Source organism: Narcine bancroftii, chromosome 8, assembly GCF_036971445.1.
Source record: "Narcine bancroftii isolate sNarBan1 chromosome 8, sNarBan1.hap1, whole genome shotgun sequence".
In the NCBI taxonomy this organism is placed as follows: domain Eukaryota; kingdom Metazoa; phylum Chordata; class Chondrichthyes; order Torpediniformes; family Narcinidae; genus Narcine; species Narcine bancroftii.
The window spans coordinates 86,711,455-86,783,543 of record NC_091476.1 but is presented as its reverse complement, the minus strand read 5'-3'; the positions used below and the strand labels follow the sequence as shown (position 1 = coordinate 86,783,543).

At 42.9% G+C, this 72,089-nt stretch overlaps 1 long non-coding RNA gene across 1 annotated transcript; it reads left to right on the top strand.

The window, feature by feature from the left end:
• The first annotated feature begins 17,999 nt into the window (after window positions 1-17,999).
• On the top strand, window positions 18,000-30,210 carry LOC138741796 (uncharacterized). Its single transcript, XR_011343764.1, has 3 exons — window positions 18,000-18,100; window positions 28,746-28,939; window positions 30,138-30,210. It is a non-coding gene; the product is annotated as an uncharacterized lncRNA (long non-coding RNA).
• The last annotated feature ends 41,879 nt before the right edge of the window (window positions 30,211-72,089 follow it).

The following is a 72,089-nucleotide window of genomic DNA, read 5'->3' as shown; positions in this document are numbered from 1 at the left end:
AAGTCTCTGGCACAGAGACTGGCACCTCCGCTCAGAAGGGAAAGGCTGAGAAGAGGAGAGCATTAGTAATAGGGGACTCGTTGGTTAGGAAGGCAGACAGGAGGTTTGTTGGAATGCATAGAGACTCCCTGATGATATGTTGCCTCCCAGGCGTCAGGGTCAGGGATGTCTCGGATCAACTCCACAGCATTCTGGAAGGGGAGGGAGAGCCCCTGGCGATGAAGTCCTCAAGAGGTAATTTAGCGAGTTAGGTAGGAAGTTGAAAGATAAGTCCTCAAAGGTGGTGATTTCCTGTTTGCTGCTTGTGCCACATGCTAGACAGGGTACAAATAGGAAGATGTGGCAGATGAATACTTGGGTCAAGAGTTGGTGCAGGGGGCAGAGGTTCAGATTCCTGGATCATTAGGATCTTTTCTGGGGAAGGTCAGACTTCGTTATAGAGCTTATTGGGCTGTACCTGAGCTGGAAGGGGACCAATATCCTGGCAGGAGGGTTTTCTAGAACTAATGGGGAGGGTTTAAACTAGTTTGGGAGTGGGAGGGAAATCAGAATGAGAGTGAAGAGAATAGGATAGTAGGGAGATAGGGAGTTAAGATGGAGAAGGTAATAAATAGTAAAGAGTTAGTCAATAATGACATAAAGGAAAGGCAGGTGAGCAGGCAGGAGAAAGTCCTGTTCAACAGGAATACAGCACACATGATATCAGTATTGGGTCTCGGGGCTCTCTCCTTAAATGCACATAGCATCAGAAGCAAAGTAGATGACCTGGTTGCTCAGGTTCAACTGCAAAGATACAACATTGTGGCCATTACTGAAGCATGGCTTAATGAGAGATGTGACTGGGAGCTCAATATCCAAGGATACACAGTCTATCAGAAAGATTGGCAGGTGGGTTGAGGTGGAGGGGTGGCTCTGATGTTAAGTAATGACATTAAATCAATAGAAAGAAGGGACATAGGGTCTAAAGTGGTAGAATCTTTATGGATTGAATTAAAAAATGTCAAGGGTAAAAAGACCATATTAGCAGTTATATTCAGGCCCCCAAACAGCAGCCAGGAAGTGGAGTGGACTGGAAATAGAAAGGGCATGTCACAAGGACAATATCAAAATAAATATGGGGGATTTTAACATGATAGGGGATTGGGAAGGACGGGAAATTACTGAATCCCAGGAGAGAGAGTTTGTAGAAAACCTCAGAGATGGATTTTTTGAACAGCTTGTTGTGAAGCCCACCAGGCGATTCTCAGTTCTGGATTGGGTCATGTGCAATGAACCTGAGGTTATTAGGGAGTTAAAGGTCGTAGAACCTCGAGGAAGCAATGATCATTACATGGTTGAATTTAATTTCAAATTTGAAAAGAAAAAAATGTTAATCAGATGTATCAGTTTTTCAGTGAGATAAAGGAAATTATGCATGAGAAAGGAACTGGCTCAAGTCGACTGGGAAAGCAAACTAGTCGGAGGAACAGAGCAGGATTGGAAGATATTTTTGCAAGTTATAAAAAGCATGCAGGATAGATATATTCCAAGGAAAAGGAAATTTGTCAAAGGAAAGATGGTACCAATGTGGCTAACAAAAGAGGTGAAGGCCAAGATAAAAGCAAAGGGGAGGGCAAACAAGGAAGCTAGAATTCATGGGAAATCAGAGGTCTGGGATAAATGGCTCATTTTCTGAGTGGCAGGCGGTGACTAGTGGGGTGCCACAGGGATCTGTACTGGGACCCCAGCTGTTCACAATTTACATTAATGATCTAGAGGAGGGGATTGGATGTAATAACTCCAAATTTGCAGATGACACTAAGCTAGGAGGGGTTGTGTGCATGGAAGAGGGGGTCAGGAAGCTCCAGTGTGATTTGGATAAATTGAGGGACTGGGCAGATACATGGCAAATGCACTACAATGTGGATAAATGTGAGGTTATCCACTTTGGTAATACAAACTGGAGGGCAGATTACTATTTGAATGGCAATAGATTAAGAGATGGGGAAGTGCAGAGAGACCTAGGGGTACTTGTACACCAGTCTCTGAAGGCGAGCATGCAGGTACAGCAGGTGGTTAAAAAGGCAAATGGTATGTTGGCCTTCATATCAAGAGGGTTTGAGTATAGGAATAAGGATACCTTAATGCAGCTGTACAGAGCCTTGGTGAGACCACACTTGGAGCATTGTGTGCAGTTTTGGTTGCCTTATCTAAGGAAGGATGTTCTTGCAATGGAGGGAGTGCAGAGGCGATTCACCAGGCTGATACCTGGAATGGCAGGAATAACTTATGAGGAAAGATTGCACAATTTGGGATTGTATTCGCTGGAGTTTAGAAGATTGAGAGCGGATCTCATAGAGACATATAACATTCTGGCAGGACTGGACAGAATGGATGTGGAAGGGATGTTTCCAATGGTGGGGGAGTCCAGAACCCAGGCCCATGGTTCGAGGATAATAGGCAAACCATTTAGAACTGAGATGAGGAGGAATTAGATATATTTCTTCAGTATAAGAGAATTAGGGGTTATGGAGAGAAGGTGGGGGGGGGGGGTACTGAACTTTAAGATCAGCCATGATCTCATTGAATGGCGGAGCAGGCTCGAAGGGCCGAATCACCTACTCCTGCTCCTACCTTCTATGTTTCTATGTTTCTATGTTTATAAACTTACAGAGACAAAGAAAGTCATTAGGAAAGAAAAGATGAATTATGGAAGGAGATTGGCAAAGAATATAAAAAAAATAGAGATTTTATAAATATATAAAGAATAAAAGAGAGACATGTGTTGACAAAGGACCAATAGAAAACGATGCTGGCAAAATTATAATGGGTTATAAAGAGATGGCAGAAGAACTATATTAATATTTTACATCATTTCTCACTGTGGAAGACATGAATAATGTTCTTGACAGACAGAGGCTTCAGGGAGTAGAGTTAAATACAGTTAAGATTACTAGAGAAATTGCGCTAGGCAAACTGAATGGATTAAAGATTAATAAATCTCCCAGACCTGATGAGGTGCACCCATGGGTTCTGAAAGAGGTGGCTTTGGAGATAGTGGACCCTTTGGCGATGATCTTCCAGAAATCAATAGACTCTGGCATGATTCCAGGGGATTGCAAGGTTGCAAATGTGGTTCCGCTGTTTAAGAAAGGTAGGAGACAGAAACAAGGAAGCCATAGGCCTATTAATCTGACCGGTGGTTGGGGAGATATTAGAGTTGAACCTCAAGGATGAGGTTATGAAATGCCCATAGATGCATAACAGGATAGGTCCAGGTCAACATGGTTTTTTGAAGTGGTAGATCCTGCCTGACCTACCTCTTAGAGTTTTTTGAAGAAATCTCATGTAGGATTTTCGAAAAGGTTTCAATAAGGTCCCGCATATTAGGCTGCTTAATAACATGAGGGCCCATGGAATTACAAGGACGATATTAGACAGGATAGAAAATTGGCTGATAGGCAAGAAGCAAAGGGTTGAAATTAAGGGATCTCATTCAGGATGGCTGCCTGTAACATGCGGTGTTCCTCAAGGGTCAGTTGTGGGGCCGCTGCTATTTACAATTTATTATAGAATGAATATTTTTTGGCCAAATTTACAGATGACACCAAGATAGGTGTGGAGCAGGAAGTGTTGAAGAAACTGTAAAGCTGCAGAAGGATATAGACAGATTAGGAGACTGGACAAAATTATGGCAGATGAGATACAATATTGAGAAATGTTCAGTTCTAAATTTTGGCAGTGGAAATAAAACAGGCAGAAAACTATATGGATGGGGAGAAAATTCAAACCTCGGAAGTGCAAAGGGATCTGGGTATCCTCGTGCAGGGAAACCTAAAAGTTAATGACCAGGTGAGATTGGTAGTGAAGAAAGCGAATGCTATGTTGGCATTCATTTAAAGAAGAATAATGTATAAGAGTGAGGCTCTGTGGGGCACTGGTGAGACTTCATTTGGAGAACTGTGTGCAGTTTTAGACCCCCTATCTTAGAAAGGATGTGATGTTGTTGGAGAAGGTGCAGAGGAGATTTACTAGGATGATACACGGAATGCAAGGGCTAAAGTATGAGGAGCATTTGGCAGCTCTTGGGTTGTATTCATTGGACTATAGGAGAATGAGAGGATATCTCATAGAGGCATTTTGAAAGGTTTTGACAGAGTGGATGTAGATAAGATGCTTCTCTTGGTGGATGAATCAAGGACAAGGGGTCACAGTTAGAAAAAATTAAATTTGGGGTATTTTTTACTGGTTGGGTTAAGGCATTATATAAAAATCCATTTGCTAGGGTGGTGATGAATGGCCAAACTTCATCGTTCAAGTTAACACGATCAACACGTCAAGGCTGTCCATTGTCGCCAGCCTTATTTGCATTGGTCATAGAACCATAGCTTAAGCAATCAGACAAAATGATAATATTAAAGGAATAAAAAATGCAGATGATGAATATAAGATTAATCTGTTTGCTGACGATGTATTGATATATTTAACATACCCAGAACAATCTTTAAAATATTTGCAAGAATGTTTGGAGCAATATGGTGCTCTATCTGGGTATAAAGTAAATTGGAATAAAAGTGAAATATTGCCAATTTCAGATGGAGATTATAGTGAGTGTAAACAGATTACAAAATTACAATGGTCCAATAAAATTAAATATTTAGGATTAACTTATAATTTGCATGATAACTATTTTTTTTTGTTCAAATGTAGTCACCTTATTTGGAATGTACGGGCTTAGAAATATCTTAAGATATTATATAGTTTATGTTTGTAGCTGGTTGATATTTTTTTGCTCCCCTTGCGGGGAATACTGAGGGTGGGAAGGAGGGAGAGTGGGGTGGGTTTATATTGTTTTAATTTAGTTTATTTTGTTATTATTTTTATGTATTGTTTTTATGTAATTTGAAAATCTTAACTAAAGTTTTTTAAAATAAAAATGGATGGGGGGGGGTCACAGTCTTAAAATTAGAGGTTCTCTTTTTAAAATAGAGATGAGGAACAACTTCTTTAGTCAGAGGGTCGTGGATGTGTGGAACTCACTGCCGCATACAGCGGTGGTGGCCAGATCATTGGGAGAATTTAAACATAAGTATCTAATTAGTAAAATTAGTAGATATGAGGAAAAGGCTGGAAATTGGAACTAGGTGTGAGCATAGTTCAGCTCAGTGTAGAGTCACGGAACAGACTCGATGGGCCAAGTGGCCTGGTTCTGTTCCTTTATCTTGTGATTATTATGGGGAATGACTGCCCATCAGAGTACTGGTATACCTTAGGTTAATCACCCTCTTTTACCTCATTTCAGCCTCTTTCCTGTTTCAAGATGCAGAAGAAAAATGCACAAGGGGCTCTGATCTACTCCCCAACTCTTCTTCACCAACATTCTTCACTGTGTTTGTCTTTCTTTTAGAGGTCCAAAAAAACACACACTAACACGTGAGTTATTCAGGACTCCCTCAGCTGAGACTCACAGTGTGAATTAAGGACAGGACGCAGGGAATCCGAGCTCCCAAAGGATGAACGTGCAAGCCATTTCTGGTGCATGCCTGGAAGTGTTCTTTAATGTGGGGTTAACCTTTACTGAGGCAACAATGAAGACGCTGTTTACATCCGGTACCGCACGGATGGCAGTCTCTTCAATCTGAGGTGCCTGCAAGCTCACACCAAGACACAAGAGAAACTTGTCCGTGAACTACTCTTTGCAGACGATGCCGCTTTAGTTGCCCATTCAGAGCCAGCTCTTCAGCGCTTGACGTCCTGCTTTGCGGAAACTGCCAAAATGTTTGGCCTGGAAGTCAGCCTGAAGAAAACTGAGGTCCTCCATCAGCCAGCTCCCCACCATGATTACCAGCCCCCCCACATCTCCATCGGGCACACAAAACTCAAAACGGTCAACCAGTTTACCTGTCTCGGCTGCACCATTTCATCAGATGCAAGGATCGACAATGAGATAGACAACAGACTCGCCAAGGCAAATAGCGCCTTTGGAAGACTACACAAAAGAGTCTGGAAAAACAACCAACTGAAAAACCTCACAAAGATAAGCGTATACAGAGCCGTTGTCATACCCACACTCCTGTTCGGCTCCGAATCATGGGTCCTCTACCGGCACCACCTACGGCTCCTAGAACGCTTCCACCAGCGTTGTCTCCGCTCCATCCTCAACATCCATTGGAGCGCTTACATCCCTAACGTCGAAGTACTCGAGATGGCAGAGGTCGACAGCATCGAGTCCACGCTGCTGAAGATCCAGCTGCGCTGGATGGGTCACGTCTCCAGAATGGAGGACCATCGCCTTCCCAAGATCGTGTTATATGGCGAGCTCTCCACTGTCCACTGTGACAGAGGTGCACCAAAGAAAAGGTACAAGGACTGCCTAAAGAAATCTCTTGGTGCCTGCCACATTGACCACCCCCAGTGGGCTGATATCGCCTCAAACCGTGCATCTTGGCGCCTCACAGTTTGGTGGGCAACAACCTCCTTTGAAGAAGAGCGCAGAGCCTACCTCACTGACAAAAGGCAAAGGAGGAAAAACCCAACACCCAACCCCAACCAACCAATTTTCCCCTGCAACCGCTGCAATCGTGTCTGCCTGTCCCGCATCGGACTTGTCAGCCACAAACGAGCCTGCAGCTGACGTGGACTTTTTACCCCCTCCATAAATCTTCGTCCACGAAGCCAAGCCAAAGAAGAACCTTTACTGAGGCATCACATGGCAATTGAAAGCTCGGCTCTGATATTTTAGTCTGTGGCTCGTCCACTCCACCAGGGAGGTAGTGGCCAACACCATGCTGATAATTGTAGCATGCTAAGAAAGTCTGAAGATGCTGAAAACCCTTCACACTCCTATCAGATAGCACCCGACTCCCCACCCCCATCACCTGCTTTTCTTTCTCTTCTACCTTTCCACCTGTATCCACCTGTGACCTCTTGGCTGTTAACCTGTACACCTCCCCAGTCTCTTCCTCCCTAGTCTCCTACATTCCCCCCCCCCCTCCAACCTGCCTGTTTCTCCTTATGCCTAAACAGAGAGTTCAGGCCCAAAACGTTGGTCACCCTTTACTTCCTACAGATGCTGCGTGACCTGCTGAGCATCTCCATCACATTTGTATGTTCCATTCGACCCCAGCATCTGCAGACTTTTTTGGTGAACTGCACTGTCGGTAAAGAGTTTTTACACTCTCCCTGTGCCTGATGCGGGGGAGGGGGTTCCTGTTTCCTCCCACCATTTGAAGCGTACCAGATGTTCCAGGATGATTGGGTAGCACAAGCTCGTGGGCTGAAATCGCCTGTTACTGTGCTGTATGTCTAATTTTTTTTTAAATTATGCTCTTTTTCAACAAAGAGACAAGCCAAATAGAACCCTTTTGTGCTGTAAACCTTCTCCAACTCTTGCCAAGAACCAAGCAACAGAAAGAGGAGAAAAAGATAAATTAAAACAGATGATTGTTGGGGCTGGAGATGTTTGTAGGAAGGACTACAGATTTGATGGCCTTTATGAAAACTGCTGGTACAGCAGTTCCCACTTACATTTTCAATTTCAATTCATTTTCCAAGAGGTGGGTTGCTTCTCAGTGGGACAGGCACTGGGGGAGGAGGACTTGAACTAATTTATCGGAGGGGGTCACCAGCAGGATTAGGGGTTGAAGAGAGGAGAGGTGCAAAACAAAAGTGCCATATAGCAATAGAACTGGAGGTCAGACTGTTTGAGGGTGGTATGGTTAGCACAATGCTGTTACAATGCCAGCAATCAGGACCAGGGTTCAAATCCCTGGGTGCCCAAGGATATCCGATTTTTGCCCACCGATGAGGACTTCAGCGACCTTAGGAAAGTCACAGCCTGGGCAGATGTGCTCTGGAGACCGAAGGAAGAAAACAGCACCTCGGTGTAGCAGGTTGCTAGACCCCGACCCCAGCTGGCAACAAGGCCACAGCAAGCGGAGAGGCAAGTAGACCCCCCCCACCCCGACACAATACTGTTACTATCACCAACGATGGGGTGCGGGGGCCCTCAATGCCACCCACCCTGCGCATTTTGGGGAAATGCCATTGCCAATCATGGTTAATGGCTGCAGCAGTTGGATTTTATATCTGGAAGGTGCTTCCTCATCAATACTGGTGCTGAATCCTTCCCCCTTGGCCTATGACACCTGGAATGGCAAACCAGGCCTGGCACTGAGGGCAGCACCACCATATGAACATTCGGCACCCGCAACGTCCCCCTCCACTTCAGCAGTAACCAGTTCACGTGGACATTCACGATGCCGGTTGTGGTGCAACTGCTCCTGGGAGCAGATGTCCTGCGAGCCCACTACCTGCTAGTGGACCTTAAAGCGCGGTGTTTGGTGCACACCAGGACTTTTCAAACCACACCCCTGAGGGAAACCAAGTTACCTTCCCCCCAGCCCACATGACTCCATTACTGTGTTTGACAATGCATTTATGCATATCCTAGCGGAGTTCCCTTTGACCGTGTTGCCACAGTTTTCCTCCGCCGAACTGAAGCACGGGGTAAAGAGCAATATCCTCACCGAGGCCCCCTGCTCAACGACAGGGTGCACTGCATTCCTTCCCCCCCCCCCACTGAGAATTTCTCCCTTGGCAAATGGGAGCGTAAAAAAATGGAAGAGCTGGGCCTCCCCCTGCACATGATACTGAAGACAGCAGGAGGTTGGAGGCCATGTGGTGACTATTGCTGCCTCAACGAGGCCACCACACCCGACAGGTTCCCCGTGCCCACATCCAAGACTTTACCACTAACTTACAAGGGGCATATTTTAAAAGTTTACCTCATCAGGGGCTATCACCAGATCCCGGTCCGTCCTGATGACATCCCTAAAACCGCCTTCATTACCCTGTTAGGACTCCTTGATTTCCTGAAAATGCACTTTGGATTTAAGAACACAGCCCAGGGGTGGGTCGGGATCTCCCATTTGCATTCATCTATTCAGACAGTATTCTCATCACTAGCCGCAATGTCACAGAACACGTGGCCCATCTAAGGCAGCAAGTCTTTGGTGCAGTGCACAACCTGGCGCACTCAACCATCAGGACTTCCGTTAAAATGGTGGCCAGTAGGTTCATCTGGCACGGCCTCTGGAAACAGGTCAGTCAGTGGGTCAAGACCTGCAGACTCTGCCAGACCAACCCCCCAGACTTTCGAGCCAGTGTGACATCAGTTCAGCCACATCCATATTGATATTGTAGCATTGTTGCTGGTCTCCCGCGGGGCGAGATATCTCCTCACCATGACTGACCACTCCACAAGGTGGCCGGAGGAGGTCCCGCTGGCCAACACTACCACTGAGACCTGTTCCTTGAGACAAGGAAGAAATACCTGCGGCACTGTTAACATGACTTCACAAGAAGGTGGGCATGCTGGGTCCCATCCCAACCTCACTCCACAGTCCAGCTCCGTTCTGTGTCCCGAATGATCTCGAAGACTGCGAATACATCTTCACAAGGCGCACACCAGTTGCCCCTTCAGCTCCCATAATGAGGGTTCATACAAAGTGTTACAACAAAATAGGACTAAGTGCCTTTTGGACATTGGGGCTAGGCAGGAAACATTCATGCTCAGACGCCTCAAACCAACACACCTTGTACTTGACCAACCAGTAGCTTCTTCAGCCCCACGGCGGCAAGTTCGGCCTCCCAAACTGTTTGCCAACTGTGCACTTAGCACCTCCGAACACTGGTTCGGTGGGGGGGGTGTTGGAGAGGGGAGGTCATGTAGTGAGCTGCACTGATCCACAAGCGAACTGGGTCATGGAGGTTCAGGGTGACATCACAATGGTCTAGGGGGGGGGGCCACAAATGATCATTGGGGTGGTGCTGATGAGCTCTCAAAGAGTTCCAGTAAAGTCATGTGGTTGGTACAGTTCACTCACAGCTTCTTTGTGGTTTTTTTCCTCCATTCGCTGAACATCGACCACAGATGTTACATTCTAAATGTAGAATTACCTGACAATAATGGAACTTTTACCTTTACGGCACCAGCGACCTGGGTTCAAATCTGGTGCTGTCTGTAAGGAGTTAGTACCTTCCTGCCACGTGGGCTTTCTCTGGGTGCTCTGGTTTCCACCTATCCTCCAAAAGCGTGCATGATTTGTAGGTTAACTCGTGTATTTGGGAGGCACGGATTTGTCGGCCAGAAGGGCATGTCTTTAATTTAAAATTAAAATTATTGACATGTGTATAAGATGGATTTCTTCACTTGCCCTATAAAAATACATAAAGAGGCATGAGCAAAACAAGAAGGGAAGCAATGGAGTCCCTTCAAGGATATCGAGTATCCTTGGAGATGGCTACCTCCTTCAATGCTGACCCCTCCTGAGCTCATGTAACCTCCGCAGCAGCACAGCCTCCTGTCCAGCTCAGTGGTGAATCTGAGCTCCAGGTGTCCAAATCATCCAAATCCTGAAGTCCTGCTCGCCATCGATACCCTGGCGGATCCTTGTACTGATCTCTTGTCCTCACAAGCTGGTCTCCAGCAGCCCGCAGACTGACATGTGCCTTTCAGCCACTGAGTCCATTGCCTTGGTCTCCCACCCTGCAGAGCCCTCTCCCTGGCTTCTCCTTCACGTGGAGGGGCTGAGGGAGGGAAGGGTGTTCTTACCCTCCAGCATCTGGGGAGCCTGCAGACATTGAAGGCTCAGCTGCCGAAGGTACCTTGAATCTGCAGCATTTCTACAGGTAATTCAAATCTGCACATGGTTGTCGAGAGGGATGAGCAGGCAGGAGAGGCACTGAAAGTCTTCATCCCTGCTCCAATGGTATCTGAATCAGAATTTATTGCCATGAATAAGTCAGAAATGTGTTGTTTTGTGGCAGCTTCATAGTGCAAACATTCATATAAACCACCTTACAACAATAAATAAAAAATAGTGCATGAAATGTCATTGTAAACCTATGTCTTTGGTACATTGATTATTCAGGAATCTGATGGCAGCAGGGAAGAAGCTGTCCTTGTGCCGTTGAGTGCTCATCTTTAGGCTCCTGCACCTTTTTCCCGATGGTAGCAGAGTGAAGAGGGCATGGCCTGGGTGGTGGGGGTTCTTTGAGGATCGAGGCTGCTTTTTTAAGACACAGCCTCATGTAGATGTCCTCGATGGAGTGAAGCCTTGTGCCTGTGGTGTCGCAAGTTGAGTTAACAATCTTCTAGATCCCTGCCATCCCTGCAGCAGAGGTCGGTTAGAAGGAAGGAACAGAGTAGCTGTCGCCGAGTTGTACAGAATGGAAACAGGCCCTTCAGCCCAATTCATCCATGCTGACCAAGGTGACAGCTTCCATCAACTTCTGCCTGAAAGCCAAGAGAAAGAAACAGCAGCTTTGTATCTCATCTTCATACCTGCAAATCAGACAGCATTAACATCGCCTTCTCCAACCCCTTGTCCAGAGTCTCCCTCTCTCTTATGTTCACTCTGCCTCCTTTTCTCCAGCTCTCCACCCCATTCCTTCCTTCTTCACTCACAGAGTGACCCCCTTCCCCTGGTTGTGCCTCAGCTTCTTTTCCTTCTACCATCCTCTCTGAATCCACCTATGACCTCTTACCTGTTAGCCTGTGCTCTTCCCCTCCACCCCTCTCCTCTCTTCCAAACCCTCCCCCACAGATGCCTGCCTGTATTTTTGAAGATCATCTCTGATGTTCTGGAATAGAAGATCTCACACAGGGAGCCGATATGATGAAGATTAGCAGGTTAAACATTAACACACCAACGCAACATATTACAAGAAATAATTGAAAAACAATTGGTGTATTCACACAAGGGGAATAAAAGGAGAAGTAAGGCCTGGAGGATTGAAAAAAACCTGAAGCATATGACGGGGAAACTTTAGAAAAAAAGCAATCAGTGAAACTGTAAATTGGTGCTTGGAGAGTCAATAAAAGTTGGAACTGTGCGAGACAAATTATCTCCGTTAATCTGAGAACATTTATTTTATGAGGGTAATAGCAGAAGCTGATGAAGAGAATGCAGTGGATGGTCTTTGTGGATTATAAAACTGTTTGACAAAGTTCCACCTCAAAGGTTATTTGGGAAAATGAAGGTGGATGCCAAGCATAGGTTCTAAACTAAACTAAAATTTCAGCTGATAGATATTCTTGCATCTTCCTCACATTTACATGTCTATCTAGAAGTCTCTTAAATGCTTCTATTGCATCTGTTTCCATCACTAGTCCTTGCAGCCGCCACTCTCTGTGCAAAATATCTGCCCTGCACAGCTCCCTTAAAGAACCATAGAACATTGCAGCACAGATACAAGCCCCTTCAGCCCATCTAGTCTGTGCCGAACCATTTTTCTGTCTAGTCCCATATCTCTCCATACCTCTCACATCAAGGTTAATTCTTCTTAAATGTTAAAACTGAGCCCACATTCAGCACCTCAGCTGCCAGCTTGTTCTACATCCCCCACCACTCTGTGTGAAGAAGTTCCCCCTCGTTTTCCCTTTCCCCTTTCACCCTTAACCCAGGTTCTCTGGTTTGTATCTCACCGACACTCAGTGGGAAAAAGCCAACCTACATTTACTCTGTATCCCCCTTGTAATTTTAAATACCTCTATCAAATTTCCCCTCATTCTTTATGCTCCTGGAATAAACCCTAACCTGTTTAGCCTTTCCCTGTAACTCAGTTCCTGAAGTCCAGGCAACGTCCGAGTAAATCTCGGCACTCTCTCGATCTTATTGATATATTTCCTGTAGTTAGATGATTAAAGCTGCACACAATACTCCAAATTTGGTCTCATCTATTTCTTATGCAACTTTACCATAACATCCCAACTCCTGTATTCAATACTTTGATTAATTTCCTCCCCCTTAACTTAAACATATGTCCTCCATATTTCATCTTGTATTTGTGTGTGTGAATTGTTAGACAACACATGGATGAAGGAAAAGGTTCTTTACTTTAAAGTTGTTGTAAAACAGTACATGAGGCATGCCATTAGGCTGTAAGCCTCCATTACAGACCTACATACTGTGTATCAGCCCCCTGCTGGCAGCCAAGTCTAATCAAACAGTAAGGCATTGCTAGTTGCATTGCAACCATGATCACTATCATTACAACTCCCTTTCTTAAAACAATAGTAGCTTACTTTTAACTAACACGTTTTATTTGTATAACTGCAATTTTAATGTTAACATCAGGAACTTACATTTTCATTATTATCAACTTTGTTAACATTTTTAAAACTTATTTTGTGTGTTCAAATTTACATCCACTAAAACTTGAAGAGTGAATAAGATAGCACGAATTCATTCTATAACAAGAGTCTTTAAAATTGCTCATTGTGTCACTTAGGAGGATCCACGTGTCTTGACGATCTATCTCCTGATTGATTGTCCTTGAATCTGAGTTGTTGCCTCAGATGATGTCTTCGCAGCTGTGCATTCACGTTGTTCAACAGGATCCATCTTTCCATCTACTGTGGCTGGTCCCATTTGAAAATCTTGATGATTTCTTCGCAGAATAGCACCTTCATCTGTTTGAATGGTGTATGATCTTGGTTGGACCTCACTAAGGACAGTTCCTTTCTGAGTCCATAAGTTTGTATTTTCTTTTAGCCTTACTTGGTCAGCAGTGTAGAGTTCTGGTAGGATTTTGTTCCTTTGTCAAAGTAATATTTTTACTTTTCTTTCTATTGTTCTTTGAACTTCCTCACTTTCTCCCCTCTTTTGTTTTTAGGAGGTTCTCCCGAATAGGTAGGTTTGATCTTAGCCTACGTCCCATAAGGAGTTGTACTGTTGATATTCCACACTCGAGTGGCATTGTGCGGTACACTAGCATGGTCTGGTAGAAGTCTGTTCCACTGTCTTTTGCCTTGTACATTGTTCTTTTCACTGTCTATGCCGATTTTTTCCACTAGACCATTGGACTGTGAAAAATGAGGACTTGACATGGTGTCTACAAAGTCCCACTCTTTGGCAAACTGTCGGAACTTTAAATTGCAAAACTGGGGTCTATTATCTGTGAAGACCTCGCTTGTCACACCATATCTGGAGAATATGGCTTTCATACCTGTTATTCCAGCATCTGCAGTGGTGGTGATCAGTCTACATATCTCTGGATACAGGGAATAACAGTCTGTGTCTACACGATAGGCCTTCCCTTGACATTCGAATAGGTCAGCGTCTACCTCTGGTAAGGTCTGTATGGTGCTGGGTGTGGCTTTAGTGGTTCTTTAGGATTGCTTGCTTGATATTTCTGATATATTGCACAATTTTCCCCTTCATTTGTTATATCATTGTTGATTTTTGGCCAGTACATCACCTCTCATGTTCTTTTCTTACACTTTTCGATTCTGAGAGGAGGTCCATTGATCCATTATAGCATCTCTTTTCTCAGACTCTTTGGGATAAGGATTTTACTTCCTTTGTAGATGATGTCTTCAACCTCTGATAGTTCTGCCCTGCAGTTCCAGTACTCTGAAATGTCAGGAGAGCAGTCCTGCTTCATGTTGGGCCATCCATCTAAGATGTTTTTTTCTCAGTTGTCTCAGTGTTTCATCTTTGTTTGTCTCCAACTTTATGAGCTCCATTTTTGCATCTGATATGGGCAGTGCACTTGTGATCATGTCCATGAAGGCGTTCACGTCTTCATCCATTTTGGTGTTTGCCAGCTCTCTCGTGTCAACAGTTCTAGACAACATGTCTGCTCTGTACATTAGCTTACCTTGAGTGTACGGCCACATTCAGTGTATAGCATTGTAGTCTAATCATCATTCTTTGTATTCTAAGTGGACATGCATTTAATGGCTTTTGGAACAATGCAATTAAGGGCTTATGGTCGGTCTCTACACTGATTACTTGTCCTGACACACACTGATGAGATATTTCACAGGCATATGTGATGTTGAGCAGCTCCTTTCCAATTTGAGCGTATCGCGTCTCCACGTCTGTCATTGAGCGTGATGCATTATCAATGGGTTGACAGTCATCATATTTTTGTAGAAGAACTGCACCAAGTCCACTATGTGATGTGTTTGATGATATTTTGATGGGTCTCACTGGGTCATAAAACCTCAGAACTGGTTCCTCTGTGAGCACTTTCTTTAGTTCGCTCCTTGACTTTTCATGCTATGATTCCACTCCCATTCAATGTTCTTTTCTTCTCAATCATCTTTTCTGGGAGGTTGGATATAAATTTACCCATATAGTTGATGATTCCATTAAAACTCTTGTGTCCTTTTTGCATTGTGGCCTTGGCATGTTCCCAATAGTGGACACCTTTCTGGGATCTGGTCTGATGCCCTTACTGCCAATAATATCTCCTACAAATGTTAGTTCTGTCACCCCGAGCTGCCATTTCTCTCTATTCAGCTTCGGGTTTGCTTTCCTTATTGCTTCCAGCACTTTCCTTAGTCTCTCAGCATGCTGCATTCTCATGGTTCCCCATACGATGATGTCATCCATTGAGGTATCAACTCCGTCCAGGTGCTCATAGACCATATGGAGCTGAGGAAATTCTGAATGGTAACCTTAGGAATCTGTATCTGCCAAATGGACTATTGAACGTGCACAGTCTTGAACTTGCTTCATCCAATTTTAATTGTCAAAATCCTGATGATGCATCTAACTTGCTGAAAAACTTTGCATTTGAAAACTGTGACATGATTTCTTCACACGTCAGAAACTTAAAGTGTTCTCTCTTTATTGCTCTGTTTAGATCTCTTGGATCTAGGCAAATTTTAAGCTTTCCATTCCTTTTGTCCACAACGACAAGGGAACTCACCCACTCTGTTGGCTCATCTATCTTTTAAATCACATTCAGGCTTTCCATCCTGTCCAACTCTGCCTTTAGTTGCTTTTGAAATGTATCTGCAACTTTTCTGCATGGATGTATTATCAGTGGCACATGTTTATCCAGTCTGATCGTGTGTTCTACTGGAAGGCAGCCTATTCCTTGAAATAGGTTATTGTACTCTTTCATGAGTTCATCATAGACTGTCTCTCCTTGGTTTTCCACCATGAGGACTCTTTTTACCAGGTTCAGTTTCTCACAGACTGTTAAACCTAGTACGGCCTGTACATCCTTTGGTACCATGATGAATTTTAGCATGTCCTCTTTGTCCTTTTGTTTCACTTTGACCATGCATTCTCCTTGCACTGGTATATCAGTACATGAATATCCTGTCACCTTCAGTTTTGTTGCATACATCTTTGGCCTGGGTCTAATGGTCTTAAAATCAATCTCTGATATTACATTAGTTTATGCTCCAGTATCCAATTTAACTGAAATATATATGTCTTTCACTTTTAATCTCAACAACCAGTCTGTTTTCTTTCTTGTTTTCAGTCACAACATCTACATAGAATTCCTCTACCTCCCTTTCATCTACTGTATGAATCTTGCTTTGCTGCACTTGGTTCCTACAGGAATGGGCATAATGGTTGCTTTTGTTGCACATATAACAAGTTTTACCATATACTGGACACATTTTTGGTAGGTGTGTACCGCATCGACAGCGTGGCTTTCGATTGTCCCTTTCATTTTTGTTCACTGGCCACGCCTCTTTCCTCTTTGGTGGGATTTTTGTTAAACAATTTATGTCTGTTCTTGCTCACTGCATCCACGTTGCAGCTAGTTTCACTGAACAGCTCTTTTGCCTGGACATTTACAATATTTGAAGCCCTACAGATAGCTATGGCTTTTTCGAGGTCTAGATTTTTCGCTCTTAGCAGTCTTTCCTTAAGACTATTATTTGGAATATCACAGACAAGTCTGTCTTTTATCAGCCAGCTAATCAGTCTCCCAAATTCACATGTTTTGCTTCCATTTCTCAATTCACGCACGTACTGATCTTCTGTTTTCTGTATTGATGAAAAATCTGTGCCTCTCAAACATCATGTTATGTTGAGGTATGCAGTTTGCCTCAAACTGTTCCATTATTTTTTCCAGTTTTATTTTGTCTCCTTCAGCAGCAAATGTGAAGTTATTATACACCTCCAGGGCTTCATCATCCACGACATGTAAGAAAACTAACACTTTCACTTTATCACTTTTCTCATTAGTTCAAACTGCCACTAAATACAATCCAAAATGCTGTTTAAATCTGTTACAATTTTCAGCCACATTACCTGTCAGCTGAAGTTTCACTGGTGATGTAATCCTTCCATTTTTCCACTTTGTTAGCTTCTCTTCACTGATCAGTTTGGACTTTAGATATTACCTTCAAAGTATTTCCTTTTAATTTCCTTCATCCCACTTCTGACACCATGTTTCATCTGGTATTTGTATTTGTGAGTTCTTAGACAACACATGGATTAAGGAAAATGTTCTTTACTTTAAAGTTGATGTAAACAACACCATGAGGCCATGAGGCTCCAAGTCTCCATTACAGATCTGCATATTGTGTGTCAGCCCCCTTACTGCTAATCAAACATTAAGGCATTACTAGTTGCCATGCAAACATGATCACTATCATTACACTCCAGTGTGTGATAATGTTGCCTTGGGGAAAAGATCCTTTCTGTCCACCCTATCAATCCTCTCATCATCTATTGTATCCTTGATTGTAAAACTACCTTGGTTGGATGAGGAAAGATTATCGAAGGCATTTACTCCTAAGAACATGCTCTCCACCACCTCTGCCCTCTTGCTATAAACAGGATGGCTGCTCCCCTCCATTTCCTGGTCAATAACTGCTTTCTTTGTTTTGTGGACACTGAGAAAGAGGTTGTGATCCTGCCACCCTGCCACCACTTTCTCTATCTCCTTCCTATATTCCATCTTGTTGCTGATTGAGATCTGACCTTTGCTTGGCCTTTGACAAGACTTTTTGCTTAATGTTTGGATATCATGATCTGCAAATGAGTCTGAAACAGAAACGGTCTGCACCTTCCAAAGAGAAAATGAATTGCCATTTAAGGGTATATAATTTGTAGGGAATGGGGCTGCTGATGAAGAGACAGGAATGAGACCAAATAGCCTCGTACTGAGTTGTAATAATTCTGTCAAATTGTATTTGCTTGCATTTGTCATGGGAGTATAGGTAAATGAAGCACCTTTCTGTTTCTGCAGGATGGATGTGACCTGAAAATGTGTGAGAGTGGATAAATTAATGATTAAAGGTGTGTGTATCTGGGCCTTCTCAACATCGGTTTGGATCAGAGGGATTGCTGCAAAAGTAAGGCATCCTACATCTGTCACTGTTATACTTGGAGCAGAATCTCACATTTTGGGGTGGCGTGGTTAGCAAAATGCTGTTACAGTGCCAGCGATCATATAACCATATAACCACTTACAGCACAGAACAGGCCAGTTTGGCCTTATTAGTCCATGCCGTAGCAAATCCCCACCCTCCTAGTCCCACTGACCAGCACCCGGTCCATACCCCTCTAGTCCCCTCCTATCCATGTAACGATCCAGTCTTTCCCTAAATGTAACCAATGATCCCGCCTCGACCACGTCTGCCGGAAGCTCATTCCACATCCCCACCACCCTCTGAGTAAAGAAATTTCTCCTCACGTTCCCCTTATAATTTTCCCCCTTCAATCTTAAACCATGTCCTCTAGTTTGAATCTCCCCCTTTCTTAATTGAAAAAGCCTATCCACATTTACTCTGTCTGTCCCTTTTAAAATCTTAAACACCTCTATCAAGTCCCCTCTCAATCTTCTACGCTCCAGAGAAAAAAGCCCCAGTCTGCACAACTTTTCCCTGTAACTCAGACCCTGAAATCCTGTCAACATTCTCGTGAACCTTCTCTGCACTCTCTCTATCTTTCCTATAATTTGGTGACCAAAACTGTACACAGTACTCCAAATTTGTCCTCACCAATCGGGTCCAGGGTTTGAATCCCATGCTGTCTGCAAGTAGTTAATATGTTGTTCCCCCAACCCTTCTGTCTGCATGGGTTTTCCCCAGGGACTCCAGTTTCCTCCCACCATTCGTAATGTACTGGGGGGGGGGGGGGGTTTGTTTAATTGGGTGTGTTACGAGCCCAAAAGACACCAAAACCCAGCAGCAATAGACATTCACCAAGACAAGTAGTTATTTAAACAAAAGTTGTTTTTAATTAACTTTAAACATGAAAACAGAATCAAATTTTAACTTATCTCTATACTTAACTAACCCAAATTAATCTCCTTCTAATTCTAAGTGCATGTGTATTGTGTGTGTGTAAATTTAAGAAAGGTTCATTGGTTCACAGTTCAATCTCACTTCTCCTTCTTCCAAGTTTTCTGGATGCAGGCAATTCTTATTCTGTGCACAGAATTTAACATGTGTAAAGTTCACCAGGCTTTGTTGCTCAAAAGGTAAATGTTTACCACTCCGGAAGTTTCTTGTAGGGTTTGCAGAGAGAGATTTGTTGTTCCAGGATGTCCACAACTGAGGTACCACCATTAGTTACCTCAATGTTTCGCTGATGAAACTTGCCCCATCAGGGATCTCCAGATGGTAACCTCTTTCTTTCTGGCTACTACAGAGTTCCTTTCTGTTTCAATTATTCCAAGAGAAACATCAGACAGATAGCACTTCCAGCCATCCGCCGCTCTGGAGCTTTCTGTTTCAACCAGCATTTCTGGTTTGCACTGTTCAGCTGCTTTCAGTGCCACACACACTAGCTGAAAGGGCTTGTCTCCTCTCCCTCTCTCTCATCAACTGTCAACTGCTAGAAAGCCCATGTGACTCTCTCACTTGCAAAAACCCCCACCTTCTTCAGCAAACAACAGGAGTTCTCCTCTCTTAGTCAAGCTGTTGTCTTAGATAAACAAAAACCAGAAGTGACCTTTCTGTGAGCACTCTGTAGGTTCTTTTAAACAGCCAGTTTGTTTCCTCCAAGATAATGGTCTATTCATTTCATGACATCATTTCAATTAGCACTTACTTGTGAAATGTGCATAAAATTCTCTATAGTTTTTGCAATGTTCCTGAATATGAATTCTTCAGTCTTTCAAATGAGATCTGTTTTAAAATGTTTGTATATATGTTACCCATTAATCTTACCAATTTCCTCCCAATATTTATCCATTACAGGTGTAAATTGTGCGGCACGGGCTTGTGGAGCGAAAAGGCCTGTTACCATACCATATGTCTAGATTTAAATTTAAATTCTTTCCTTCATCGCATTATCATTATAAAAGGTGCATCAGAACAAAAGTAGAATTCTGAAGTGTCAAAGATAGTTATTTACATGTAAAGAACACTCGTCCGCGAAGCCAAGCCAAAGAAAGAAAGAAGAAACACTTTAATATACTTAAATAATTTTAACAAGAAACTTCCTTCCGTGATCATATACTAATTGAGCAAGTACAAGCAATAAGTGATATTTCATTAATATTTTTTCATTGCAGATTATCCTATCATTACACAGGGTTTTTAATTCCTTGCAATCATATACTGCAAATGTATATTACTTTAATTTAGAGATACAGCATGGCAACATGCCTGGCCCCATGAGCCCATTCTGCCCAAATACACCCAAGTGGCCAATTAACTGTAAAAGGATTATTAATCTCCAAATGTCTTTAAATTGCATCAAAATAACAGGCAGTAATTTTGGAATTGTTATTAAATAATACAATTTCAGTCCTCACTTCGTGAAGTATTTAATGAGAGAAAATATGTGACTGCATATAACTACCAGTTTTATCGGAAGGCAACAAGAGACTGCAGACGCTGGGATCTCGAGGAACACGCAATCTGCTGGAGGAACTCAACAAGACCAGCAATGTCAGGCAGAGAAAAAAAAATTCCTTCTGCTCAAACCAATGAGTTCCTCTTGCAGACTGTGTGTTGCACCAGTTATACCAAACCGGAGAGCTTATAGAGTCTGTCTGCCTGGAGTGCTGCCACTGGGCCACTGACCAGCAATAATGTAGGCTGTCACTAGCTGCAGAAGAGTCATTATGTCCACTCCATCTGAAGTCCAACGCCAACACAAATGGCAAAAACTTGGCAACCACTTACAGTAAAACCACTGGTATCCGGAATTCAAGCAACTGGCAAAAACAAATTGAGGAACATAAATAGATAAATAGATAGGATCATTCTAATGCTGATCAATTAGATTATTTAGGCCCTTTCAAAGTGCCATGTGAAATGGGTTAACCGGGGAAATTTGCCCGGTTAGTGCCCCAGTTACACGGCAGTTAGAAGGGGCCTGACCCGGTCAACCCCGTCCCTGACCTACCTCAGAAGCGATATGAACAGGAAAATGGGCAACACGCTCATTTTGATAATGTCAGCGCTTGCGTGCGTGTGTCACCGGGCCACCAGCATCTGAACATCCAGCGGTACTTCCGGTGAGTGCGTGACATCTCATTGCGGGGGCAGGATCCCCCTGTAATTTAAAAGGTGCTTCCAGCACCTTTGCCCCAGTAATTACACTTGGGACCCAGGAGGGCAACCCAGGTGCTACAGTTTAAGAAGGGCTATTATAAGAGTAGGACTCAAGCAACTATAAAATACACTTATCAGGCATCCACCAGTCCCCATAGGTGCAGGATATCAGGGGTTTAACTGTACTTACAATAAGTTTGTGGAGCACTGTAAGGGGCTGTGTGGCTCTGATAACACAGAAAATGAGAAATTTGTGAAGCGTGTTGATGTACTGCCTAAACCAAGGCAAAGATAAAGATTCCATTATTGTAAATATACATTTACAATGTAACATATATGAAATTATTCAACTTTTGTCTACTGTAAGGCAGGCAAAGACCCCCACAAATTGGAGGAACAACACCTTACATTCCATCTTGGCAGTCTCCAACCAGGCAGAATTAACATAATCTTCTCCAATTTCCCTTAACCAACTCCCTCAGGGTGTGTCTCTTTCCCTATCCTTCTGTTTCGTTGCCTCCAGCTCCCCACCCATTTCCCTTCCTTCCCCTCTCAGAGAGTTAGTTACCCTTGAACAACTCCCTCTATCACTTCTCAGCTTCTCTTCTCTTCTGTCTCCTTGCAGTATTGACCTGTTAGCCTGTGCTCTTCCTCCTGCCCCTTCCTCTCTCTTCTCCTCCTCCGCCTCCCCCCTTCCCCCACCTTTTTATTCAGGTGCCTGCCCGTGTATTCTTCCACCCGATGAAGGGACCAGGCCCGACTCATTGGTTGGCGTTTACTACAGATGCTGCGCCACCTGCTGAGTTTCTTCGGCATGTCTGTGTATTGCACTCAACCCCAGCTTCTGCAGACTTCCTTGTTCAACAAGCTTGACTATCATTTCTTTTCTAATTTGATGACTGTCAACAGACAAGATTTGGGCATGCATGTCGTATTTCTCACAGTAGTATTGAGATTCCAAGCTTTCAATTTGAAGGGATAAGCATTTACAAAGAGATTCAAGGCAAGTCATAATATTAGAGACCTTTGCAACATGAAAATAGCCCAACTTGTATCCCTGAGCTAATCCCCCTTGCATGTATTTAGCCCATATACATCTGAAAGCTTGAAAGCACCAGTTTGTAGGTCAGTATGAAGGGTGATTTCAACTGCTGAGAAGATCACTGGGGTCCCCCTTCCCTCTATTGACAATATCTACAGGGAGAGGTGGTTAAAGAGGGCTCAGAAAATCATTGTGAACCTTTACCATTCAGCCTGCAGTTTCTTTGAGAGACTATCTTCAAGGAAGAGGTACAGGAGCAGAAAACCCAGGACTGCCAGGCTAGGGAACAGCTTCATCCTGAGATGGTGAAATATTTGAATGCATAAATGATATTTAGATGCATTTACTTTGGATCGCTATAGGTATATATTGTTTGTGTGTTAGATGTACTGTTTGCATACACTGGGTTCCAGAGATATATTGTTTCATCAGGTTGTATGTATATGTACAGTCGGATGACTCAAAACCTGAACTCGAACTTGAACTTGAACCTTGGCTATCCATGGATCCACCCAGATGACTTCGAAAGAATGTAATTGTATTTGCCTCTACTGCTTCCTCTGGCAGTTCGTTCCACACAACCAGTAGCAGCAGAGAATCCTGACGATGGCATCTCTACATCGGACTGGTCAGGCAGACTGGTCAGCAGTCGTGAGGGTTTCCTTCCTTCTCAACTGGAGTATAGAAGGAAAATACATGGTAGAAGAGGCAAGCAAAAAGCCCTTTACACATGATTTCTAACTGATTACATATTTCAATTCAATCCATAGTATCTACATAAAATATATAGCATAATATAAACCCTAATTATCAGGCAACATTTCTTACTCAAAACCTCAGATTCTGATGTTAAACAGAAAATAATAAGATAGAATTAAGAATCCCACATAAAGACTCTAAGTCTTCATCCTGTTCTATAATGTGATCATTGTTAATTGTCTACTAGAGCCTGGCTTCCTCTAGATATATATATATATATATATATATATATATATATAAATATAAAAATGAAAAAATAAACCCTCTCCCCTTACTAAGCCTCCACTTCCCACTAAACAAGGTTAACCTGCATCTATTGAGTAGACATGAATCAAATTGTGACTCACAGATGTCAGACAGGGAATCCTCAGAACAATTACACAACTAAATCTTCAAGGTGTGACAGTAATCCATGGGCCCAATGTCTTGTCGAATTCAACTTTGACATCTTTAATGCTATATCTAATTTTGTCCAAAATTAGGTAAGTCATAAAATCTTGCATATGAGTAGGTGAAGAGTTATCTTTCGATTCCATCAGAATTGCTCATCTGGCTATCAATGAGGTAAAAGCACAGATTCTTTTTTTTGGGTTGAAGTCAAGGGTGTAATCTCTTCTTGAAAGAATGTGTTGAAAACCCCTCATGTTTGAGGTACTGCCACAATAAGTAGCAGTGCAGTCTTCTGTGCATCCGGTTTGCTATTAACATCAATGGCTTGCAAGAATAGCATGAATCTTTGAACAGCCTCCACTCGTGGTCGACATTTTCAGTCCAATCCACAGCGAGGTTGTTAGGTGATGTGATGAGAGATCAGATGTTGAACCTCAATTCAACTTGGGATTCTTTAAAAAAATAGAATTTTTTACTATTTATTTCTACAAGAATAATCAATTACTTTAAATTTAAACCTACCTGAAGATAGGTTCTCAAAGAAATAGAACTCGACTGCCAGCTTCTGGATCAAACCAGAAGAAAGAAACTAAACAGAGATAAGGCCTACTACACGTTAAGAAACCTGGAGAAGAAGTTCAACTTACCTCCAGCCCAAATTGCCTCCTCCTGGGCCTAGTATTGCGATGTCGCTGCCTCCTCCAGTGGATCAGGAATCAGTGGCTTGATTGGTAAGTTCTGGACAGTGGGGAAGAAGGGTCTTCACAGGAAAGAGACACAGACTTCAGATCAACGGATTCGACTTCAATGGAGGAAGAAATTAGAGGCTGCCAGTGTGAAAATACAGAAGAAGTCAAGGGAAACTAATCCTAAACATAATAGAGATGATGTATTGAAAGCTTTGAATAGGAAGGAAAAAAATACAAATAAAAAGCTGAATAACATTTTAAAAGTAATGGCAAAAATTGAAGGTGTAACAGAATCTCTGAGTGAAAGACAATCTTGTAGAAGAGAAATATGACAAAGTTACAGACTTTGATAAAAGCTTGGGATGAGGAAAAAGCCCAACTTTGGGATAAGATTGATGCTGTAGATAACCACAGTAGAAGAAACAATGTCAAAATTGTAGGACTCAAAGAAGAAATAGAAGGTCCTGATGCAATAACCGTCTTTCAAGAGTGGATTCCAAGAATATTGGGACAAGACAGAATGGGGAATAATATAGAAATAGAAAGAGCACATAGAAAATCTATACTTCCATTTTCTCAAGATCAAAAGCCCCACTCAAAATTAATTAAATGTTTACGATATCAAGAGGGTGAAAAAATTCTTAGAGCAGCAGCCAAAGGTGCAAAGGAAAGAGGAACACCACTTTCATATGAAGGGGAAAAGATTTTCATTTACCCAGATATCAGCGCCTCACTTTCAAGGAGCAGACAGGAACTTAACCCCATAAAGAATCTATTGTGGAAAAAAAGCTACGACTTTGCTATTTTGAAAATTATAGTTCTTAATGCAGAAAACAAACCTTTCATGGATATAAAATATGCCACTGACTTTGTAAATCAGTTACCGGACCTAAAAATAGATAAGATGTAATGGATTTGTATTATTAGATAATTGGTATGAAGTAATTATTTATTTCTCTTGTAAATATGGAATACTAAATATGGGCACTTACAGTTAATTCTGGGGGGTGGGGGATCGAAGTTTGTGTGCATCAAATTAGATGTGTTTCTGTGCGTTAGTCATAACCTGTTATAATATTTTGGGTGATGTTTTGTTTCTTTTTCTCAACACCTATTGGGGGATGTATATGTTTGTTTAATCTTGTGTTGTAGAATCAATGGTGTCTATTTTCTTTTTCTTTGTCTTTATACATTGCAATCTTATCTCACCCTTTTCCATTGGAGCTATCGGCAGGTCTGGGCCCATTACTGGAGGAATATAATGTCGGAATTTCAGGAAGAAGAATATTGGAAGGAAATAAATGAGAGATTTGAATTGGATATTATCAGAATTCTGTGGAAATAGCAAACATAGTTAAGTTAATTAGTATTAATGCAAATTGTTTCAATTACCCTATTAAAAGGAAGTAGGTACTTTCTTACTTTAAAAATGGGAATTGACCTGGCCTTCCTTCAGGAAACACAGTTAATGGAGAACGAATATCAGAAATTAAAAAAAGACTGGGTGGGCCAAGTCATAGTGTCTTTTTATTAATTCTAAAGCAAGGGGTATGGTAATATTGAAAACAAAGAATCTTCCAGTGATAATTCAAAGTGTTACAACTGCTCGGGCAGGCAGATATGTTAAGGTACACTGTCATGTATATTCTGAATATTGGACTCTGTTAAATTTATATGCCCCAAATGAAGATGATGAAAGATTTATTGAAGAAACCTTTTTTTATCAATTGGTTGATGCTCAACATAAAATAATAGTAGCGGAAGATTTTAATTCATATTTGGCCCCGGTTTTGGACAAGTTAACTGAAATGGTGGCCAGGATCAGGATGGCCAAAGCTAGCCTAGTTTTAATGAAGGATGTGAATTTAGTGGATACTTGGAAGAAACTGCATCCGAGACAAAAGAGACTATTCCTGTTATTCTAACGGACATGATTCAAATTCCAGGATAGATTTAACTTTGGTAACTGAACAATTACAATAAATTTATTATATGGGACTCCTTAAAAGCTTATTTAAGGGGTCAAATAATTAGTTATACTTCAAAAATCAAAAGAGATGATACAAAAGAGATAGATAAATTCGAGAAAGAGATGCACTATTTGGAGAAGGACACAGTGAAGGAGCTCAGAACAAAAATGAAGGGCACTCATTAGTAAAAAGCTCAAAATATAATACCTTAGAAACATATAAGATAGAAAAAATAAATGAAGTATTATGAGTTGGGAGAAAGAGCTCATAAAGACCTATTTTGGCAATTGAAAACAGAACAGTTTCTCGTACAATCAATGCGATTGAAACAGAGACCAACAAGATCTCCTATAAACCATTAGAAATTAATGAGGCTTTTCAATAATTTTATACAAAGTCATATAAATCAGAATCCCAAGGAGGTGCTAATAAATTAGATGATTATTTGCCACAAATGGTCTTTCCAAATTTAGATTTAACTGAGCAGAATGAATTAAATGGACCCTTTACACAATTGGAAATTTAAGAAGGATTGAAGTTATTACATGTTAATAGATTTCCTGGCGAAGGTGGTTTTCGACCAGAATTCTACAAAGAATGTAAAGATCTGCCCAATGCCTCTCCTTTTGGAGGTACTGAACCAAGTGATGGAATTACATATTTTTCTGGAATCCTTCTCAACAGCAATAATAATGGTGATCCCTAAGAAATATAGCGATCTATTGCAACCATCATCATACAATATCTTTGTTAAATGCTGATTATAAAATATTAACTAAGGATCTGGCAAACAAATTGAAAAAAAATTCTGCCTAAATTGATAAACAAGGACCAAACAGGATTTGTGAAGAAAAGGCAATCAGCAGATAATGTAACAAGATTTTTTAGACTAATCCATTTGATCCAGAAAAGGTGAACATAGTGTGGCAGTTGCCTTTAATGCAGAAAAGGCCTTTGATAGATTGGAATGGTATTTTTTTTATTTAAAGTACTGGAGAAGTTTGGACTAGGTCAAAAATTCATAAATTGGATTAGAGCCTTTTATAATGAGTCACAGTCTAAAGTTGTGACTAATGGCCAAATATCATCAATATTCCCACTATCTAGGTCTAGTAGACAAGGATGTCCAGTGTTACCAGCCTCTGTACTGGCCATAGAAACCTTGGCTGAAGTTATTCAACAGGATCCAAATGTTAAAAAGTTTAGAGGGGACCAAGATGAACACAAAAATAGTATTTTTGCAGACAATCCAATAATATATCTGACAGACCCTGTAACTTCTCTACGAAGACTTTCCATTTGCAAATGGAAGATTATAGGAAAGTTTTAAGATACAAGATAAATTGAATTAAAAGTAACATAATAGCTTTAATGAATGGAGACAACACAGATTGCAAAAGAAATACACAATTTAGGTGGCCAGTTAATGGGATAAAATATTTGAGGATTAGAGTAGATAAGTTGAATTATCTCCCATTGCTTATGAAAATTGAAGAGGATTTAAATAAATGGGTCACTCTCCCAATAACATTGATTGATAGAGTGAATTGATTTAAAGTAAATATATTGCCATGCCTACAGTACCTCTTCCAGACCCTCCCAACACCACTACAACAGAAATTCTTTCAAAATTTGAATAAATTAATTAGGATTTTTTATGGAAAGGTAAATTAGCTCAAATCTCCATGGAAAGATTAACTTGGAAATACGATAAGGGAGGATTACAACCTCCTTACCTTAAATATAATTATTGGTGATCAGATGAAATTTGTCACTTCCTTCTTTGATGTAAGAGACAAGCCCTCATGGGTAGAAATTGAACTGCACAAGGTCGGGGAAAGTGTGGCAGAAGACGTGATATATAAATGGGCTGTTAATTTTATTATAGCTGGAAAAGAAACACTAATAATAAAAACATATTGAGTATATGGTATAAAATGATTTAATTGGTAGAAGAAAGAAAAATACTCCAAAATTACCAAAAAGACCAAGGTTAACTTGTATTAGAGTGAAGTAGCAGTTAGCGCGGAGCCTTTACTGTGCCAGCAATCGAGACCAGGGTTTCAATCCTGTGCTGTCTGTAAGAAGTTTGTACATTCTCCACGTGTCTGCTTGGGTTTTTTCCTGGGCAATCTGGGGGGCATGAACACTTGGGCCGAAATGACCTGTTACTTTGCTGTATTCCTAAATTTAAGAAGAATTAAAATTACAAGAGCAAAGAGTGAAGGTGTAAAGGATCTGCCCAAGATCCAAAGCATAGCATCTTTGCCACGGTTTGTATCTTGCAATATGGCCTCTGTATATCTGTTCCTGAAGACATATCCACACCTGTCTCCTGAAGAGTGCTCCTAATCTGTTGGATCTACATTTGGGGAGATCTCCTCATTAGCACAAAATCAGTGAACCGGTGCGGACTCGAAAGGCCAACATGGCCTGTTTCCGCTCCATTAATGGTTATATGGTTATATGGTTATATGATCTTCTAGATCAGCAGTGGAGGTCTTCCTAGGAATACCAGTCCCTTTGTGATTACTGAGGTTGCCAGTGCATACATTCTTCTTAATTTTGTTCCAAGTAGTTGGTTTTGGTCATCCTAAGGTTTGGGTTGTGTCTCCTATTGTTTTATTCTTGTTTTTCAGCCTCTTTGACTTTCATTGGCACAAACTCTGGTCTTCATGTTGGCAACTACAGACTCCAAAGGTGATCAAAAGCTTTGAAGCAAGCCTAGATCTCTTATACCTTCATCAATGAAGCAATTAAACATACCTGTGCAGCCACTAAAAATCCAGTGGTGGCTGATGAACGTGCAATAATGACAGACACACAGTTGCAGGTAAATCAGAACATGTTTACTCGAGTCACGCTCATATTCTTTAAAAACACTGAATCACGCGCACCACGTTATGAGATCCCATGCCAGTTCACTAGACTGCTGGGAGTTGTAGCACTGCTACAGGCCTTCCCCCTCTCCAGAACTAACACCATCACAGGGTAATTTTTTGGGAGGTCAACCCCTGCATTGGACTGCTGGCTGTTGAATAGGGGCAGTTTTGTTAACATGGGAAGGTTTGAGCCTGTCAATTGTGAATTACAGAGGCTGCCTGGCAATCTCCAAGATGAAGGTTGACCTCATTTGTCTTATCACTCTTTATGGTCCTTCGTATGGTACCTGCAATGACAGATCTCCCCAAATGTAGATCCAACAGATTAGGAGCACTCTTCAGGAGACAGGTGTGGATATGTCTTCAGGAACAGATATACAGAGGCCAAACCGTGGTACCATTTGTTCCTCTATGTACAAACATGTATTAACAGTCCTTCAGTTCAAATGGTAAAAAAGAAACATGTTTGCTATGTGATGATGGTAGTACAGGGGATAATTTGCTTATGATATCCCTTAGTCTGCCCATCCAAATGGGCCATTAAGGCTGATTTAAGGTGACAATGGAATCGTTCAACCATCCTGTTGGACTGTGGGTGATAGGCGCTTGTATGATGAAGCTTAGATCCAAGCAGCCGAGATGAGGGCATCCATAATTAAGATGTAAATTGAGGTCCTCTGTGAGAAGTGACGTGCGCTGGTAGGCTGAAGCGAATTAAGGAATGCTCGAGCACAAGAGTCCGTAGAAAAATCCGCCATGGGGGACTGTCTCAGGCCATCTCGTAAATCTATCGATCACCATGAAGAGATAGTGGTAGGCTCATGAAACTGGAATTGGTCCCATAATGTCCACGTGGACATGGTAGAAACAGTGAGTTATTTGTGGGAAGGGTGCTTTGGTATGCTGATGGATTTGGACTTTTTGACAAGCTACACAAGATCTGGCCATTTGAGTGATGGCTTTCTTCAGACTATGCCAAACAAATCTGTCTGAAATCAGATGAACAGTCGATCTGATAGGTGGATGATAAAGACCACGGACGGAATCAAAAATGTGACATCTCCACAAAATCTGGAATCACTGTCCTGTTGACACGTCACAAAATAACAGCTTGCTGTCAGAATCAATTTGCACATCCTTCCATTGCAGGTTGGTTATCGAGGTGCAATACAACTCCATCTCACTGTCTTGTGCTTGGGCGGCGGCGAGAGTCAATACCGTGGTCCACAGCTGATACCCTGAGCACAACTGAGTGGGAAAGTGCATCAGACACTACATTGTCTTTCCCAGAAATGTGCATTATTCTGATAGAGAATTCTGAAATGAAAGAACTGCCGCTGTGGTCAAGCTGATCAGGACTCCGACAACTTAGAAAATGTGAAGGTCAACAGTTTATGGTCTGTGAACATTCGTTTGCCTTCTAAAAAGTAATGGAAGTGATGGATAGACTAGTATACAGCTAGGAGCTCTTTATCAAAGTTATGTAATTTTTTATCAGCCTCACAGAGGTGATGGCTAAAGAATGCCAATGGCTTCCATTGTCCATCGACAAAATGTTGCAGAGCGCCACCTATGGCCGCATCAAGTGGGTTTGTTGTAAGGGTGGTGGCTGCGTTTAGGACTGGATAACTGAGCATGGTTGCTGAGCTAATTATCTTTATGAATGCATTTTGACTTTCATCTATCCACTGAATTGATTTGGCCTGACCAGACACAAGATTGAACAGAGGCTTCATAACGAAAGCTGCTGCTGGAAGGAATCAACGATAAAAATTAACCATGGGCTGTGAGACCTGCAAATTATCCCCCGCTCTTCCATTTTGTGGAGTTCTTGTTTAGTTAATTGCTGTTTCTTCTGAGGCAAGCGACGTGCCTTAGCATGAATGAGAGGACCCTTGGTAAAAATATGGTGAGTTACTCCATGTTTTGCGGTGGGGGCCTTAAACTGCAGGGTTCTAATTTTGGGAAACTCTTCTACAGGTCTGGAGAACTTATCAACAGTCTTACCCAGGGCTTGAAGGCATAGCGCAGGAGCATGCGATTCTGCCAGGTGAATCGATTGAAAGGTGGTACTGTCCACCAGTCGATTTTAAATCCACCATGAACAAATAAGCTCAAAAGAAATCGGCCCCGAGTAGTGGTCGTGACATTGCTGCTATAATAAAAGGCATGTGTAAATGTTCCTTTTGAACTTAATATTCATTTTGTTCGTGCTTTACGTGGGTACGTTGGAACTATTGACCTGCTGTGAGTTGGAGGTTAGGGGTAGGATAATGTGTATCAAAACCAGCTGGTGGAAAAACACTAACGTCTGATCCTGTGTCCAGCAAAAATTTACTTGAGATTGCTGATCGTAAACATATAGAAGGCCCGTAGATTTTCAACCAACCGTTGCAGTCATTAACGACGGTTGGCCACGGAGTTTCCCGAGAACGCACAGGGTGGCAGGCACCTACATGCATTGACTCCCCAACACCAGTGGTAAAAACACCAGGTGAAGGTATCAACAGGCGGTCTCCCTGACCTGAGATGTTGCCTCATTATAACAGCTGGTGTGTTGAGAGCATTGGCTTGGGAAGTAGTGTCAACAATGGAGGTGCTGGGTGCAGACAGGTGTGATGCAGTGACATTGTCTGAAGACCTTTTAGTGTGTTTTTCTGCCTCTGCAGCTACTGTGCTGGGGTCTTCGAAATAATTCTACGATAATAAGAGACTAATGTCTTCTGGCATCCTCTCCAGGAAAAGCTGTTCGAATAACATATCTGGCTGTTGGTGGATGCCAGGCACAGCATGTCCGTCCATTAGTTCGGACGGGGCGCGGTCATCCAACTCCTCCATGTGTAACCATCTGGCATCCCTCTCTCTGTGCGACCTGCCGTAAATTTGCTTTTAGAGGCTCATACTTACACTCTCCAGGCTCCGGTGGATCGCACAGCATGTCACCGACTTGCTTGACAGTGGCTTGGTCCAAAGCACTGATGAGGTAATAAAAGCAAGTTGCTTCCACCTGGCTCTTCCTGAGGTGAAATTGTGCCTTAGCCTGTCGAAACCACAGTTCTGGTTCCGCCACCCTTAAGGGCAGTAGCTTAGCAGCAACAGCTGCAGTGTCTATATGGTCCAAAAGCTCGAATTTGACCCGTCGGGGTCACCAATTGTAGCACTGAAAATGCAGCGGTAGCTGACGAACGTGAAATAACGACACACACAGTTGCAGGTAAATCAGAATTTGTTTACTCCAGTGTGATAGTACAGATCTATCACCAATGTACATAGTGTATATAGTTACTGTATCTAGACTGTGCTTACAGCGATTGGCTGAGAGCTAAGCCACACCTATTGTCTGGGCCTTAAAGGGTTGTGTCCCTAGCCAGGTCGGATCATTCCGGACTGGTCGGCCACCTGTGAAGAGCTCCGGTCTTTTGCTAATAAAACCCTTGGTTTGGATCAACAAGTCTTTGGTTCTTTCGACGAGCTCTACAATTTTATCAGCAAAAAGATTTTTTTTTTGAAAGGGATGGAGCGTTTAACTCGGCCAGAAAAACTTGATATCGACCCACAGTCAGCTACAGCCTTCAAAGCCTTTAAGTTCTGGCTGCTGAACTTTGAAAACTTCCTGAGATTCATTCAGGTAGAGGAGGATAACCAGCGTCTAACAGCATTGCTGTCTATGGTGTCCTTGAGAGTCTACGAGAACATCCAGGATGAGACCACTTACACCGCAGCCATAAAGGTACTGAAAGGACTGTATGATCAACCGGTGAACAGAGTTCATGCCCGGCTCGTGCTTGCGTCGAGGAAGCAACAGCCCGGTGAGTCCAGCAGGGCATATTTATAAGTATTAAAGGCATTGGGCAAGGACTGTAACTGTGTGGACAAAACTGCTACCGAGATCATAAATGATCTCGTCCGGGATGCCTATGTGGCTGGGCTCAGATCGAATGAAGTGAGGCTGCGCTTGCTCGAACAAGGGGTAGAAAAACAAGAGGACGTGGCCCGGATTGCAATCACAATGGAGGATGCAGCCTTAAAGTCCACCGAGCTCTCTAGGGACTGGACCCCTCGTTCTGATGTGAGTAGAGTGCCCTTCTACCCTACCCCTGACGGCCTGTCGGCTGCTGCTACACTGCCCCCTGCGAACCCAAAATGTTATTTCTGCGGGAGGGACAAGCACAGCAGGTCCCAGTGCCCAGCAAGAAAAGCCAGGTGCCAGAAGTGCCTTAAAAACGGCCACTTTGCTGCAGTCTGTAGGTCTAAAATGGTCGCCAGCAAACACAGTGCCTCGTGTGAAGCCCAATCGCCGCTATCCCATTCAAACTCTTCTTCCCCAGAGCTCTCGTCCAATGAGAGCGAGGGCTCCCCTGCACGGCAACGCCTGACGTCACGGAGACGCCGAACCCGGAAGGGGCAACCCACCCTCGCAACCATGGTGATGGCCCGCCTCTCGCCCCCGTGCGGAACACTTGACGCTACCGCCGCTGCTACCGCCGCCACAGCCACCCCCGGGGCCGACGCTACGCCGCCGCTGCTGCCGCCGACACGGACAACCCCGGGGCCGACGCTACCGCCGCCGCCACAGCCACCCCCGGGGCCGACGCTACCGCCACTGCTGCCGCCACCACAGCCACCCTCGGGGCCGATGCTACCGCCGCTGCTGCTGCCGCCACAGACACCCCCAGGGCCGACGCTACCGCCGCCGCAGCCACCCCCGCGGCCAACCAGGTGCTCACCCTAGCGTCCATCGCTGACGACCGCCAGGGCCCGACCGCCGCAACCAATGACCTACCCACCGCCAATCGCGAGCAACTACAAACCCCACTACTTACCATTCACCCGCCAACGCCGCCACAACAGCACTTCCGGGAGGTCCTCCAACCTGCTCCTCGAGCGTTGACTACGTCATCCCGTTGCGTGGCGTCATCCCGTTGCGTGACGTCATCGCGCAAAACTCCCCTGTCAACTGCTTCAATAACATTAAACCAGCAATGCTCTCATCCCCTCACCAGAGCAATGGAACTGATTAAAGTGCATGGACACTACACCAATTTCTTATTTGACTCTGGGTCAACTGACAGTTTTATCCAGCCAGATCTGGCCCTCCGTTGGGGACTTGACATTATCCCCACTACCCAGAGGATCTCATTAGCGACGAGGTCGCACTCGACTGGGATAAAGGGGTATTGCATCGCCACGCTGGAAGTACAGGGCGTGACGGTCACCCACTTCAAATTATTCGTCCTTCCCCAATTGTGCGCCCCAGTGTTGCTGGGATTAGACTTCCAGTGTCAGTTCCAAACGGTGTCCCTACACTTTGGGGGACCCCACGCCCCCCTCTCGGTCTGCCATCGCCCCAATCCCGAAGCACCCGAGCAACTCGCCCCCATGCCCCGGGGCAAATCCTGCGGCCTTTCCACACTCCGGATTGCCCCGCCAGCACTCTTCGCAAACCTCACCCCTGGCTGGAAGCCTGTGGCCACCAAAAGTCGGCAATATAGTTACGAAAACAGGCAACTCATTTGGAGTGAGGTGCGTACATTGCTGGATGAGGGCATCATCGAACCCAGTTCAAGCCTCTGGAGAGCCCAGGTGGTGGTTGTCAAGAATGGGGAAAAACTACGGATGGTGGTCGACTATAGCCAGACCATTAACCGCTTCACGCTCCTGGATGCGTACCCCCTGCCACGCATCACGGATGTGGTGAACCAGATCGCCAAGTACCGCATTTTCTCCACTATTGACCTACGTTCGGCCTACCACCAGCTCCCGATCCGCTGCGAGGACCGACCATTCACGGTCTTTGAAGCGAATGGGCGGCTATATCAATTTCTCAGGGTACCATTCGGGGTCACGAATGGAGTCGTGGTCTTCCAGCGGGAAATGGACAGAATGGTGGACCAGAACGGACTAACCGCTACCTTCCCGTATCTGGACAATATCACCATCTGCGGCCACGACGTGCAGGACCACGACGCTAACCTAGACAAATTTCTTCAAACTGCCCGTCAGCTAAACCTGACTTACAATTTGGACAAGTGTGTCTTCCGGACCACACGACTCGCTATTCTAGGTTGTGTGGTGGAGAACGGGATAGTCATGCCAGATCCTGACCGCATGCGTCCCTTAATGGACTTACCCCCCCCCCCCACATACGACGAGCTCTACATCCAGTCACGCACGTATTCTTTTAAAACAATGAACCACGTGCAGCATGTCATGACGTGATGACATCCCATGCCGGTTCACTAGACTTCTGGGAGTTGTAGTCTATCTAGAGCGCCACCATAGATACTCAAAACACCTGTGAAGCCAAATGTCCCAAACATTATGGTGGTCTGAAATGAGGAGACTTTGTATAAAAAGTGCTGTAATTTCTACATGGTCAAATCAAAATGTATATGAATAACCTTGAATAAAATCTGAAATGTGCACTTTAATTACATGTGAAATGTCTGATTACAAACTTAAAAGTGTGGAGTACTGAAAAAAAAAGGAAAAAAGTGTCTTCCCCAAACATTATGCAGGGCACTGTAAATGTAGTTATTATTTGCTGCGCATTATGTGTGTAAAAGCCTACCTCCCCTGCACTGCTGATGTTTTTCCAGACCTCAATGAAGGGCTCAAGCCTGAAATGATGGTTCTGTATTTTTACCTTTGCTCTATAAAGGACACTGTTTGACCTGCTGAGTTTCTCCAGCACTGTGTTTGTACTTCAACCACGATGTTTGTAGATTTTCGTTTTTTAACTTTGTGTATTAAATGTGTATGTGTGTGCACCATGGTCTGGAGAAATGCTGTTTGTCTGGTGGTAGATGTACAGCCAGCTGATAATGAACTTGAAATGGAAGAAGGAGTACAACCTGACTTTTTTGCGTCCTCATACAGTCCATTTCTCCCGCACAAATTAATCTTTTATTACGGGCCGAGTGTCCACGTGACATAGTGGGCCGAAACCCCACTGAGCAGCTGGCTGAACAGCCGTGGGCCTAATCGCCACTTGCGCAGCTGGCCGAACGCCCACGCAACGCCGGGGGCCTGATTACAGCTGGTGCAGCTGGTTGAACAGTGGCGGGACGCTGCGGGCAGAATGGCAGTTCACAGGGCAGTTAAATACTCACCCTTAAGATGGCACAGGGCTCCCATCATCTCCACTTTAAGCCCTGCGCTCTTCGTGTGCATCATAGGGTCATGATGACGTCACTTCCGGGTGTCAGGGCTGGAATGAGGCAAGTTTGAATGAAGAGTATTGCTGACTAACTACTGTGTCTGGTGCATTGATTCAGTGATGCTGCTGCAGCAGATGCCACACTTTTTAATTTTATTTTAGTACAGCAAGAAGGGTTCTTTTGCAAGTTTAATAGGTTACTCTAACATGATTACAGAGCAGGGGTAAAGAACACAATTTACGAAGGATAGTGTTTCAATGAAGAGGAAGACCAATCAGCATCAAGGATGAGAGCGCTGTTGTGGAGTTCATTCAGGAGCTTGATGGCTGCAGGGAAGACATTGCTTCTTCTCTTGTTGGTGGGGGTCTTCATACACGTAAGCCTTCATTCCAATGTGAGGAGGGAGAGGTCACTGTGCCCAGGGGATGATGGGTCATTCAATATGTTGGTTGCCTTTCCTAGGAAATTGTAGATGTGGATGGAGTCCATGGAGGGCAAGAACATTTGTGTTATGATCTGAGCTGTCTATATTACCTGTAGCTCTTTGAATATTGAGCAGAGTGGCTCCTATCTCATGCTATGATGCATCCAGCAAGTAGCCTATCAATTGTGCAGAAGTTGGTGAGAAACTAGGGGGAAGAGGCTAAACTTCTTTAGGCTTCGAAGAAAAAAGCATTGGTGCACTTTCCTGTCTGTTGCATGAATGTGCTTGGAGATATTTATTCCTGAAAATGAAGCTTTCTACTGTCTTGGCTTCACTGCCATTGATGTGGATTGTGCCCTATCTCCTAAGGTCAATGCCTTGATGTCTTATTGACATCAAGAGAGAAGTTGTTATCTTGACACCGCTCCACCTGATTTTCAATCTCTTTCTTGCATTCTATCTTATTGTTATTTGAATCCCATGGTGTCATCGGTGAATTTGAAGATTGAGTTAAAATTACACAGTCTTGGGTGTACAGGGTGTTCAGTCGAGCACTGAGTACCCACCTTTGAGGAGTGCCGGTGTTGACTGTGATGGTGGGGGAGATGTTTATTTGCTGATTGTGGTCTGTGAGACAAAATGACGAGGGCACAGATGCAGGGATTGGCACTGAGGCCAAGGTCATGAAGCTTGCGAATGAGTTAGCTCAGGTCCATGGTATTGAAGTCTAACATTGGCATCCTGATTGTCCAGGTGTTCCACGGCTAAGTGGAAAGCCAGGAGGGTAACGTCTGCTGTGAAGGGCTAGTAGGCAAATTGAAGTGGGTTGAAACTGGCTGAGAAGGTGGAATTGACTGAGGCATGACCAGCCTGTCAAACCATTTCCTTATGGTGTATGTCAAAGGCCTGTTATTGTGCCCATTACAGTAGCAGTAAATCAACAATTCACCTTCCACCCTACACACATTTCATTGGTCAATTTGGCAGAAGTGTTCGCCACCCACTACATGTGCCCTCTACACTTGGCTGCACAGAGTAGACTGGCAGGAACTTGTGCTGCTGGTGTCTGTGAACTTCCACTCCCATGTTCTCTGGTCTGGTAGTACATGGCCACAGTGCTGCTCCATTCATCCAGTGCTAAGAGTTAAGAGACAATGAAAGTTGTCCTGACAATTCTTAGGGACATCATGAAGCATCACTCCGCAAGTAGTAAAAGGCCCATCAGCTGGAAATATTCAGTGAGGTCAGAAAGAACACAAACTTTGCAAAGACTATTGACACCACTAGGTGAAGGCTTGCGATGTACCTGACAATTATCAGTGGTAGTTGTGGTATCTTTTTTCTCTCTCCAAACCATGTCTTCTTAAAGGCAGAAGGGACCTAGATCATCATTCCTTGAATGTAGAACTCACCAGATGTCCACAAGGACCTAATAATTCCAAGGCAGAGAAGGAAACTTAATTGGATGAAACCTCAGTGCTCTGAGGAATGATCTTCATTTCTTTCAATAGTCTGTTTAAGGTGAGTGGAGGAAAGTTTAGAGGAGATGCCAGAGGAAAGTTTCTTGCCGAGAGTGTTGTGGCTGCCTGGAGTGCATTGCCTGGGATGGTGGTGGAGGCCGGAACAACAGGGTAATTTAAAACCCTTAATACACACATGGATGTCAGAGCAATTTATGGCTGTGAGGAAGGGAAAATTCGATTGAGTGGAGTCAACTTATATTGTGGACTGAAGGGCCCCTCCAGTGATGTTGGCTCGTTCACCCCAAATATTGTTTGATCCACTGTGTACTCCGAGCACTTTCTGATTTTTAAAAAAAATTTCCATTTGCTTCAATGTGAATAGACTTAATGCGAAGTGTGCAGAAAGCTGTGTGTGATTCTGTGAAAGTCAGTGGCAATTATCATAATACATTTTTGTAACATTTCCTCACATGTTTGCATGTACATTTAATATCAGATGTATACAAAGGGAAATCAATAGTCCATACTATCAGGCAATGGGTGATAACCTGCACTAAAATCATAGGAAGGGAAAAGTAGGATCATGGAGCTTTGCAAGCCCTTCAGCCCATCTGTTCCATGCCAGCTATGTTGTCAACCCAATCAATCATATTTGCCTGCATTTCCCTTTCTCTCTCTGGACCTTTCCCACCCAAATACCCGTCAAAATATCTTTTAACTGTTACAATTGCACCTGAATCTACCACTTCCTCTAGCAGCAGGTTTCATCTCCTCACTCCCTCTGTATGAATGAAAAGCTCCTTATGGGGATAAAATGTTACATGGTCCAGAGGACCCCTAAAGCCAGCAGCGATAGATATGCACCACAACACAGGGTTACTTAAACAAAAGTAGTTTTAATTACAATTGAACGAGAAAACAGAATTAAACATTAACTTATTACTTAACCTACCTAACCTACTTAGTTCCCCCCCCCCTCTAATACTAAGCACATGTGTGTATAATGTATATTTAATATTAGAAAAGTTCTTGGGATCACAGTCCAATCTCACTGGTTGCAGGCAATTCTTGTACTGTGCACAGAAGTTAGCATTAACAAAGTTCGCCAGGCTTTGGTGCTTAACAGGCAAATGGTTACCACTCAGGAGGGTTCTGGCTAGTTTTCTGAGAGAGAATCCTTTTGTTGCAGGACATCTGCACCTGATACCTTTCCAATCAGTCTTCCTGACGAATCTTGCCCCCTTCAGGGTTCTCCAGGCCGCCAATCCTCTCCTTTGACCAGTCAGCCTTCCAAACATTGGCCAGCTTTGTCCTTCTGGACCTGATTTCTGTGCCTCTCCTCTCTGCTTCACATCCTCCTTCTCTGAGAGAAAAACTCCTGCCCTGCCTGCAAAGATCACATGCTCTCCCAGGCAAGCTGCTGTATGTTGATACTTTGTTGCTCCTCTACAAAAATCACTCTGCAGAAGTCCTGCAAATATTCTGTTTTAAAATGTTTGTGTGCAACCAGGTCTAGCAATTCCTCCCAAACCACCTCTAAATACTCTGTCACAAAATGTAATGACAATTGATTCATGATTTTATAAAGCTCTATAAGATCCCCCCCTTTAGCCTCCAAAATTCCACGGAGAAAGTCTCACCCGAACCTGCCTCTCTTTATATTTCGAGTCCCTGGCCTGTAATGCTCTTGTGAGTCTATTCTGCACCCTTTCCAGCTTAATGATTACTTTCCAGAAGTGTGCACGATACACCTCATGTGGTCTGATCCACATCTTGTATGCCCCCGCACATGTACCAATAAAGGCAAACATGCCAAATGTCTTCCTCACCACCACTTCCATGGAACTATGTACTCATATTCAAATATTCAAATATTCAAATTTCAAATTTATTGTCAAGAGTACAAATGTACAGCTTTAGAACCATAGAACCATAGAACAATCACAGCACAGAAAGAGGCCACCTCGGCCCCTCTAGTCTGTGCCTTACCATTTATTTTCCCTAGTCCCACTGATCTGCACCCAGACCATATCCCTCCATACCTTTCCCATCCATGTACCTGTCCAAATTCCACTGAAATGTTACAATTGAACCCGCATTTACCACTTCATCTGGCATCTCGTTCCACACCCCTATCAATCCCGTAACCCATGTCCTTTGATTTGCATTTCATCTATCCTCAGTGGAAAAACATATCTACATTTACTCTGTCCATTTCCCTCATAATTTTAAATACCTATATCAAATCTCCCCTCATCCTTCTATACTCCAGGGAATAAAGTCCAAACCTGTTTAACATTTCCCTGCAACTCAGTTCCTGAAGTCCAGACAGCATTCAAGTAAATCTTCTCTGTCAGAATTAAAACTTCTCACACATGAGTCTCTTTAAAACTGATGACACGACAAGCTTTATTTACAAGTCTGCAGAGTTGGACTCAACTGGCTTCTCACCAGTTAAGCCCCGATACATACAGTGCATTGATTTTTATACCCTTATTGTTTGCCCTTCCCCTTCTTATTAATACTGTTTTAATTGGTTAGTATTGCAAAAGCATTCTAAGTATAACTGCATTTTTAATTATCACGTTCGTTACGTACGCTGCGAACTCTACATACACTAAATTCTGTTTCTCACCCTTCTTATCAATCTTTTGTCTCCTGCATGTCTCTCACTATGACCATGAAAAGATAGGTTTAAAAAAACATATCCAGCTGAACCTTTTGTCCTTGGCTGCTAGTAAGCTCCCTGTCCGTTCTGGCTTCCCTTTTTATGATTAATCATCACATTTTAACTTAAGTCATTTTAACCTAAATTCTCTATATAACAATCCACCCCTTTCTCTCTTTAAAATGTGTGTAATATATATAGATATGAATGGGGATTTTAACCTGGGGAAGAGAAACGTTTCATGATACATTAATCTCGTGCTGAAGTAAAATTCTAACGGGGTCTCCCAGTCCCCCTGGTTGCATAGCCTGTTGGACCATGGAAATCACCAGGCTGCGTAGACAGGGAATAATACAGGGCAAAATAAGTAGGAGGAATAAAATACCTCCGATGACCCTCAATAAGGTACGCCACCAGGTTCCTCCAAACCATTTGTCCATCCAATTTAATTTTGCAAAAGGATGCCAGGTTTGAACAGGTACATGGGACAAAGTACGAATATTATCAGCGATTTTTCGAATGGCTTGGCCATTATCATCAATCTGTAAGCAGCAATTAGTCAAATTAAGCTTTCCACATACACCTCCTTCCGTGGCTAGGAGATAGTCTAGGGCCAGACGGTTCTGATATATAGCAGAGCGCATTTGACCTTGCTGGGATGCAAGTAATTGCAGGGCTAGAGCTGTTTGATTTGTAACAATTTCAAGGACTGCTTGCAAGCGAATAATACGATTTAACATATAAATAGGAGTACGATAACCCCAGGATCCATCTTGAGCCCATGTAGCGGGACCATAATATTGAATTATGCGTTCTGGAGGCCAATCATCTCCCCATTGTCCCAAATGTACCGTGCTAGAGCGGGGCTGACGGTGTAATGTATCAAAAACCTTCACTCCTAATTTATGACCGTGATCGTGGGGTAGGAGGAAAAATTCTGGGCGGATTATTCCTAGGAAACAAGTTCCACTCCACTGTGAGGGAAGACGAGTATAAGCTTTATTACCACATACCCAGAATAATCCATTTGGGGATACTGCATACCCCCTTTCCCAAACTCTTTTAAGAACAGGGTTTGATTGGTATGGTCCTGTGATGGTGGAACTGGTACAATTCCAAAACTGAATACTGCTATAAGACAGGGGTAGGCAATTAGTTTTAAAAACAGTGGATAAGAACCAAGTCAGGGGTTTAGGAAACCAAGTGAAAATACCAGGCGAAATGCGAATCCATACAGCCTTGCAGGGACTTTTTCCTACTGGGTATTTGCCGGTTCGTGAGAGACAATAAAAACCAGAGGGGACGTTAGAGAGAGACCAAGTTTCTCTTGATCTCGTTCGGTTAGTTGTCCAAATTCGGGAAATCATGGTCAATGAATTGAGGGACTCCCCCCACCAAGGCCATTGCTCTGACATCCGTGGACCCCCGCAGACCCAACAATTGGTTACATTAAAAGTTCCTGCAATTTTAGTTGCAAGATCTACAAAAAGGTTATCTCCCCCAACTGTATTACCGAAACTTTCATGGTTATTTGGATGGACTCGAACTAAGTCCGGCTGTCTTAAAGGGGCAGGCACTTTCGAGTGTGGAGTGGAACTTTTCATTGGAACAGTACGCTGGTGTATGCAAAACCAGAGTCCATCAGGGCATGGTGGGCCTGAATCACCCTTCCAACCGTTAAGAGGGAAAGGAGTGGTATTAGGAATCTGTATATAATGATCCATATTATTTCCTTCTTTTTCCACACAAGGGGTATATGGATGTTGGGTGGTATTTTCTGCCCAGCATTTCTCAGGAACTGAGGTATGGGAAATAAAATTACCCTCCTTTCTTCCCCAAATGTGGTCCTGAAACAGGACCACTGTGTCTCTGCATTTCTTACATTTCACACCTGATAAAGACATAGGCAAACTAAGAAAAATCAAAGAACATAACAATAACATTGTGAATCAAGTCTTTCTGCGAAATCGCAAGGTAAGAGGTTTTTCTCCAGGAACACAAGTCCAATCTGAGTTCGTATCAGGGTCCTGAGGTGCCTCTACAGGTCCCTTAAATCTGGATGCGTGCGTCCACCCCTTCTCTCTTGTCCGTGCTGCAGCCTCTGTAGTTAAGAGAACTTGGTATGGACCTTCCCACTGGGGCTGGAGTTTTCCAGTTTTCCAGGTCTTGATGAGAATCCAATCTCCTGGTTCCACTTTGTGTAAAGAAAAGTCTAGAGGCGGTGTTTGTGCCAATAGTCCTCTCTTTCGTAAATCTGCAAGAGAGCGTGACAGTGCCTGTAAATAGTTCCTAACAAATATATCCCCTTCCCCCAAGGTGGGACACCCCTCAACTGTACTCCAGAAGGGAAGCCCAAACATCATTTCATAAGGGGACAACCCTACATCTTTTCGTGGGGCAGTACGAATTCTCAATAAAGCCAGGGGCAGACACTTTATCCAAGGCATTTTAGTTTCCACCATTAATTTTGTCATTTGCATTTTTAGGGTTCCATTCATACGTTCAACCCTCCCTGAGCTTTGTGGATGCCAAGGGGTATGTAATTTCCAAGAGACCTGTAATGCATTACAAATCAATTGCTGGATTTTTGAAGAAAAATGTGGACCCCTGTCTGAGTCTATAGAATCCATTATACCATATCTGGGGATTATCTGCTCTAGGAGGAGGCGAGCTACTGTAGAGGCTGTAGCATTTACTGTTGGGAAGGCTTCCACCCATCGGATAAAGTGATCTATTATCACCAACAGATATTTCCATCTTTGGACTTGAGGTAACTCTGTGAAGTCGATCTGGATATGTTGAAAAGGGTGTATGGCTAATGGTTGACCTCCCATGGTCCCTGTCCTCATTACCTTCTTATTAATTTTTGTGCATAGGTGACAATTCTGCACCTCCTGTTGGGCCAAGGTGTAGATTCCCTTACACACATATTCTCGAAGCACTGTGTCACATAAGGCTTGGGTGCCCCAGTGGCTCTGATGATGCAGGTGTTTTAAAATATTGCGAGTTATTTCTTTATTTAGAACCATTCTTCCATCTGGTGTCTTCCATGTTCCATCAGGCAGCTGGCTTGCGCCCAGCTGAGCCATGTCCTTTTCTTCCTTAGCAGTGAAAATGGGAGCCTTCTTTATGCCTTGCCTTATTGGGATTAAGGTCAGCAAACGGACTTCTTGTGGCTTCTTCATCAGCCAGTCTGTTTCCAATTGCTGTCGGGGTATCTCCCCTCTGATGGCTTGGTATGTAGACCACTGCTATTTCCTGGGGTAATGTCAAGGCTTCTAAAGTCAGAGTAATCATCTGTTCGTGTGCCAATTCCTTTCCTCTTGATGTAATTAGACCACGCTCTTTCTAGATCTTACCAAAGGTATGCACTACCCCGTATGCGTATTTGGAATCAGTGTAAATCCTTCCAATTTTCTTTGCCAGTATTCTGAGGGCTCTCTGTAAGGCATATAATTCACAGGATTGTGCTGACCAGCTTCCGGGTAGTCTCGTGGATTCTACTACTTTCCAAGTATTTCCTTCTATTATAGCATATCCACTTCTTCTCATTCCGTCAACACATCTGGCGGAGCCGTCAATGTAGAATTCATATCCTTCTCCCAGCGGAGTATCGCAAAGGTCTTCTCGGGTCTTGGTCTGAAGATCTGTCAACTCGACACAGTCGTGCTCCACCTCTCTCTCTGTTTCACTGCCGTATAAAAACTGAGCTGGGTTGCAGCTATTAATCTTTGCAAACTGTAGATCTTCTCCGACCATTAAAATGGTTTCATACTTTAATATGCGAGAATCAGTCAGCCATCGATGGGCAGTTTGTGTTAATAAAACACTCACAGAATGGGAGGTGTACACAGTCATCTTTCCTCCAAAAGTAAGTTTACGTGCTTCCTCTACCAACAGAGCAGCAGCCGCTACTCCCTGGATACACGTCGGCCATCCGCGAGACACTGGGTCCATCATTTTGGAAAGGAAAGCCACTGGGTGTCGCTGACCGCCTTTTTCCTGTGTTAAAACTCCCACAGCTGTTCCTTGGTTATGATTGACAAATAGCTGGAAGGGCTGTTTTAAAGAGGGCAGAGTGAGTACTGGGGCTCGTGTCAGGCGATGCTTCAAGTCCTCAAACCATCCCTCCTCCTCCTGGGTCCATTTCAATGGATATTCATTTTCATTTGTCAGCTTTTCATACATAAACTTCACCAAAGCTGAGTAGTCCTCTATCCATAACCTACAGTAACCTAAGAGTCCCAGGAATTGTCTTATTTCCTTCTTATTACGGGGTAACGGCATTCTAGTGATTCCCGCAATCCGTTCAGGGGTAATCCGTTTCTGTCCTTTACTTATCTGGTGTCCCAGATATACCACAGTTCTCTCAACGAACTGTAACTTGTTCCTGGACACCCGTAGACCCTTTTTCCCCAGATAATTCAAGAGTCTAATTGTATCTCCCCTCATTTCTTGTTCCTTGGGTCCTGATAATAGTAAATCGTCCACATACTGCATTAGTTGGGAATCATCAGATTGTGGATAGTCCACCAGGATTTGTTCTAGCATTTGTCCAAACAGGTTCGGAGATTCAGTGAACCCTTGGGGCAATACAGTCCACCGAAGCTGTCTCCGTCTACCTGTCCATGGATTTTCCCATTCAAATGTGAACATATCTCTACTTTCCTCTTCTAATGGACACGTCCAGAAGGCATCCTTCAAGTCGATAACACTAAACCACTCATGGTCTGGGGGAATCCGACTCATAATAGTATAGGTATTAGGCACCACTGGGTGGCGGGTCTGAACAATAGCATTCAAACTTCTTAGATCCTGAACTAGGCGATAGGATCCATCTGACTTTTTCACTGGGAGTATAGGGGTGTTATAAGGTGACATGCATTCTTCTAATAGTCCGTCTCGTATTAGAGTCTCAATTACCGGCTGTAGCCCTTTTCTCCCTTCCAAAGAAATAGGATACTGACGTTTCCTTACCGGCTGATGACCTGGTATTAATGTGACATGTAAAGGTGGGATGTCCAGACCTCCTCGATTTCCCTCCTTATACCAGACTCTCTCGTCAATCTGCCGTTCATCCTCTTCCTTTAGAGCACAGAGGTGGACTCGCACTTCTCCGTCCACAGGGAGAGCACCCAAACCTAGGAGAGCCTGTAAGTCCCTTCCTAGGAGGTTAAATCCAGCCGACGGGAACAACAAGAGGTCTTGTACCCCTTCTCTTTCTTCCAGTTTCACTGTTACTTGGGGAATTATTGATACCATTCTGGGAGCCCCTTCTATCCCAGAAATTGTCAAATTACTTTTTACAGGCTCAGTTCCGATTGGCACATTTATTACACTACTTCGTTCCGCTCCTGTGTCCACCATAAACACCACCTCTTCTCCCTTGGGACCAATTTTTAGTTTTACCAGGGGTTCCCTCTTATACTTGGTCCCTAACATTTGGAACCCCTGACCCCCCTAATCTTCTTCCATAAGTTCGAGGGCACACAATTCCCTCTTGTATCGGGGGCATTCCCTCTTAAAGTGTCCTTCCTCATTGCAGTAATAGCACTTAACGAACCTCCGGGGTCTTCCCTCTCTTGGATATCTTGGATTGTTTAGAGGAAGGTTTTGTTTTCTTTCCCCTCTGGATTCGGCATTCATCTGTCGGATAGTCTGTACCATAACCTTTGTCGCCCTCTTTTGATCTTCTTCTTCTCTCTGCACATATACTTTTTGCGCCTTTTTTAACAGGTCACTTAGGGGTTTTTCGCTCCAGTCCTCCTCCTTTTCTAGTTTCTTTCTAATGTCCTGCCATGATTTGGAAACAAATTCAATTCGAATAAGCTGTTCACCCATTGGTGTACTAGGGTCCAAGCCCGCATACTGTTGGACATTCTTTCTCACCCTCTCCAAAAAATCAGTAGGGGACTCATCTTTCCCCTGGTGGTTCCCAAATGCCTTGGTGAAATTGTGACCCTTTGGCACAGCCTCCCGTATCCCTTTAATTGTCCACTCTCTATATTGTCTCATACTTGCCAATCCCTCGGGTGTTCGTTTGTCCCACCTGGGTTCATTTAAGGGATATTTTTGTTCATGGGGTCTGGGGTCCCCAGGTTGTTCATATTCCCACATGAGGAGGGCAGCCCGTCGAATCATCTGCCTCTCCTGGGGTGAGAATAATGTTCCCATTATTGCCTGCATCTCTTCCCACGTATATGTGTTTGGTCCCAGGAATTGGTCGAGCTGTTCAGCCAGTCCTATAGGATCTTCCAATAACTTTTTCATTTCTTTCTTAAATCCCCGCACCTCTGTACTAGTTAGGGGAACATTCACATATTCCGTTCCCCCTCCCGGTCCTCCCATAGGAACTTCCCTCAGGGGATTTAGGCTTATTGAAAACTTTGATGGTCCTGGACCAGTCTGGGATCTTGTCCAGGGTCGGTTTACCGGTGGAAGTTTAGGGTCCGACTCCCTTAATTCATCCTTTTTTTCCCGGCCCCTTTCGGGGCAATCAGATTCATCACCTTTCCCCTCCGGTAATGAACTTTCCTCGGGCGCAGTAGGCACCGGGGGAATATAAGGAGGGGGAAGGTTGTCCAGAGGTTCCCATTTCTTTTCTCCCGCTACCCTCAATTTAAAACATTTTGTTAAGGATCCTGGCCAGGGAACCCAACAAAATGCATATGCTGACTCTTCTTGATTCACCTTTGGTCTCGAATTTACATATATGTTTAATGCTTGTCTAACCCAATCCTCATCAGATCCAAATTTCGGCCACCAGACCGAGGAACCTTTAATAGGTTGTTTCGACCAAAGGAGACAATATTGGACCATCTTTTTCTTGTTTTTGTCTCGATATCTTTTACTATCCCAATTTTCAAACATTCTCCCCAAAGGGCTGTCAAGGGGAACTACCAGGAATTGTCCTGAATTTTCAGACGAGCCCTTGGATTTTGATCCTCCCATTTTCCCACCTAGATCTGTTTATCGTTGCTGAGGACCCTCTCATTCTGGACCCTACTCCCTTCTTCTCAGACGCCTCGTCGGAGGTACTGTCCCTCCTTCGGTTACCGCTGAGGTTTCCCTGGGGTTGACCCCTCTCTTCTCGGCACTTCGTCGGAGGTGCTGTCCCTCCTTCGGTTACCGCCGAGGTTTCCCTGGGGTCTATCCTAGAGTCCCACGACAGGGTCCTCACGCCACGACAAAAGCTCTATACCTGATCTATTACGTTAGGTTTTTTTATCCAAACAGGTGTATCCCGTTACACCTGTTACCCAATCCCCACACCACAATCGTAAGTCGTCACTTACCGGTGTCTTCCCGGGGATTGAACCGTCACCCTTCTCCTCTCCGTCTTGTCGTGTCACCTTGTCCGGATACCACTCGCTCAAGCCGCCCGAAGCGACGAGCAAGGGACTAGGAGCCGCTGAACTCAGCGGGGTGCACCACCTCCGATGTCCCTCTTCTCGCCTCCCCTCACGGCCGGAGTGTAGATCCCGGACGAGCCCCCATTTGTCAGAAATAAAACTTCTCACACATGAGTCTCTTTAAAACTGATGACACGACAAGCTTTATTTACAAGTCTGCAGAGTTGGACTCAACTGGCTTCTCACCAGTTAAGCCCCGATACATACAGTGCATTAATTTTTATACCCTTATTGTTTGCCCTTCCCCTTCTTATTAATACTGTTTTAATTGGTTAGTATTGCAAAAGCATTCTAAGTATAACTGCATTTTTAATTATCACGTTCGTTACGTACGCTGCGAACTCTACATACACTAAATTCTGTTTCTCACCCTTCTTATCAATCTTTTGTCTCCTGCATGTCTCTCACTATGACCATGAAAAGATAGGTTTAAAAAAACATATCCAGCTGAACCTTTTGTCCTTGGCTGCTAGTAAGCTCCCTGTCCGTTCTGGCTTCCCTTTTTATGATTAATCATCACATTTTAACTTAAGTCATTTTAACCTAAATTCTCTATATAACATTCTCTGCACTCTATCTTATTAACATATTAGGTAACCTAAACTGAACACAATACTCCAAATTAAGCCTCACAAATGCCTTATACAACTTTACCATAACATCCCAACTCCTGTACTCAATACTTTGATTTATGAAGGCCAATATGCCAAAAGTTCTCTTTACATCCCTATCAACCTGTGACACCACTTTTAGGGAATTGTGTAACTGTATTTCCAGATCCCTCTGTTCTTCCCCACTCCTCAGTGCCCAACCATTTACCATGAATGTCTTTTTTTGGTTTGTCCTTCCAAAATGCAACACCTCACACTTGTCTGCATTAAATTCCATCTGCCCTTTTTCAGTCCATTTTATCAGCTGGTCCAGATCCCTCTGCTACCTTGAGATTCTTTGTTTCACAGTACAATCTCACTTCTCACTTCTCCAAGTTCACCGGTATCTGGCAATTCTTATACTGTGCACAGAATTTAACATTTATGAATTTTCACCAGGCTCTGGTGCTTAACGTTAACTGGTTATCACTCAGGAAGGTTCTTGCTGGTTTCAGAGAGATATCTGTTGCTTGTTAGACGCACACAAACTGATTTCCTCAAATTAGTCACTTCAGAATCTTACCAAATAAAATTGACCTATCATGGATTTTCCAAATGATAACCTCTTTTTCCAGGTCACCACAGAGTTCCTCTCATTTCCCTTATTTCAGGAAAAACTCTCTACACAGCCATTTCCTCTTGTAAGGACTATAAGGGTTCTGAACAGGCCGAACTCAGAACTCATGACCTGTCTTCAAAATGGGGTTTTCAATAGCTTTCCATGTTGCAGCCTGCAAAAGCTACTGCAGAACTCTTGAACTGTCTTCTCTCTCTCCAAAGAATCACTTTTTTTTTATCTCTCTCTCTGCTTGCAAAACCACATGACACTTCTTAGAACAGCAAACTGCAACCAGACAGATTGCTGGCACTAGGATCATTTTCTGAGCCTGAACATCTGTTCCTTTAAAGACAATAGTCCATTTATTCCACAGCATCAGTCCAATTAACACCTACTTGTGAAATATCCATAGGTCTTCTTCAAAGTTTCTGCAGAGCCACTGTGGAAATGAAATTTCTGCTGATGCATAGCTCTCGTATTTCAAATGAGATGTCCTTTGTGAAGTGTTACTGTCTGTTTGTGAAGGTACGAAACCCCCACAATACATCTCTTTTAAAAACCTATTTATATATAATATAATATATAATTTACCCCATAACACTGGAAAAGGTTGCCTGCGTTTTCTCACAGCAGAATCACCAATTTGCCAGTTTTCTATGGTGCCACCAGAGCTGAAGCATTTAACTTGGTCTTTGTAACCAGTATAAAAGAATCCTTCTCTGATCAAAGTTCTTACACATACTGAAACATCAGATGGCAAGTCAACAAATATCTCAAGTTGATATACATGTCTAATTTGAGACATTTTGTTTTCAATCCATTACAATGCCCATACATTTGAAAAAATAGCAATCCTATGTGTTTATCAAGCTGCAGCTTCCTAGATGATGTTACTCAGAAGTCTCTCCAGATGGTATTTAAAAATAACAGTCAGCTTCTCTGACTGGAATTCCACTTTGTGTATCAGAATGTTTTCATAATTCACAATAATCTTGCAAAATACTTGGAAAAAAGCTACTTCAGAAACTCTTCCTGCAAGAGTTATTATGCAGCCCTGTTAATCTCACAGTATAATGGTACTTTAAACAGTCAATGAAAATGTTTAAATTGCCTTAATAATGAAATCAACAACTTTATAAGAGTTAAAAACTTAACTACACTCCTTTATTGTTCCAGAAATTGAGAAGGAACAGCTTTTAAACATGTATGATTTCACACCTAAGCCTTCTTCCCAATGGGAGGAGGGAGGAGAGAATGTGTGGGCCATTCAGTAAGTTGGCTTTCTTTCCCTAATGACCAAGAGATGTAGATGGAGTTGATGGAGAGGAGTAAGCTTGCGTGATTTTCTGAATTGCATTCATTGTCTCTTGCAGCTTCTTCTGATTTTGGTAGAGCAGATCGCATACAATGTTGGCATACCTCAAGCTGGTCTGTTTTCAATGGTGTACCTATATAAGTAGTTCAGAGATGTGCCCAATTTCCTAAAGTCTTCTTTAGAAATGCTTTCTTGACCAAGGTGTCAATAGATAAGGTCGTTGGAAATGTTTTCTCCCAAGAACATTTCTCCATGTCAATGCTATGAATGTGAACAGAGGAGTGGGCATTACCTACTCTATGATAAGCTTACAAATCTTTTAGATATTGAAGGAGAGGTTCCAAGCCTTAAGACTCTCAATCTCCTTCCTGTATTCCATCTTATCATTATTTGACACTGAGCCAACGACTGTGATGCCATCAGTGAAAGATAGGATTGGCTACACAGTTATAAGTGTAGAGGGAGTAGAATACGGGACACATAAAGTACATGTCCTTGAGGAGCTCCAGCATTGAACATTATTTCTTCTATCTTCACTGATTGGGGCCTGTTACACAGGTCTTCGAGGATTCATATGCAGGGAAGGGTGCTGATGCCAAGATCTTGAAGGTGGGAATGAGCGTGCTGAGAAAAGTGTTGAAATTAGAGCAACAGCCAATGAGCTTTATTCTAACATTGCTGTCATTGTCCAGGTATTCCAGAACTGAAGGGAGATGGCATCTACCATGGCACATTGAAGTGGGTCGACAGGCTGGGAGACATTTATAATTGTTTGAGACCCATTTAAGCAACATGTTGCATACTAAACCAGCAACAATGTGAATACACCATAGTCAATAGTATTTCAAAAACAATAATTTTATTATTAATTATTAATAACATAACACTTCTTACTTAACTCTAAACTTAACTTTAATTTAACACCACTATGCGCAAATGTGTGTGTGTGTGTGTGTGTGTGTGTGTGTGTGTGTGTGTGTGTGTGTGTGTGTGAAAACCAAAACCATAGCTGGTTAAGCTTGATTCTGAAAAAATGTGTTGAAATTCAGAGTCTTTACTGCTGGTCAAAAGCAATTATGGAGGAAGTGTGAGCCATCTGATTTCTTTAAAGTGTTGCTCAAAAACAATTGTGAAATATTTTGAAACATCAAGTAATCATACCTCTTTAAAATGCACAAATTTCCTGTAGAGTTGTGTTTAGGGCAATGTTTCTTCATACGAGTGAATTTTTTCCTCTTTTGGATGAAGATTTTGGAATCTGCACACAATGAATCTGTCCTGTCTTCAAAGAGACACTGAAATGGCTATTTTCTTTCACAATGATTTCATAGACAAGGGTTGAACAAAGTGGACATTGAAAATGGACAGTAGAATCTGTCCTCTTTTAAAAGAGACAGCTGAAGTGACTAAATTTGTCAAACCCACTTTTCCAGTATTTCTCCTTTTCATAAATGTTACTGCATTTCAATCGTGTATGACTTAAACCATGTTCTAGCCCCTTCTTCAAACCTGTGTTACCTACAGGATGGCCAGGTCTCTTCTGGTTTCAAAATGTTCCTGTTTTCAGTAATACCTTCCCTCAAAACATCTTTAATGATATGACATGACCTCACCACTGATTCTGTTTCATTTCCCCAAAAGCATGAATCATGACAGATGGCCTTTTGAAGTTACTTCACATCTATATGCTAAAAGCATCTCTGTCCAATTAGACCCACTTTAAATATGAATCTAAAGCACAGCGCTCTGGCCTGGATGCCGGCACGTGATTTTGTTTTGTATGCACAGCTTCCATCTGAGTTTAATGAACAATCACTTCAGTTTTTCTGGTGTTTATACAGCTTCCACTGGTCTTTGAGATCTGCCAACTTCCATTTCTGAGGATTATCTGAGCGGAATTGCATGTCTGTAAAATGTAAATGTGCCTTGTCCACCCAAAAACTATCTTTACTAAGAAATATATAACAACATTTTAAGTTTAAAGATTAACATTAACATAAATCCATCCCAAACACTCCTGATAAATATCATCAATAATGGAAAATGATCTTCTCAGCCATTTTGATGATCCTTTGCATCTACCACCCAACACAAGGATGTAGCCAGACAGCCCATGCTCAATTGTGCTCTTGTTAAATGTTGTCCACAGCAGATGCCTACCTGGCCTTATTGGCGGCACTGAAGTGATCCAGGGGTCCTGGCTAGTCTTTGGATGTGAGGATCCCTTGAAACATAACCAGTTCTATGGTGATTGTCTCAGCAAAGCCACACAGCTAGTTGACAGAGACTGCCACACTGTGCTCAGGTTGGTGGGCTAGGAGATGATCTGATCAGCAAGAGATCACACTGGTGCACACCACAGACATCGCTCAGCCATAGCACAAAGATGTCAGCCCTCCAACAGGTGGATGGCAGCCTCAAGGGGAAACATTAACCTTGTGACAATCCTTTCTCCAAGATTAGCCCAGTGAACAGGTTCAAACTCTGATGAGAGAGATAAATAACAATGTGAGTTTCCTTTTAAAGTGAAATTTTCTGACTCATTTGAATGGTCTTTTATGTTCATTGTTTGATTTTGTGTAATGTTGAGAAATGTATTGCCTTATTTTGATTTTCATAGTGAAAAGTTAATGTTAATGATAATGATGGCAAGTTTATTGTCAAACATGATGTTCAATGTGTACAAAATGCATACGCATCAAAATTCTTCACATGTTGCAGCTGAATGGGTATTTGTAATAATAAATGAGGGACAATAATAAGCATTGAATTAAATTAAAAGGGGATAATAAATACAAATTATAAAAATAAAAGAAAAAAATCATTGTTACTGTAGTGTAAGGAAAATGGTTTTGTGATGTCAGAATAGTTTATGATTATTGTAGCAAGGTTCAAGAAATGATTACCATTGGAAAATAAAACTGTTCTTGAGGTTCCTATTTGTTATCAACTTATTGTACATATAGGACCAGACAAACCACACACATACACGCACACCAACACACCCACACACCCAAACACACAACCACACGACACACACACCCACACACCCACATGACACACACACCCAAACACACACACACACGACACACACACCCACACACCAACACCCAAGCATATACACACACACCAACAGACACACCCACACACCCAAACACACACACCCACACGACACACACAACCAAACACACACCCACACGACACACACACCCACATGACACACACACCCAAACACACACCCACATGACACACACCCACACACCAACGCCCACGCACATACACACACACACCAACAGCCACCCACATACACCCACAGACCCACACTCCCACACACCCAAACACACACCCACACAATGACATGCACATCCACCCATGCACATACACACTCACACCAACAGACACATCCACACACACCCACACACACCCACACAAACACACACCCACATATGCACCCACACATACACACACACCAATACCCAACAACACACACACCAACAACCACCCACACACACACCCACAGACCCACACTCCCAGACACCCATAACTACACACACCCACACTCCCACACACCTATACACACACAAACACACATGCACCCACATACACACACACAAACACCCACATACACAAACACCCACATACACAAACACCCACACACCCACTCACACACACACCCATGCACCCATATATCCACACACCCACACAACCACATATATAAAAACACATACAACCACACACCAACACTCACACACCTACACACACACCAACACCTACCCACCCACACACACACCCACAGAGCAACACTCCCTCACACCTTCACAAACAACCACACACACCCACACTCCCATCCACCCACCCACACACCCACACACACACCCATGCACCCACATACCCACACAACCACACACACAAACCCATATATATATGCTCACATACAACCACACACCAATACTCACCCACATACACCCACACACACAAACAGCCACACACACATGCCCACACACCCACACACACACTAACACCCACACACTCACACACCCACACACCCTCACACCCACACACCCACAACCACACACACCCACACTCCCATCCACCCACCCACACACACACACAGACACACCTATGCACCCACATACCCACACACCCACATACACCAACACACACACACATGCACCAGCATACAGACACACACACCTACACACCCACTCACACACTCATCCATGCACACATATACCTACACACCCACACAACCACACACACCAACACCCACACACACAGCCACACACCCACACACCCACTCATACACACACACACACACCCATGCACCCATATACACACCCACTCAACCACACACACCCACACAACCACACACACCAACACTCACACACACCAACACCCACACACACCAACACCCACACACACAGCCACATACCCACACATCCACTCACACACACACACCCCTGCACTCATATACACTCCCACACAACCACACACACCAATACCCACATACCCACTCAACCACACACACCCATACACCCACACACATGCCCTACACACACACACACACACACACACACACACACACACACACACACACACACACACACACACACACACACACACACACACCCTACACGGCTAGAGAGGCTAGACTTCAGACATCTGCACCTTCATGCCATAAGACTCAGTAAATGTATTGCAGGGGAAGGGTTCTGCATTGAGGTGTGCATTCATACTAAGCTAAAACATCAATGTGGTGCAACCAGAAGATGATAAATCACAGGAAGAGACAGGTGCTGAGATATTTGCTTCCATGACACTATAGGGAATGGCATCGCTCAGTGCTCTGGCTGGTGTCAGGTCAGGAACCGCTGCTGAAAGAAGACACTTTCTCACTCACTACATAGAGCCCACACAAGGTTACCCTTCTTCATATTCTACTTTAACGTTCAATCTAATTTTTTAAAATCCACATATACAGCACAATAACAGGCCCTTCCGATTCACAAGCCCATGTTGCCCAAATATTCCAATTAACCTTCACTACGGGTATGCTTTGAAGGTTGGGAGGAAAAACCCACAAAGACACAGGGAGAATGTATAAACTTCTTACAAACAGCACAGGATTCGAACCCAGGTCATTGGCCTATAATGGTATGGCACTAACCTTGACGCTATCTGTGTTGCCATAGTCAACATCTTTTCCAGATATGTCCAGTCTCTTGGTGCCCATCTCCTTTGATTGTTGAGATATCCAGTATCCCTGCTTTCTCATAGTTTGACATTACATTATTCATAAACTGAAAGATCAACAGCACAGAAGCAGGACCTTTAGCCTTCGAGGACTTTGCGAATCACCAAGGCACCCAATTTTACATTAATCCTATCCAAACCAGTGATGAAAGGCTTACGCCTGAAAGATAGATTGCCTGTCATTGAACAGATACTGCGTGACCTGCTGAATTTTGTGTAATTTATTCTTCTTGTGCATTCCGATCACGGCAACAGATCCTCCTCCTGTTCACACCCAGGGTAATTTAGGGTGGCCAATTAACCCACCCAACCCACACAACGTTTGGGATGTGGGAGGAAACAGAGGCAACTGAAGGAAGCCCACACAGTTACAGGAAGACCTAAGCAAACTCCACACAATTGGAGGTCAGCGGAGCCGACGGGCAACTGCCAGCTGCAACACTGGACCACCTCGTGAATGTATTGCTTCCTCTGCTTGCTGAAACCCTGAATTATTGAAAGGCAATTCTATTGCTAAAGGATGTCTGTGCATATTTGCATTTGAATGGTGTGGTGGTTGCTTCACTCACAGAGAGTCGGAGGTATGAGAATGCAGAACATGGAACATTATAGCACAGTACAGGCCCTTTGGCCCATGATGTTGTGCTGACCTTTATACTCCTACACGACAATCTAAACTTCCCTACCTCACATCCATAACGCTCTGCCATTTCTTGTACCTGGATGACTATCTGAAGGTCTTTTGAATGTCCCTCTTGTACCAGCCTCCTCCACCATTTCTAGCAATGCATTCCAGGCACCCACCACTCTCAAGGGCTAAGACTTACCCCTTTAGTCTTATTGAACAGCAAAGCAGGCTCGATGGTCAGATGGCCAACTCCTGCTCTTCCTTCTTATGTTTTCTATCTTAAAAATGACCCAGGCAATTGCTAAAGGATGCTGGGTTTATTTAAAAATAAATTTTATTTGCAACACTGTAGAAGCCAATTCTGGCCAATGAAACCCAGGCCACCCAATTATTTGACAACCCCATTCTGGGGAGAACATACAAGCACCTTACAGGCAGTGCCAGATCTGAACCAGCGTGGCTGGCACTGCAATGTCGTCATGCTAACTGCTACACTAACCGTCTGCTCACCATAACATCTCATTGTAATGACTAACCCTTCACTTCACTTGTAGATCTATTCATCAAATTGACTGCAAGTGGTCTTAAGTGAGCCATTTGATCACTGCCTGGCAGGTTGGTTGACGGAAAGAGTGGCTTGCCATGAATGTACTTACACTGTCAAGGGATTAATTACAGAATCTGAAAGTTTGTTTCAACCAAACTGATGTGAGTACAACATTTCAAGAAGCCATCAAGGAGGGGCCCATAGCAGTTCTTCTACTTCCCACATATTCATCCACATGATGGACACTTTGATTCCAAATGAATTGCAGGAGGCACACACAGTGGAATACAGCGTATTTAGTTATTTAGTGAGATTCCCTGTACTTCTTTGAGACCAGTGGATCTCAACCTTTTTCTTTCCAGTCGCATAATTTTAAGTCTTCCCTAAGCGATCGGTGCTCTGTGATTATTAGTCAGGGATTGATTAAGGTGGGATGTGGGTGGGAAGAAAAAGTTTGAAAATCGCTGTTTTAATTGTCCCTAATTGACTCGTTATGTGCACGGTTTCAGAACTCCAAAGGAAATGGGCAGTGACAATTTTTCTCCAGCAGAATATTTCAGCAACAATTGGGTCTGCAAGAGTGTTTCTCAACCTTCCCTTCCCACTCGCATCCCACCTTAAACAATCCCTTACTAATTGCAGAGCACCGAAGGCAGAGGGATTACTTAAGGTGGGATGTGAGTGGAAAGAGTTAGATTGCAAAACATTGTTTTAGACAGTATTACTCAGAGGACATGGTGCTGGATTTTGGGGAATGTCTTCGTTTATCAGATATCCTATCAGATCCATGTGTCTAGTCACTATAGTGGTCAATCTGTGCTTCAGCCAAATGGTACTTTTCAAGCATACCTGTGAGATATTTGTTGTTTCCTTTCTGAATAATCATAGAGTTATGAAGATAAAGGCTCTTCTGCCCACTGTGTCCATGCTAACCATGCAGTACCCATCTCTACTAATTCCATTTACCGTCACTTGGTCCACCTAGATAATCTCCAGATTTTGGTAATTCAAGTGCTCGTCCAGTGTTTAGGTGGGGTTACTTGCTTCCACTACCACCTCAGGCAATACATTCTAGAATGCAACCAACCTCTGGGTGAAGAATCTCTTCCTCAGATCCCTTCCAAACATCTTGTTTCTTCCCTTTTCCCCCACACTCTCCAATCTTCAATGCCTCTGCCATGGGAAGGAAGTTTTCACTCATTACACTAAAAAATGCTTCTCATCTCTCTCCATCAGACCCTCACTCAGCTTCCTCAATTCCATTTTGGTGTCAGGTGAAATCACCCTCAGCTTCTCTCATTCAAAAAATGCACCATCTGCGGAAATCCCAATGGAAAATCCCAGGGTGAATTTCTGTAGGGATGCAATGTAGACAGAAAATGTTCACAATCATATGCCATACCAGATCAAAGTTACCGCAGTTTCAAGCACTCAGAAACAAAAATACTTGCATCAAAAAATCCATCTTCAGAGACATAAGCAAATCACTTTAACTTTAAAATTGAAAGTGAATGGAAATTTTTGGCCCATAAACTATACGAAAAGCAATTCACTGGATTGGGCCGGCATGGTTAGTGTATCTGTTAATGCAATGCTATTACAGCACAGCGATCAGGGTTCAAATCTGGAGCTGTACTTCTCCCCAGGTTTTTGTGGGTTTCCTCTGGTATTCCGGATTGCTCCCACCCTTCCTAAACATACTGGGGTGGAGGTTAATTGGTGTATTTGGTGGGCACAGGCTCGTAGGCCAGAAGGGCTTGTTTCTGTGCTGTATGTCTAAATTTAAATTTAAACTAATCTTTAAACATCCTGAATATGAGAAAATCATCTTCCTCCCTCCCTTTAAAACAAGCCATCCAAATTCTTGCTCAATTTCTACTTCCTTTTCCTTTGGTTCACATTCTGCAGCAGAAATCGATTGATATTTCTTGTGCGACCAGAGTACAAGGTGAGTTTGTTCAAACTTCCTCTGGGTTGCTGTGTTTGTATGACCAGTTCGGTTCCTAATCTCAAGTTTCTGTGTGATTTACTCTGAGATCCATCTTCTATCGTGTAAGCTGTAACAGCACTTTAATCGAAAGCTGAACGATCTGTCACAGAGCAGGAAGGTTAGGTGATCGCTCTTGCCACAACATAACGGTGGCAGAGCTTCCAAGAGCTAAGTCCACTGCTAAATCAACTAGAAAGTGCAGAAGTGCAGTTTATAGAGAAAGAATAATCAGAACAACTGGGCAGTAATAAATGGATTAAACCGCTGAGAAGATAAAAGCAATTATAGAATGCATGATGTATGGAGTCATGGGGATACTCAATTGATGATGATCTCCTTGCATCTCCAAAGGAATGGCTTGTATTTATAAAACCGAGCGATTGTGTGGTTTAAATCATTGATGAAGTTTAATGGGTAAAAATATTTTTATTTAAAGAATGAAAAGGATATCAACGTGAGTAATGAGGAGGGTTTTTGGCCCAACATGTATGACAGTAAAAGAGCCCTCTATTTCACATGATTGATAAGAAAATTCTGTGTGGTGTTAAATAGACCTACTGCTTCACACTTGGCATTAAGAATGATGTCCTAAGAAGAATTTCACTGCTACTTTATTTAGGAAAATAAAGGAAATAAATAAAAGCACTGCAGGTTCTGAAATTCTGAAATAAAAACGGGACACAGTAGAAACACTTGGCAGATCAGGTAGTACCTGAGGAGGCAATATCAGAGTTAACATTTCAAATTGAAGATAAACTAAATGTGCGCTCATCTACGCAGGCCACATTGGGCAAAGCAGAATAATAGTTCACTACACACTAGATAGGCCGAAGGGCCTGTTTCTCTGGTGTTGAGTTCTATAGCTTCAAGACCTACACACTATAAAAGAGATAAAAACAAATGTTGTATTAAAATCAATACATATTTCTTTTGCTGGAATGAAATTGTTTCCATTTCCACAGATGCTTCCAATCCTGTTGGGCATTTGCAATATTTTCTGTTTTTATTTGGGAAGCAGTTTCTGAGATTTTCACGTGTGATTAGAATGCAGGCATCAGCAACCAAAAGGGACAGGTTTATGTCCTATGTGGGATATGTTTAAGGCTCTCTCCTCACAGCACAAAGCATCATTACATGCATGTTCAGATCAGACATACCCCCAGTATTTTCCATTTGCAAGGCATGGCCATCTCTAGGGGATTCTACAGTGGAGGAAGTATGGTGGAATACATTACTGCGGGCATGTCCTCACTGGGCTGGGCAGGCTGTCCCACCTTCTGTACCTGTAGCCCCTCCCTATAAGATCCCCTAATAAAGGCCGAGAGCCCTAGTCTCCTCCCTAGTGGGCATGTCTGGGTCTTCTGATCAGTAAAGTCTTTGACCACTTGCTTCGTGTCTGCGAGTGGTCATTGATCACACGACAGCCAACTCCAATGAATTAGAGGCATTCTAGAAAATATTCTTCAATATCAGATTTTCAGAGAAGGGAATCAGGACTTTGCCTGTTTCATGCAAGGGAAGGGGGGAGGGGGGGAGATACATTGATAGACATCACAGGTGAGGTGGGCCACATTTCAGCACTGAATGATTTGTCATAGGTAGGAGTGAAAAGGAAAGCAGCAGTCACCATGGCTCTCGTAATCTTTAATGCACTGATGAAGAGCAAGTGTTTTCTACTCCAATGGGGGCCATTTTTATTCCCATCATATCTGGTTAGAAATGGAAGGAAAATGAACTGTAACATGGAATTATCCATCCAATCCTTCCTGCTGGACTGATTGATTCCTTCTCTACAGCAGGAGACTCAAGACGTTACCTTGTGCTGATGAAGTTGTTGGACCCAACTTTATTTCACCCAGCTTAGATTCTGGGTATCTGGTCATGATAATAAAGAAAAGCTGATGTCAGAGAAGGCTTGAGAGATGAAGTTTTAAGTCTAGAACCTTCTGCCTTGTTCCAGGTTCCATAGTCCCTCTGCCCCATGATCGTTCCCAGGGGACTATGCATGGACAGGTATACTGGAGCTCAGTGACTGAGGTTGGAGTGACCTGGATTCCAGAGAAATTGAAACATACACATTTAGTTAGTTCCTCAAATGAGTTTTAATGCAATTGGAAGCTTGTTGGAGGTGAGATGCAGTGAGAAAACCTGAGCAAAATATTGGTGAGACAATGGAGCCACATTCAACACTTGTTTACATAGAGATTGAATCTGTTTGAACCTACTTTTTAAAAAAAATCATGGTCTGCATGAAAAATAGAGATGAATTTCAGGGCCCAGGCAAACTTGGGAGAGGTTTTCTTAATTGACAATGTCCAAAGTCTCTTTAAAGCTCAAAAAGGTAATGGGAACGGTTGATGATGTTCCCTGCATTTTGGAAAATTGCCACACCGTGAAATCGTCTTCATTGTTAATCTAGATAAATGAAAAACACACAATTCTTTGGGAAAACAACTCTTGGGCCAGAGAAAGGAGAAGGTTCAGGAGGTCCCATGCAATAACATGCATGGTAAGTGGTTGGGCACTGAGGAGTGCGGTAGAACAGAGGGATCTGGGAATACAGGTACATAATTACCTGAAAGCAGCATCACAGGATTCATGACCACACATTGCGGTGGAGCCACTGAATACGTTTAAGGAAGAGGTAGGTGCAAAAGGCACTGAGAACAATGGCGAGAGAGCTGGAGCATGGCATTGAGTTAACGGATCAGCCCGAAGCAAGTTGAAAGTTTCTGTTTTCTGTGGCACTTTGCTACTATATGACGTGTATTAATGCTGCTTCATTTTTAGGGAAGGATGTTACCACAACACCTTCATATTGAAATGTCTGTTGCCATGGCATTTGGAAAGGCAGATGGTGAAAATGACATGACTAACTGGAGGAGTTAAACTCCCACCTTGCACCTGTCACTTTCGGCAATTTCCTACAGAGAGATTTGCTGTTTATTGCAATATTCCTCAAAATTCTAGTTTTAACCGAATTATTCCCTGCAAACAAAAATAACAATTATTGAAAAGCAGAAGAATTATAAAGATTCACCCATATAGTGGTGGGCGACTGTCAAACATCTTCTCTGGAGGATTCTCAAAGGACATCCTGAATTGATTTGATAGGAACCTGAGGGGTAATTCTTATTTAAAGGATGACAGGTGTATGGAATGGGCTGCCAGGGCTGGTAGTTGTGGCAGGTACATTTGAGAAATGTTTAGACAGATACGTAGATAGGATGGGTTTTGAGGGATGCTGGGGCTCGTGCAGATGGGACATTTTTGATAGGCATGGGCCAGTTGGGACAAAAGGCCAGCTTCCATGAGTCTGAAACTCATTGAATGACAGGGACGGGGGGGATGGGGGCATTATCATTTGTCAGAGACAGAGGAGATTGAAGTAAGCCTGCACGACCCATGCTGGTCTGAAGTTCCTCTGAGCTGGCCCCCTCGCCTGTTGTCCCACCTGCATGGGGAATGCTCCTCCTTCAGGGTAGCTGAGCATTGCCATTCTCAACTAGCTCACGGGATCGTGGAGCCGGCAATGAGGTTTCCACAGGTTTTCCATCTATTTTGCTCATGGGTGGATAAGGAAAAATAATAAATTCTCAATGAAGGCTCAAATGGCCCTGCCCTCATTGACTTTGTGGCCTTGTTGCTTCACATCCTCAGTGTATAAACCGGAGATATCAGCAGCTGAAATAACTCACTGGGTCAGACTGCATCTGTCAGTCAACGTTTCAGGTTGAAGCCTTTATTAAAATGTTGACTGACCATTTCCACCTCAGCTCATTGCTCATGGGGTGAGGGTTAAGTTAAACTGTAATTTTTTAATTGAGACATACAGCATGATAACAGTTTGCCCCATAAGTCCATGCTGGAAATTTACATTCAATTATTTACATCCCCTGATACGTTTCAAAAGGTGGAAGGAAACCAAAGTCCCTGGGGAAAACCCATGCACATATGGGGAGAACATACATATTCCTTACAGACAGCACAGCATTTGAACCCTAGTCTTGATTGATGGTGTTGTAAGGGTGTTGCATTAACCATTATAACAACCATGCCACCCCAAGGTTAGATTCTAGCCCCTGCAACTTTTATGTTTCTCGTGAAGAACGATTGGCCGTCCGCTTTGAGTGTCTCACACTGGGAGTGAACTTTAAAACTGCTCCACCTTCTCATTGTCTGGGTACAAGACATGTTGCAGTGTTGGTACAACAACAGTTCATATTGAGCAGCCATTGTCACATCACCTCTGATGACATGAGGTCCATTCCTGGGGATACCACCTTAATAGCACATCTTTCAGCGTTTATCCACATGGTTCTACTGCCCAGCCATTACCCCATCTGCCCTGTACAAGTTTAAACCACCTGTAGCACAGGGCCAACAGATCAGCTTCTGACTGAGCCACAACATAGATCCATTCCAATTCAACTACCGTAGCAAAAGGTCTTCGGCGGATGCCATCTCACTGGCTCTACATAAAGCCCTGGAACACCAGAACAACAAAGATGCATCAGGATGGTCTTTATCGACAATAGTTCAGCATTCAATACCATCATCCCCTCAAAACTGATCAGCAAACTCCCAGATCTGACCCTCAATAACTATATAATTTTATCTTGGATTACTTCATCTCCAGAGTGATAATTGACAAGAACATCTCCACAATCTCCATCAGTACAAGAGCAGCACAGGGCTGCGTTCTTAGCCCCTTGTTCTATTTGGCTTAGTACAACAACATCATTTACAAATTCACTGGTGATACCACAGTTGTGGGTTATATAAAAAGGGGCAAGAGTCAGTATACAGGGGGGAGATTGAAAATTTGGCTGAATGGTGCATCAACAATAACTTCGCACTCAATATCACCAAAACCAACAAGCTGATGATTGACTTCAGGAAAGGAAAGTCAGTGGTGTATGATCCAGTGATTATTGGGCAATCAGAGGTGGAGAGAGTGAGCAAATTTAAGTTTTTAGGAGTCATTATCTCTGAGGAAGTTTCTTGGACCCAACACACCAATGGCATAGTGAAGTTAACACTTTTGCACCTCTACTTTAGGAGTTTGCAGAGGCTTGGAATGACATCGGAAATTCTGGAAAATTTCTAAAGATGTATGGTAGAAAGTGTGCTGGCCAGTTGCATCATGGTCTGGTATGCGAACACTAATACTTCTGAGTGTAAATCCCTCCAAAAAGTAGTGGGCACAGCCCAGAATATCACAGGCAAAACCTTCCCCACTATTGAGAACATCTACAGGGAACACTGCTGTCGGAGAGCAGCAGCAATCATCAAAAACCTACACCACCCAACACACACTCTGTTCTCGCTGCTGCCATCATGAAAGAGGTATAAATGCCACAAGACTCGCACCACCAGGTTCAGAAAAATCTGCTCCCCCACCATCATCAGACTCCTCAATGATAAACTCAATCAGGGACTCATTTATTGACTTGTGCATTTTATTGATTTTTTTTCTCTCTCTATTGCACAATTTATTTACATTTCTTTATTTGTTTATATGTGTTCGCTGAGTACAGTTTTTTTCACCATTGATAAGTGGTAATTCTGCTTTATCCAGAGGAAAAAGAATCTCAAGGTTGAATGTGATGCCATGCACGAATTCTGTCAGTAAATCTGAACTTTGAACTTTGAACAGTGTTTTATTAAACATCTGTGAACACGTGAGCTCTGAAGGTTGTCATAAATGAAGGGCGGTCATAGGGACGAGCTCCCACTGCTACACAAAGGCTCTTCAAGGCAGGCATCCAAACAGCTTCTAACAACCAAGTCCCATGCCTGGAATTCACGTATGGCATAGTTCTCATGGCCAGTGGAGCTGTCTTCACTGACAGGAGAACGAGCGAAGGTGGGACATGGGAGCCTTGAAACTCAGGGCAGATGGAGCTCATTAACCATGGATGGTAACTCATCTAGAAGAGGGAAGACTCCAATTTCAACCCTCCACTACCTGCTCACGGGAAAATGATTTGGGAGTTAACCCTGAGGTAAAATCCAGAGTCAGAGTCCCGAAGGCATCAGCAAGGCAACTCCTACTGGCATCAATCTGTGTCGACTTTCGTCGTTCCTTTGGAGCTGTCATTGGCATGGAAAGGGGGGGGGGGGGGTCCTACTGCAGGGGGAAACAGACAAATCTCCAAATCAACTCTGTCCTGTCTTGCACCCTGGAGGGCCACTCCAGCTACTACCAGAGACACAGTGCCCATGGTTGACCATGACCAACAGACGCCACAAAAATAGAATGCATGGGGGACCATTCCAAATATAACAGCATCCATGCTTTTCAGCGCAGACCACTAGGTTTTCAGGGCCTCAGGGGAACAGCAGAACATTGCAGGGGACCAGAGTGGGAGAACTACATGCCCCACCCCATCAAGAAGAAACCTGAAAAATTATCCTACAGGGAAGAACACTATGGCAGCAGACAAGCGAGGATCTCATGCCAAGCTATGGGCTGCCTCTGGTCCCTTGGAGACGATTCATGGGACCAAGGTAACAGGAGTGGGATCCGTGAGGGGACTGATGGTGAGCAGGGCTTGGTTATTAATCATTTCCTTATCATTTTGGGAGTTCGGAGCTAGGCGCCGAGGATGGTGACTCGGAGGCCCAGAGGTCGGGTCACAGCTGGAATGGACAGGAGGCTATACAGCTTTGGTGGAGGTCAGGGGATGCACTGACCCTCAATGTGTCTGAAGGGTCTCTCTTTTACTTTTCTTTCTCTTCTCGGTTGGGGCACCAGATGTGCGCCTTTTACAACCAAACAAATATAACCTAATTTTATGTATGTCATGACACAAAAAAAAACTTGAATCAAAACTTATTAGAAGTAGAGACACTAAATCCTTGTGACTTTATCATTCACTTGGCAACCAATGTGTCCCGTGACAGTGGTCTAGTTTCCATCCTCGTTCAGCCAAGTCAAATGAGAGCATTGATATTGCATGAAAGTAGCAAACAAACATTTAATTACTTAGAAGTCCACACTGAACAACTGAGAGGAAATTTGAGCCACTGAATCTTTTGCAATGTGCTGTCGGAAACATTTTCCTGAGGCCGTCAAACGCAGTATATTCTGGTGAAGAGTTAATGGCAATGAGCAATCCAATATGCGGGATGCATTACTTGCAAAGATCGTGCAAATAGGAAGAGAGAGCTGATGGGCACGTATAAGCCAAGGATGGAAATCATTTTGAAGTGCAATCAGCATGGAGATGAGACTTTTCACTCATCACTTTGTGTTTTGCTTCCAGTTGCCTTATTTAAGCAGAGTTTGACTGCAAAAAGAATCATTGCACTCCTTTGAGCTCACACGATTTTAATTCTGAGCATGTGTATTTTAATCATTTTGAATTTCCTATTTACTAGACGATAGCAATTTGACACAACTTCATCTTCTGAGAAATAATTGAGAAGACAGATTTAGATTTAGTCTTCACTGCCAGACAAGTTCTCAAGCAGATTGGGCAAATCTAAGACAAGTTTGACACCTTATATTCCACCTGAGCATTTTCCAACCAGACGGCATTAACATCAAACTTCAATTTCAGTTAATCTCCCCCGTCCTTCATGTCTTTCTCCTTCTTCATCCCTCTGTCTCCTTTGCTTTGCCTCCCCACTCCATTCCCTCTACCCCATTACCTCTCATCTTTTTCTTCTACCTTCCCACTTGTATCCACCCATGACTTCTTACCTGCCAGCCAGCTTCTCCTCTTACTCATTCCCCCCTCTTCTCCTCCTCCCTCCACTCCCCTTTATTTTTTTTAGGCACCTGCTTGTTTTTGCTTATACTTGATGAAGAGCCCAGGCCCAAAACATTTTTTTGCCTTTTATTTTCCATGGATGATGTGTGATCTGCTGAGTTTCTCCAGCCCGCTTGTGTATTACACTCAACCCTAGCATCTTGTTTAACTCAATTGACATCAACATGCAGTCTAATGACATATCTCAGCCTCTACCAATAAGAAGGTACTTTCCCATTGAGCTATGTTCATTAATTTTCATCACAATATCTTTGGTTCTGATAACCATATTTTATTCCCCACCAATAGAGGGCAGCACAAGTGGTGTAGCGACCAGTGCAACACTTTTACATCACCAGCAATTGGGACCAATGCGCGGTTTGAATCCCATGCTGTCTATAAGGGGTATGTTCTCCCCATTTCTGCTTGGGTTTTCCCTAGAGGCTTTGGGGAAATTGGTTGGCAAGGATGCGTGGGTCAAAATGTTACCATGCAGAATGTCAAAATTTAAATTTAATTCAATGAATCAGGACTCAGAAATTGCAAAACATTGATATTATGAGATCACTAATTATTTTGTTCTTTGATTATTCAGTAAATCCATTTTGATTTTTCCTTTAATATTTTGCCTGTACCATTCTTTGGGATCGTACCTCAAGGACAAAAGCCCATTGGGATTTCCTTCAGGAAAACTATTTTCAACATTGCCCAATACCTGCCCAAATAGTCTACTGTGCTGAGTGTTCTATTGCACATGCAGACAAAACTAATGTCCTCTCATTCTGGAATAATTGCAGGATGCAGTGTTGAGTGGAGAAATTGCAGATGGAGTTCAATCTAGATAAGTGTGAGGTCAACCATTGTGGAAGGTCAAACTTGAAGGTGGAGTGTGTTGTCTATGTGTGGAAGAACAGAGGGACCTTGGGGTTCAAATCCATAAATCTCTCAAGGTTGCCAGGCAGAGGGGCATGGCAAGATGGCGTAAAGGGCAGAAGTGTAATCCCACTCTTCCTCAGCCAGTTTTATACGCACCCATTTTTAAAGTTTATAAAAGTGATTAAAAGTTGATTTTTACTTTTGGGAAAATTAGTGGGTCATAGTTACTGCTAATGTAAAAAAATAAAATGAAAATTCAACTACAGAAAAAATTACCTTTTAAAAATGCTGAAGAATTGAGGCCTACCTGTTCAACTGAAGCCACGGACTCGATGTTTGGAACATCCAAGGCACAGAGAACTCTTGCCAGGCTGAGTATTACACCAGCGCCGATCTTGCCTGCACAAGTTGGCACTGGCATGATGACGAGCTCGGCCAGGGTCGAACCACGCTTCTGCGACATCGGGTGAGCGGGTAACCCGGCTGAGAGTAGAGTCCTTGAGCCCGGGCTACCGTCGCGTGGGCCGGGGACGTGCAGAATGGTGTCGGAAGCCATCTCTGTGCAGTCCCTGTCCTTACCGGGCATGCGCAGTGCTCCAAGGGTCCACGAGTTACTGGATCGTGTGTGGGTTGTGGGAGGCCTGAGCAGTGGTGTCCCAACATGGTCGGGATCCCGCCGCTGCCTGTACAATCCCACAGCTGCACCGGAAGGGGACCAACAATGCTGGAAGAAGAGGAAGACTTACCTTTAATGAGCAGTTTCATAGGAACAATTGGAGGTGGAGATTAGAGAAGGTAGGCCTCAAAATATGGAACTGGAATCTGGAATGGAGTCTGTTGGTACAGTCCTGGAAGGGATTGCTTACCAAATGGACAATATGTTTAAACAAATGACTCAAGGATTTCTGGATGTGACAACTAAAATATCTAAAATGTCTGAAGGTATATCTACAGTTAAGAGTGATATCAATAAATTAGTGGATACAGTGCAAGAATTTTTTTTAAAAATTGAAACAGCTTTTGTTGAATGTAAAAATCAAGTTGAACATAATAAGGAAAAAATGGAGAAAGTGGAAGATTCTTTTGTGGATCGGGGAATTCAGAAGAAAGACTTACTGAAAAAAATGGATTCATTTGAAAATCTAAGTCAGAGAAATAATGTAAAAATTGTAGGTCTCCCAGAAGACATTGAAGGGTCTGATCCAATAAAATTTTTCAAGAATTGGATTCTCGAGGTGTAGGGCAAGAAGTTTTTTTGGAAGGCTTAATACTGGAAAAGCCGCATAGAGCATTACGAAAAACCGTTACCGGGACAACCGCCACAGGCGGTTTTAGTTCGTTGTCTTAACTACCAGGAGAGAGAAATGATCTTACGGTTGGCGGGACAGAAGGCGACAAAGTCAATCTCCAATGATAAGTCAAAGTTAGAGTATTTTTCTACGCACATCTGAGTCAGGAGATCATTAGGCGATGATGGGAATTGAATTCAGCTAAAGTATTGTGGCGGAAGGGTTACAAATTTGTTTTTCAACACCCTGCTGTGTTAAAAGTCTTTTATGGCAATTTTCAATCTCAATTTTTTGAGAATGACCATGATGCATTCATTTTTGCTAATTCATTACTGGATTTATGAGGACATGGAAGAGTTTCGCCACAGTCGCCTAAAAAGAGGGCAAACGGGAATGGAAATGGGTATGGGAATGGGAAGAATGGGAAAAATGGAAAGATTGGAAAGAAATAAATTTTAAAACAAAGTCTTATTGACATTGAAGATCCTAAAAAATCATTGGGAATGGAGTCATTGGGTTGAATATATTTACAGAACGTGATTGTGTTGATGTGAATAATGTATTTCTGGCTGGGGAGGGTGGACAGCACTGAAATCTTTGATAGTCATCCGCCACTAATGGGGTTCACCACACCCAGTGTTTTTAGGGCATTACTACATTTGGGTAGTGTTTTTGGGGGGGGGGAATAATCAAAAAAATTTTTTTTAATATTTAGGGGAGGGATAGTGGTCTTAAGTTACTATAAGGGAAGTAATATTTTGTAGTAAGTGATTATATTGTTAGTTTATAAGGATGTCTAATTTGAAATTTGCAACTTTTAATGATCAGGGGTTAAATAATCCAATTAAGCAAAAGTGAGTTTTGGCTTAGATCAAGAAAATGAAAATTGATATTGCCTTTTCACAAGAAACACATTTGACTGAAAAAGAACATTTGAAATTGAACAGACATTGGGTTGGACGTGTACCAATTTTAATTCATTAGAATTTGCCTTTTGAATTGCAAACTATGGAAGGAAATTCTGGAAGGGTTTTAAGGGTGAATTGTAAAATTTTTGCTGAATCTTGGACTTGGCTTAATGTTTATGCACCTAATGAGGATGATCAGTGTTTTATTTCAGATGCATTTTTATTCTTAAATCAAGCTAATGAAAATATCTCAGTTGGGGGAGATTTTAATTGTTTCTTGGACCCTTTGCTGGATAGATCTCCAAAAAGTATAATGAAATCAAAGATGGCGATACAAATTGGGGCCCCTATGAAGGATTTAAATTTGGTGGATATTTGGAGAAGGGTCAATCCTACAGGGAAGGATTTATCTTTTTATTCTTCTCGACATAATTCATTTTCTAGAATAGGTTTTTTTTAGTATCGGCATATTTACAAAGAAGGGTATTACAGGCAAAATATAAAAGCAGGGTTATATTAGATCATTCTTTATTATTTTTATCTTGCATAATTTCAGAAGTGGTACATTCATCTTATAGATGGAGAATTAACACAATGTTGTTGAAAAAACCAGAGTTTGTTACCTTTGTTAAAGAGCAGATTACTTTGTTTTTGACTGAGAATGTTAATTCAGTAGAAAGTTGTTTTGTGTAATGGGATGTATTAAAAGCTTTCTTAAGAGGACAGATTATTAGTTACATTACTAAAGTTAAGAAGCAGTATATGGCAGAAAGTTTAGAATTAGAAAAGCAAATTCATGAATAGGAGAAGGAATTTCAGAAGGAAGTGACAGAAGATTTTTTTAAAAGTGGCTTTGGCTAATTTGAAATTGCGTTACAATACATTGCAGACTTATCAATTTGAATGTTTAATTAATTGATCTAAGCAGTGTTATTATGAGTTGGGTGAGAGGGCACATAATGTACTTGCATGGCAGTTAAAGATGGAACAGGTTTCACGGAATATTCATGCTGTAAAAAAGAATTCAACAGTTACCTATAAACCTCAGGAAATTAATGACCAGTTTTATTCATTTTATAAAAAAATATATACTTCTGAGGGGAAACAGGATAGTGGTTCTATTGATTCTTATTTATATAAGTTAGCGTTACCAGCATTAGAAGAGGAGAATGTTATGGATCTGGAAGCTCCATTCAAATAATTTGAGATTAAGGCAGCTATGTTGGAGATGCCAAATGGGAAGTCACCAGGTGACGATGGATTCTCAGTGGAATTTTATAAAACCTTTTATGAAGATTTATCTTCTGTATTTGAGGAGGTATTACAACAAGTGACTGAAGAGCATGAGTTACCAGAATCTTTCTCTAGTGCCTTAATTACTGTCATCTCAAAAAAAGATAGAGTTCATTGAAAGTGTCTTCGTATAGACCTATTTCTTTAATGAATGTAGATTACAAAATTATAGCAAAAGTGTTAGCAAATTGACTTGCCAAGTATTTACTTAAATCAATACATGTTGATCAAACAGATTTTTTAAAAATAGAAATGCATCAGATAATATTCTTCGATTGATTAGTTTGGTTAATGCATATCGACAGCAGCCCAACCACTTGGTTGCGCTTGATGTGAAAAAAAGCCTTTGATAGGGTCGAATGGGATGTTTTATTTAAGGTATTGGAGAAGTTTAAATTTGGCCCTTTTTTTATTGGTTGGGTTAAAGCTCTATATACGAACCCGATTGCTAGGGTATTAAGAAATGGTCAAGTCTCATCATCATTTAAATTGACACGTTCAATCCAACAAGGTTGTCCACTGTCACCAGCACTGTTTCATTGGCTATTGAACCATTAGCTCAAACGATAAGACAGAATGAGCAGATAAGAGGGATGAGAGTTATGGATGAAGAGTACAGGATTAATTTATTTGCAGAAGATGTTTTGATATATTTAACAAATCCAGGACAATCATTGCCACACTTGCGGGAATGTTTATTACAATGTGGAAAATTATCTGAATATAAGGTTAATTGGGACAAGAGTGAAATTTTCCCAGTTGGAGAAGGAGACTATTCAGAGTATAAAAACATTATAAAATTGAAATGGTCTTATAAAATTAAATATTTTGGAATAATTGTAAATGCTAAGTATCAATCTTTATATAAGTTAAATTATGTTCCTTTATTAAAAAATATTAAAGCAG